At 39.9% G+C, this 72,089-nt stretch overlaps 1 protein-coding gene and 1 long non-coding RNA gene across 9 annotated transcripts; one reads left to right on the top strand and one right to left on the bottom strand.

Annotated features, from left to right (window-relative positions):
- The first annotated feature begins 17,709 nt into the window (after positions 1-17,709).
- LOC107814181 (transcriptional corepressor LEUNIG-like) lies at positions 17,710-28,744 on the top strand. Of its 8 annotated transcripts, none has more exons than XM_075244471.1 (18): positions 17,718-17,870; positions 18,511-18,608; positions 18,695-18,798; positions 18,974-19,180; positions 19,290-19,390; positions 19,472-19,556; positions 19,729-19,789; positions 20,589-20,638; positions 21,895-22,125; positions 22,229-22,387; positions 23,495-23,725; positions 24,439-24,547; positions 24,650-24,750; positions 24,984-25,133; positions 26,267-26,422; positions 26,560-26,679; positions 27,764-27,970; positions 28,308-28,744. In XM_075244471.1, the coding sequence occupies exons 1-18, from the start codon at positions 17,854-17,856 to the stop codon at positions 28,443-28,445; spliced, it is 2,325 nt and encodes a 774-aa protein (XP_075100572.1). In that variant the 5' UTR covers positions 17,718-17,853; the 3' UTR covers positions 28,446-28,744. The 8 variants fall into 8 exon arrangements, with proteins under 8 accessions (XP_075100576.1, XP_075100574.1, XP_075100572.1 ...); XM_075244470.1 differs by having other exon boundaries at positions 17,719-17,870; positions 18,689-18,798; XM_075244472.1 differs by having other exon boundaries at positions 17,719-17,870; positions 18,689-18,798; positions 21,895-22,080.
- A 4,878-nt stretch (positions 28,745-33,622) lies between these two features.
- Positions 33,623-35,130, bottom strand: LOC142176679 (uncharacterized). The gene is made up of 2 exons (XR_012705401.1): positions 34,889-35,130; positions 33,623-33,920 (listed from the first exon to the last, which is right to left on the bottom strand). It is a non-coding gene; the product is annotated as an uncharacterized LOC142176679 (long non-coding RNA).
- Between the last annotated feature and the right edge of the window lie 36,959 nt (positions 35,131-72,089).

Consider the following 72,089-nt stretch of genomic DNA (forward strand, 5'->3'; position numbering starts at 1 on the left):
GTACAGTATCGTCCCTAGGTGGATCAGGAAAATCACTCCAGTTGTTCCCCGATGAGATGTGAGACCTAGTGATAATGTATTACGTAAGAGATTTTAAGTTATCAGTAGTAGATTATAGATCAACGCTAAGGTGAATCAATAATGGATGGATAAATGTTATAAAGTATGATATGCGATTAGGCCATCATTCTTAAGATGACCAGTAATAAGGAAGCAATTAAAGGACATAGATTTATACATATAGGATAAGCAGCGAGAGAGTAAACTGGAGTTAGGTAGCAAACCTCGGTAATAATAAATTAAAGTAAGTCTTAATGGTATAGTATGACCTACCTAGATGCAGTAAAAACATAAGCATAGTTAACCGAGGCTATGAAACAAGATATAGCAATAGTCATAAGTTCGACAAGTACCGAGCGAAGAACTTTAGTACACCCATAGATGCCCAGAGGGACAACTTGTCAAAGTTCTATATATGTTCCCAAAGTGAGGCATAGAGATTGGCTAAACACTGGAGGAAAAAGGAGAGAAGAGTCGCATTGGTGTACATATAAGGACAAAGTTGTACATGTTGTATGATAGAAGGTATCAACAATTACTAGATTGAAATAATTACAACAACAAGTAGTGGTGTGAGAAAGAGGCCTAAAGGGGGAATGCCTTGGCCTTAGGATTTATTCATAGAACAGTTGCCTAGATGGCAAGGACAGTATTAAAATATTCACAACAACTATGGATTATGAGACTAATAAGCGCATCAGTCAGCATTCGAGGATGAAAATGTTTCAGGGGGAGTGATGTTACACACCACGTTTTCATACGTAAGAATATGTCGTAAGCCAATTGATGTAAGCTCATAAATGAAATCTTCTTTGAAAAGTTTATAAAGTAAGTTAATAATATTACCGTAAGGGTTACAAATATTTAAGATCATGAATACCAAGCACCAAGAGGGTTGGAAAGCTTAGAAGCTAAACCAATTGAAGAAAATAAGTTTCGTCAAAAGTCGACAAGTTTGGAATGTTATAAGATGTACTTTGGGTGAGACAAGTGTTCTTAACATGATAAGGTGGTTATGTTATGAGTTATTTTAGTCGTATGATAGTCATGTGCTACATTTTGAAGTCAAGCAAGTTGTGGAACAAAAGTTGGCAAAGGTCATCATAAGTTACATTCATAATATGCTGAAAACTAGGTCAAATGTAGCTGAGATCTTCTCCCAATATACTAGGAATTAATGGATGATATACCTACCAAATTGAAGTCCTATGAGTTTAGTTTTCAACTTATTAAACCATTCGTCGATATGACATTGGAGTGGAGAGATATTCGTATTTTTGCGAGACGGCGCAAGCAGCTCTCAATGGGACCCACTTAGGTGGTGGTCGACCTACTTCACTTTATAAACGACTTGGATGTCTATTTTCTGCTCATTTTCGAGTCAACTTCATCTTCAAACTTCTCCTCACCCTCCTAAACAGATACCATAAGATTTTGAAGTGGTTTCAAAGTGATTACACTATATTTTAACATCAAAAGTTAGTTTTAGTGAAGAATAACACCTCTTTGAGGTTGTGTTGCCATTAAGGATAGTTGTGGGCTGTGTTTAGCTGAAATTACAAGTAATTGCGACTGTCTAAGGTGGGTATAACAGCTTACTAATTGTGCTTAAGCTTTCTTGTATGTTGGTTAAGTTGTTACGATGATAAACTACAAGATAATATTTGGATTAACTTAAGTCACTTCTATGGTGTTGTATTGCCATTGAGGGCTGTTGTAAGTTAAATATAACTTGGATTTTGATTTTAAGCTACTGTAGGAGGTATGTATATTGTGTTCTTTCATGTGTTTAAGGTTATCTTGATGTTGATTAAGTTAAATGGATGGACTAGACATGAACTTGTGAATAAAGTTGCTAATTGAGGATAGTTAGAGTTGTAGATTGTTTCCTTTGTTATAAATATATGGTATAAGGATGGAATCATTGATGAATTATCTCATTATCATGTTAATGATAGCGTGAAGCTAACGTAAGAAGTCCATAAGGGGTGATATGGGCTATATGGATTCCAATCGGAGCTTGCCGCTCGTCGTGAAGTAGTTGTGACTTGTTGTTGTTATATGGTGTCTTATTATTGTTATTTATATGTTGATGGATTTCTTAAGTTGTTGTTTTTGGTATATGGAATTGGAGGAGGCTTTTGTTATAGGGGATATGCTGCCCAAATTTACATAAACGAGATACTAGTTTAAGTTGCAGACTTATCCTTTACTCAGCACTGATTTTGAATCTCCTTATGCTATGGTATATTGAGTTGAGTTGTTTGAAGAAATACTTGGAAGGTATTAAGGACTCAACGGAGTTAAGTTATGTTAGGGCACTTCCTTATTTCTTGGTATGATGTCCATAATGTTAATCGAAGGTGCAATGACCTTACGTTACTCCAAAAGGTTCAGAATGTGATTCCAATGAGTCCAGCATGCATTATATATATGTACCTATTTTACTCTACTGATCCACGCTATAGTCGGCCGGGTACGTCACCTATTGTGCAACCACTGATTTGTTGGGTTTTACATTTTTATCGAGTCATCTTCAAGGCCGGGTACGATATGATGATGATGATGATGCCCATAGAGGCGTATGTTTTTAAAAGTATATGTATATATTTATGTATCATGTATTTCAATGCAGACGCCTACAGAGGTACTCAGATGTTACAGGTTGTATATTTTTTACTTCTCTTTACATTAGTGTTCTTATTTATACTTTCCTACCTTACATACCCTGTACTTTATTCGTACTGACGTCCCTTTTTTTCCTGGGGATGCTGCAGTTCATGCCTGCAGGTCTCGATTGATAGGTTAACAGTCCTCATAGTAGGTTATCAACTCAGTGGAAGGTGTTGGTGCACTCCACTTGCTCCGAATTTGCCTATTTGGTCAGTATGCTTTGGACATGTATTGATTGGTATGGCGGGGCCCTGTCCCAACATTTATAACGTTTATTTACTCTTAGAGGCTTGTAGATAGATGTCATGTATATGGATACTTGTATGGCCTTGTGGGCCTATGTTTTAAGTGTCCAAATATCATGTCGGCCTTATAGGCCCGTATGTCACATGTATAAGTTTGTATATTATGTTGGGTCGTCATATATAGAGCATTCCCTTATGTTTTATTCTTGTTATCTCATGACGGCCTTTCTGGCTCATTTACCCCTAATAGTATGATAAGAAAGATATGTTACGTTGGTACTAAGCTAAGTATGGCACCAGGTGTATGTCGCGGCCCTTCGATTTGGGTCGTGACACCAAACCTCACTATTTTGCCTATTATGGTGAATTGTGGGTCGTCGAAGTTTGTATGCTTAAGGTTTGCATAAAACTCACGGACCCACTCCTTATTGGCCTTACACAGAGTAGGCATGAAATAAGACCAGCCGGTGGTCTGTAGATAGCCATAAAAATCTGGAAGTAGCTCGCCCTTTTCAAGTACCACCTTCTTTAAGAAGGTTGTCATAATATCGGCTATGACAATCAAGATACATGAATCGATTAGTGTCGAATTGTTCCTCCACAGCCTTGTCCTCAATATCATAGTTAAGCACCACACTTTCATTCATGTTCGGGTCTATTTTTGAATGTTAAAGTACCTAAAAAAATCAAAACCAAGTTAGTCGGGAATAATAATCATGTTAAGAAATTCAAATCAATGCAATTAGGCCAAAGAATCCAGCCAAACAAATCCCGCTTCTGCAGTGTTCAATAGGGGCTTCAAACAACCCAACAACTGTCAATTCTTTTCACTTTTAAACATAATTTTAGCACACAATTTATACTCAAGACTTCTAAATTAATGCACTAGATGATTATACGACTTGATTAAACATGATTTTAAGACACTTCACAACTAAAATTTTCTTGGACAGATTATCGAACATTTAACGAGCAAAGAGAAGTCATGCTTCTTTAAACAATCTAGGTACTCGAATTTCCCCAAATATTTTTTAGACAACAACAGCACACACGACAACACTAAACCAATTTCTTCACCCCTAATATTAACACTAATTAGAAGGAAATGGGGAATGAGAGGGTACGGCAATGGAAATTCAAAAATGAAGATAAATAAGAAGAAGAAGAAGAAGAAGAACGAGCAGTACTTTCCTTGTGTGAGAGATGAGAAGGAGTTTTGAGTTTGGGGGAAATTTTTTTACAGTCTCACCTGATGAAAGACACAGTTGGTCTTTAAATTTACCCGAGGGTCGTATCTGCGAGCTTTTAACCACTTTTGCGCTTACACTTGTGCGGTTAATGAACCGTTTTTGTTAAGTTTTTTGCAGCTACGGTGTTCTGGGCGCTTCTGCAAAGCCGCGTCTGTGCAAATTTTTTCGCAGGTGCGGTTGAACCAGAGTTCTGCTAGGCGGAACTGGGAAGCCACTATTTTGGTTTGTTCCAACACCTCAAACTTTTCAATTCAACTCCAAAAAATTTGAAACTTGGCATATTAGTCAAAATAATATACTAAACTATTCTAAGAAGGAAAATTTGAAAAATGACTAAAAATTTTGAAAATGATGGGTTGCCTCCCACCAAGCACCGCATTTAATGTCGTGGCATGACGTGAATCGGCTTGCCCACTTTTCTTTCCACTTTGGATGATACGAATTGGGAACTTAACTTGGAATCAAGTTTGTGACCACGAGCGGTGGTGGGTGGTAAATAGATGATCAAGCCAAACTTTAATTTCTTCATTTTGTATTTCTTGGCTTTCATATGAGGAATGTCATTTTTCCTTCTTGAATATGAAAATTACAAAATGTTTGGCTCTTGTTTTTCTTCTTTGCACTTCCATATTGATTCACACGGCTCAATTCCCATATCTCCATGCAATTCCAAAGTTAAAAAATGCTTGGAATGCGACCTCAAGCCTTCAAATTGCAGTTCTTCCCGGATTTTGACATTTTCTTTTTTTGCCCCGAACTAGAGTCATATTCAACCATCTTTTCAACTACACCGGTTTACTCTAATTTTGTTTTTCTTGGTATTACTAACAACCATGGAATCAGTTGGCGGATGTTCAATTCTTGATTCCTCAAAATAACGCTCACTTTCTTCCTCGAAGTCGGACTCTTCTTGACCTCTTTCCACACTCTCAAGTTGGTGGGCATAGCGAGCGTCAACCAATATTTTCGTTTAGTCTTCCAAAGTGTGGATATTCTCATCAGTTTAAGTCAAAACATGTTTCAATTCCTCGAGTGCCAAGTTGTGCTTTTCATTTTTAAGAATGGACTCCAACTGAGCATCATCCTCTCATTTTTTTGAACATTTGAAGTTATTCTTGGTTTTGATCAAGTGCCAAGGAAAAAATTTCGGCTTCAACCTCTAAGGGAGGTCATTGGCTATCATTCACTTCTGAGGCTTTTTGGACCTCTAAAGCTTCAAGTATTTCTCCCATTTGTGAGTTCAACCTTTCAAGCGCCAAATCATTTTGGAAACTATTTTTCAAAAGGTCCTCCAAGGCATTTTGCTCTTTGTTTTTGCCTTCAAGTAGGCATTCCACCATGAGCTTGAACTCTCCATTATCTCAAACAAAGGTAGAATCATCATAGCAAGGGTTTGGGAAAGGTAACAATAAATAAGTACAATTCTCCCAATGGCCATTTTGACCACCACACTTATCACATATACTCCACTCATGAGTTTGAGATTGTGCGCAAAATTCACTCCCAGGAGAATTTAAATTATTTTGCCATGAGTGTGGTCCTCCACAATAAGGAAAAAGGTCATTAAAGTATGAACTATCATCCGACCAATTTTCATTACATAATGCCATTTTTCAAAAACTAAGAAACAAGAAAAATAAACTAAGATAAGAAAAATAATTACCCAAATATTCACAAGTTTGGACCAAAGCACATACGCTTACTTTTCAAATGTGACGACCCAAAGAGTCATCACTTACTTTCAGTTGATTTCTATGTCTCCGAGGCCTTGAAAACTTCATTAGAATCACCTCGATTTTCGTGCGCAGTCCGGGCGCATAGCCGGAAAGCTCAAATATGAAACTCTATGAAAAATGCTAAGTTTTGATGTTAAAATGAATAAATTTGACTTCGGTCAACATTTTGGGTAAATAGACCCGGATCCATGATTCGATGATCCCGGAGGGTCCGTAGGAAAATATGGGACTTGGACGTATGCCCGAAATTGAATTCCGAGGTCCCAAGCTCGAGAAATGAATTTTTAAGCGAAATTGTTTTCAGAAATTGTTTAAGGAAATTTGAAATGAAAATTGATTGGAAGGTGATGGTATCGGGCCCGTATTTTGGTTCCAGCACTGGGTACAGGTCTTATATATGACTTGAGTCATTCCTGTGAAATTTGGTTAAAACCGGACGTCGTTTGACGCGATCTAGACCTTAATTGAGAAATTTGATGTTTAAAAGAGTTTTGAGAAATTTCATTGATCTTGAGGTTTAATTTGATGCTCGTGATGTTATTTTGGTAATTTGATTACATGAATATATCCGTAGGATGTTTTTGAGGTTGTGTGTATACTTGGGTTGGAGTTTCGAGGGCTCGGGTGAGTTTCAAGTAGGTTCCGGGATGCCTTAGGCTTAGAAAGTCAGATGTTGCAGGTCCAAGAAGTTGCAGGTCTCTGAACCCTTTAGTGCGGTCCGCGAAAAATCGTGTGCGACCACGGAGGGGCAAGCGCGGCCGCGTTCGCCTTTGTGCGGAGCGCGGTAGAAGCTGTGCGGCCGCAGTCGCCTTTGTGTGGAGCGCGGTGGAGACTGTGCGGCCGAAGTCGCCTTTGTGCGGTCCGCACAGGGTGCTGAACTGCAGGTCATCAGGGAGGCCTGTGCGGCCGTGGTCCATTTGATGAGGTCCGCACAGGGGGCTTGAGAGGGGTATAAATAAACGGGAATTTCAGTTATTTTTCACTTTTCAAAACCCCAAAAACATAAGAGGCGATTTTTCAAACAACCTTTTTTCTACAAAATGTTGGTAAGTGATTTCTAACTCATTTTCTTCACTCTTTAACATCTTTTAACATGATTTCAACTTCAAATCAAAGATTTTCATGAGGGAAATTGGGTGTTTTGGGTAGAACCTAGGTTTTTCTAAAATTGGGGATTTGGACCTCAATTTGAGGTCCGATTTCAAAACAAATTATATATTTGGATTCGTGGGGGAATGGGTAATCAGGTTTTGGTCTGAACCTCAAGTTTCGACCATGTGGGCCCGGGGGTGATTTTTGACTTTTGGGTAAAACTTTAGAAAACTCATTTTCATGCATTGGGGTTGATTCATTTAGCACTTATTGATGTAATTAAGTAACTTGTGACTAGATTCGAGCGGATTGGTGGTGGAATCGAGGGGTAAAGCTATAATTGAGACTTGAGTGGTGTTCAAGGCATCGAGGTAAGTGTTTGGTCTAACCCTAGCTTGAGGGATTAGGAGTTGAGTCATACTTGCTACTTGCTTCTTGTTGATTACGACGTATAGGTATAGTGACGAGTATCTATACGTTGGTGTCAAGCATAACTGTGGGTCTTAAATTGGAAGTTGTTGTGTTCTTGAATGACACTTTGTATGCTTTAATTAATGATCTTCTATGACTGAGCATTTCCATTAATTGAGCTGAGTACCAGCTAAGTGAGATTGGTTATAGCTGATTCTCCCTTGCTGGGATGACTATTTCGATATCGTTGTTCCCTTGCCGGGAAATTTTTATATTGTTTTTGTTCCCTTGCCGGGAAGTTATTATATCACTTATGTTCCCTTGCCGGGATTTCTTGTGATTGTGTGACGAACTGAAAAAGGGAGTGGGTGGTACGCCTACCACAAGATATTATGAAATAGGAGCGGGTGGTACTCCTACCACAAGATAATGAAATGGGAGCGGGTGGTACGCCTACCACAAGATAATGAAATGGGAGCGAGTGGTACGCCTACCACAAGATATTATGAAATGGGAGCGAGTGGTATGCCTACTACAAGATATTTTGAAATGGGAGCGGGTGGTACGCCTACCACAAGATATGATGAAATGGGAGCGGGTGGTACGCCTACCACAAGATATGAGAAATGGGATCGGGTTGCACGCCTGCAACAAGATGGAAACTGAAAGTGAAAGTTGTCTTTACTTCTTTTTATCTGTGTTAGAAGTTATATTGTTAGCTTCCTTGTTATTTCTTGTTATTTTGTTTTGTCAGCTACCCCCGAAGCATGTTTCCCCTTCCCCAGCTTTAATTGCTTATTACTTGTTACTTTCCACCATATGTTATATAACTACATAGGTTTATCTGGAGTCTGGTCCTAGCCTTGTCACTGCCTCGCCAGGGTTAGGTCAGACACTTACCAGCATATGGGGTCGGTTGTGCTGATACTACACTCTGTACTCTGTGCAGATACCGGAGCGGCACTTGATCAGCAGCAGTAGCTCGGGAGCGAGCCTTCAGTCCACTGAGACACCAAGGTAGCATTGCAGGCATCCGCAGGCCCGACGTCTCCTCTATATTATTATATATTCTGTTATCTCAAGTATTCGAGACAAACAGTATTATATTTCTTTCAAACGGTTGTATTTAGCACTCTTAGTAGTCCGTGGATGTTGTGACACCAGGTTCTGGGCAGAGGCATGTATTGACTTTCGAAACATTCTGGTTTTATATTTATTTATGACTTCCGCTTAATCTCATATTCCGCTGTTATTTAACTGTTTATTTCCTTGTTAATATAATTGGTAAGAAGTTTTAAAATAAAGGAGTTAGTGATTTCTAAGTTCATGGCTTGCCTAGCTTCTACGAGTAGGCGCCATCACGACTCCCGAGGGCGGGAAATCCAGGTCGTGACATCAAACAACCTAAATACGCCAAATTGTTCCCCGGCAATAGCGCCAATTTTGATGACGTCCAAATCCACTACTAAAAAATAAATGGATACGGTCACATATAATATAATATACGTAACTATGAGTCGGGGTCAAATCCCACAGAGAATAATATGTAGGCAATTAGGAGTGTAAGAGAATTATCATTTATTATGCTAAGCCAAACACTTAGAATAGTTTTGAGAAAACATTTATAACTCACTGTAAAATGTAAACTAACCTAGAAAGCAAGTAAAATGATTAATGGCTACAAACATGGATGCATGGGGAATTACACTCAAGTAACGATCCAAAGTATTTCACGATTTTACAAATATGAGCGAGTTTATGTTAATTAGCCTCGGGTAATAATTCTTTATTAGCTTCTTCCGAAGACTAACAAGGTTTCCTAATTGAATCATCTCTAAAATAATTAAGAGATTAAACACACATGATTATGGCTACAAGTAGTTCAATCCTATCCCTAGGTAGAATATATAAAGTGAGGGTTAACGCCTCAAAATCTTGTTAATTAATCTTTCCCAAAATTAATTCGAAATAAATGGGCGAGTCCTAGGGTTAGCTAATCCCTTTGAAAATATTAAGAACAAGAATAATTAAAGAAACAATAACTCACTTCAATATAAATAAAAATCGTTCAATACATACACACAACAAGATATTTAATCCATACTAAATATGAATATTCCCATAAACAAGATTGAAGTGTTGGAAAAATTATACTACACACTTAGATATATATTAGAAAGTAAGAAAATAAAAAAATGAACATAAATGGGTAAGAAATTCTCAACCAAAAACTTCAAATCTGCAAGACCCAAGTATGTGTGTGCAAGAACCCTAGATACAAAACTTGTGTTCTCTTCTCAAGATATGTCAAAAATATTCAAAGACTATTCAAAAATACTTTCCAATATGTTAGGTCATGTATTAAATGGTTTTGGGGTCAAAAAGGTGAATTCCAGAACTGCGCAATTTTTTCGCCCATTTGTTCTTCGTGTTCGCGAAGGTTTGTATTCTACATCTTTGCATTCGTGATCTCCCTTTCGCGTTCGCGAAAGTTAGTTTTCAGTGTCTTTGCTTTCGGGATCTTTCCTTCGCGTTCGCGAAGGGTAATTCATTAGGTATCTGCCCATTGTTCATTTTAGTTCCTTTTTGACTCGTTTTCACTTGGTTTCTTCACGATCACTTCTAAATCACATAAAACCTGTAAAATAGAAGTAAATGACATTAACCACATGATTTAATCAACCAAACAGAGAAAAAATCTAAGATTAAATATGAGATAAGTTGGTAAAATACCAACTTATCAATACCCTACATGTAGCATATGGGCTGGTCCATGAAGTAGGCCCCAAAATGCATCTTCCCACACCTAGGGCATGGGGGCCTTCGCTGCTGCTGGAATCTACCTCCAGGTTGACCCTGCTGGTGGGGTCCCATGTTGCCCTGATTGGGCCTGAAATGACTCTATTGTTGCTGACTGGGACCTGATGGTTGTGCACTCATCGAAGACTGAGTGAAGGACTGGGATGACCCTGATGACCCTCCCTTGAACACTGACCTATCACCACTACCACCGAAAGAACCACAAAAGTTGTCTGCGGATTGGGACTTATTGCTACCCTCTCACTCCATTCTATTTTTCAGTTTGCGGATCTCCATGGCTTGAGAAAATGCCACCATCTTCCCCTAGTTTATATCAGAATTCAAGGCAGTTGTAGCAGCATCATTAATAACCAAGGGGCTAAGGCCCTGCACAAACCGACACACTCTAGCCTCCATAATGGGCAACATGTGAATAACATACTTGGACAGGCGCACAAACTTCATATGGTACTCCCACACACTCATGCTACCTTGCTTTAGGCTCTCAAACTCAGCAGCAAGGGCCGCCTTAGTCTCGGCAAGCAAGAAATGATCAATGAAGGTGTTGTCAAACTCACCCACCTCGCCGGAGTGATCCCCTCCTCACGGGACTCCTCCCACATCTCAAACTAAGAATAGGCCACCTCTTTCAGGCGGTAGGAGGCCAATTCCACTCCCCCCATCTCTGTAGCACGCATAACTCAGAGAGTCTTGTGCATCTCATCAATAAACTTCTGGGAGTCCTCCTCGGGATCAGTACCTATGAACACTGGAGGATCCAACTGAAGAAACCTGTTCACCCTAGAACTAGCGGAATCCCCTTGCTGGATGGAAAAAGTAGGCGCAACATTCAATCTCCGGGACTATGAAGTCGTTATCTGAGCCAACATCTATATGGCTCCCCTAAGGTCCCCATCAGAAACATCGAAACCGGAAGCTGGGGTTGGAGGTGGAATAGTTGTGCCCTCAGTAGAAGTAGGGATCGGTATAGTCAGCGTAGGTGTAGTAGAAGCAAGCGGTGTAGTAACTGGCATAATATCCTCACTCCTCGGGTGCTCACCCGCATCACCAGGTATAGAATCAACCATCACTCCTAGGGTGGCATTGGCTCCTCAGCTAGTTCTTGCTTTCTTCCAGGAGCCATGTACTAAAAGATAAAGCAATGCATGAGTTAAAGAAAGGACAATCTTACAATAAGCTTTATCACACAATCTAGAACATCAAAGAAGGCTATTATTCCTAAATGCCCAAGTAGCCTTCTAATTACAAATATGGTCGATAACACACTGATAAGAAAGACTCTACTAGACACGGCTCTGAGACATCCTAGGAAACTTTAAAACCTTAGGCTCTGATACCAAGCTTGCCATGCCCCGACCATCGGTTGAGCATCGGTCATGCTTCCTGATGGTCGAGGCGTGATAATAAGGGTGTCATCTCACTGTTGATGATTGTGCAGTGCGATACGAGTGGCTATTGTATTATTGTCATGGCAGAGTGGTACGAGTGGTTATCAGAGTGATACGGGTGTCTATTAGAGTTATAAGGGTGGATATTGTGTAAATGTCTAGGTAGAGCAATAAGGGTGGCTATTATGCTATTATCAATATGGAGAGATAAGGGTGGAAAAGCCAGGGAAGATGTGTGATGGCCTGGGGGAATTATGTTGATGATATTTGTGTGATGGTGTAATTTTACTTGTGTATTCCATACACCTTACGTGACTTGTTGTGTTGCTTTAATGAGGTACTCGATATCTTTGATATTACTTGTTGAATTGGACTATGATAGTACACTCACACAAGCATATACCGTAACATGCCACTTATACCAGTTCAGGAGTATAAAACTTGACATTTATTGATCATGCCCATGTATTCTTATATTATCAGCTTCCATTGTGATAGTGAGCTTGTGACCATACCGGTCAAATTGTGACTATGAGCCTATGAACATACTAAGCAGTTTGTGATTGTGAGGCAGTGATCATGTTGGGCGGATTGAGATATTGGCATGTGAGTTATCCATGCAGTGGTGATTGAAAATGTGGGCACGAGGTGTCGTGAGCGTATGATCTATGATTGGGACTCGTGACTTGTGATTATGAGATGCGGCATCGCGAAGTAATTTCATTGTGAGACTTGTGTTAGAACGGCTTGATTAATTGGTTGTCATTTATTTTCTTTATTTGATTTCACTAGTACTTTAACGATGTTCTTACTACTTTACTGTTTATATCACATATTGATTCTTATTGCCATTTACTAATTCCTGCTTTTATTATTAGCTTTATACTTCTATACTGCACAAGTTATTTTGACTAGTAGGTGTCTTGACTTGTACCTCGTCACTACTCCACTGAGGTTAGTCTTGATACTTACTGGGTACCAACCATGGTGTACTCATAATACACTTCTGTACATTATTGGAAATATCAGACTCATGCAGAACTAGCTTATTGATCGAGAGGTATCAAGGTAGAGCTGTTTGGTCGCTGCAGTCCCTAAGAGTTCTTTCCTTTTTATTCCACTGTCATTTTGTTATCCGAACAATATTGTATTTCGATTTTTGAGATCTTTTTATGTATTCAGTTAGAGTTCGTGACTATGTATTACCTAGTCTTAGGAGGTTGTTGTGATTATTGTCATGTATGCTTGTTTCACCTTTATTTTATGTTTTATATTAAATAATATTTTAAAATATCATTGTTAAACTGGCTTAATTGTTGTAAGTAATCGGATTACCTAGTCTTAGAGACTAGGTTCCATCACGATGCCTAAGGCGGCATTTTGGGCTGTGACACAATGGCCTAACCACAGCTGGTATAAATGCAAAACTACCCATACTCTCTGCCTTTGTACTCAAGACGTCAGCTACCACACTCGCTTTCTCTGGATAATACAATATAGATATCATAGTCTTTTAACAACTCTAATCATCTCCGATACCTCAAATTCAAATCCTTCGCTTAAACAAATGTTGGAGACTTTGATGATTAGTGTAGACCTCAAATGATATGCCTTATAAGTAATGCCTCCAAATCTTGAGTGCGTGCATAATAGCTACCAACTCCAAATCATGAATAAGGTAATTCTTTTCATGGACCTTAAACTGTCGAGATACGTAGGCAATCACCTTACCATCATGCATCAAAACTATGCCAAGCCTAATGTACAAAGAGTCACAATACATAGTATAAGGCCCTGAACCTGTGGTCAAAACTAGCATTAGGTTTGTAGTCAAAGTAGCCTTGAGCTTCCGATAGCTCTCCTCACACTCATCAGACTATCTAAAAAGGAGCACCCTTCTGAGTCAACTTGGTCAATGAAGCTGCAATGGATGATAACCCCTCAACAAAGCGGTTATAGTAACCCCCAAACCCAAGAAACTTCGAACCTCTGCAGGTGAAGTAGGTCTAGGCTAATTCTGACTCTTGAATAGGACGTGGAAATGAGTCTAGATTTACCAGTCATCCCCAAGAAAGGTAGTTTCAAGTACCTCAGATCTATTATCCAAGATAGTGGAGAGATCCACGAGGATGCCACATATTAGATCAAAGCGGGGTAGATAAATGGAGGCTTATAAATGGAGGCTAGATTTCAGAGTTTTGTATGATAAGAAGGTGCTACCAAAACCTACAAGTAAGCTCTACAAAGTTATAGTTAGACCGACTATAATGAGTCGACTGGTCACTTTGAGCATTTGTATTCTGTTCAGTTGTTTGAAGTCTTGAATATCTCCGTATAATGTATTATGACTTGTGTGAATCGTCGGTTTTGGTTTTTAGGTGATTCAGAATTAGTTTGGAAAAATGAATTTCATGTTTGAAGCTTTAAGTTGGAAGAGTTGACCAAGTTTGATTTTTATGTTTTTGACCTCGGATTGGAGTTTTGATGGTTCCATCAGGTTCGGATAGTGATATTGGACTTAGGCGTATGCCCATATTTGCATTTGGATGTTTCGAGAAGGTTTCCGCACTATTTGGCGAAAGTTAGAAATTTGAAGGTTTGAAATGTTTATAAGTTTGACTGAGAGTTGACTTTGATGATATCGGGTTAGGATTGTGGTTTTGGGGATTGGAATAACTTTGTTATATCATTTGGGACTTGTGTGCAAACTTTGAGGTCATTCCGTGTTGATTTGATATGGTTCGACACGGGTTTTAGAAGTTGAAAGTTCAAAAGTTCATCAAGTTTTATTTGAGGTACGATTCATAGTTTCGATATTGTTATGTGTGATTTGAGGCCTTGAGTAGGTCCATGTTATGTTTTTGAACTTTTTGGCATGTATGGACGGGGTCTCAAGGAGCTCGGGTGAGTTTCTGACGGATTTTGGCTCATTTTGGCACTACTGTGTTCTGGTGTTTCAGTTCCTCGTCGCGATTGCAATTAGGAGACCGCGATTGCGTAATGTATTATGCGAGCTGGGTGATTTACTTCATCACATTCGCGACTTGGTGATCGCGTTCGTGTATGTTGGGAGGACTGGTCTTCTTCGCGTTTGCATTTGCTTCTACGCGTTCACGTAGTGTTTTGGCTAAGCTGGTTAGTCAATGGTTTCTTTTTTGCTTTCACAACGATGCTCTTGCTTTCGCATAGTTATCTCAGCTTTGTGTATCGCATTCTCTAGTCTTGTGCCACGAACGCGTAGAGTTAATTGTGGCAGCGTATATTTGTGGATCGCGGTCGCGTAGAGTACCATTGGTCGTGCATATAAGTACTCTATTCCGGACCTTTTATCATATTTTGAGTTGGAGAGCTCGGATTTGGGCGATTTTTGGAAAGGATTTTCACCACATGGATTGAGTAAAGGACTTTCTACTCGGATTTGATTATATTTTATGATTCTATCTTCGATTTTGGCATTTGGATTATGAATTTTAAAGGGAAATTTGGGGGGTTTTTTGCCTACACTTTCATAAAGTGAATTTTTGAGTTTTGAACGTTGATTTAGAGTCAGATTTGAGTGAAATTAGTAGGGTTGGGGTCGTAATTCAATGGGTTACTGGAATTTGTGAGTTTTATCGGGTTCCGAGGTGCGGGACCGAGGTTTGACTTTTTGGTTGACTTTGAGTATTTGATTAAAAATTTAACCTTCGTCGATTGGGTTTGTTTCATTGGGCATTTTTTGATATTTTTGAGTTATTTTTGGCTAGTTTCGAGTCATTCGGATGTCGATTTGTGCATGGTGGAGCTTATAGAGTATTGTTTGGCTTGCTTGAGGTAAGTATCTTATCTAAACTTAGTTGAGGTACTAGTTGCCTGAATTATTTATGATAGTTACGTGCTATATGTGTGCATTTGTGTGGGGTTTGAGCCCATGTGCTAGCACCAGAGTGTTTATCCACGCTCGAGGTAGTTTTTAGGCTATGATATGCCTAGAATTGATTGTTATGCTTTAAGCTATAATGTTTCTCGTATTTGTAACATTGTTGTGAACTATTTGAATCATGTTTGAGGTTACAAAGAAGCTAATTTCCTGAATAAACTTGAAAATTATTATTTTTGTGATGAAATTGTTGATTTGAGCTATGATAGCACGCTTTGCACATGCCTATAATTTAGCACGTCATTTATACCAGTCTAGGAGCATGAGATCTGTTATTCATTCATCACATACATGTATTCTTGTTTATTTTCTCATGTGTGATATGATTGGGCTAGATGTCTATGACCCCGTCATTATTACATTTCATCTTTACTTGCAATTTCCTTGACTGTTTACCCGCTTTACTTGCATATCTTTCTTATATGCTAGATTGTTGACTGAGAAGAATACTTTAAAATAATGAATTGTAAGCGTCAAGATGGTTTTACCTGAGATTTCCTGGTTTGATCATATATATGTTCTATACTTATTGAAATTATGAGTTGTATAGATGATACCAGGTATCATTTATAATTCTTGCTTTTTTTACTTCCCGAGGTTAGTTAAGATACTTATTGAGTACATGGAGTCAGTTATACTCATACTACACTTCTGCACCTTGCGTGCAGATTTTGGAGTTGATGTTGTTGTGTATGGCGGGAGCTAGCAATGAAGATATACCTGTATTCCAGTTATGGCTATCACTTGTCCTTGGTAGCTTTATATTTATATTCTGCTAATGTACATTCCAAACAGATGTTGTAATTATTTCATTTCCGTTTTGTAAATCTAAGTCTTAGTGGCTCATAACTTATACTACCAGTCCTTGGGTTATTTATAAAAATTCAATTATTTCATCATTTATTTCATGTTACTTTTATTTGGATTGTGTTTATGGATACTTGGCTTACCTAGCGGGTTGAGTTATGTACCATCACAACTAATTGGATTTTGGGTCGTAACACCGACTATATTGTATGGGACGGAGTATTGACCTGTCAAGAACATACATATCTAGAAGATGAAAGTAGCAGAAGTGAGGATGTTGAGATGGATGTGTGGCATATCAGGAGAGATAAGATTAGGAATGAAGCTATTCGAAACAAGGTGGGAGTGACCCCGTGGAAGACAAGATGTAAGAAGTTAGAATGAGATGGTACAAACATGTGAAGAGGAGGTGCATAGATGCTCGAATTAAGGGGTGTGATAGGTTGGTCATGGTGGGGCTAAGAGAGAGGTAGAGGTAGGCCTAAGAAGTATGAAGAAGAGGTGATTATGCATGACACAGTGCTGCTCCAGCTCACTTAGGACATGACCCTTGATACACGGGTGTGGAGGTTGAGAATTATGGTAGAAGGTTAGTAGATAGGCATGCATGTCTCCTTTGCATGTTGGTAGTGTTATTCTTGTGTCATATTTTAGTAGCTTCCTATCCGTGGATTTCTTTTGCTATATCTTGTTTCTTTCCATTTAATTATTCTATAACCTTATCATCTTATCGCCTTTTCTCTTTATCTTGCTGTAGTTACACTTGTTGTATCCGCCTCTTTTAATTTTCTTTGAGTTGGGGTCTACCAGAAAAGATACTCTCAATCTCCACAAAGGTCGGGATAAGGCCTGCCTACATTATACGCTCCTCAGATCCTACTTTGTGGGATAACAATGGTGTATGTTATTGTTGTTGTTTTTACTCTATATTAGTCAAAATTCCAATAAAATATGCTCCTTCTGTTTCAATTTAAATGATACATTTTGCTTATCGAGAGTCCAACTATATAAAGTTTGACCAACATTTTAAAATATATTTTGTTATCAAATTAACATGAGAAAAATTGTAATTTATAGCACTTTTCGTGTAGTTTTTGAATATTTTAATTTTAATTTTAAAATATTAAGTTGAACTAATTTAATTTAGCTTCAAAATTTAATCAAATTAACTTTGGATAAACAAAATGTGTGATTTAAATTTGAAACAAAGGAAATACTTAATAAATTTACTATCCTTTGACCATCAAATCGTAGTTCTTAGTTTAAAATGTTGAGCCCATGCTTTGCATGTTCTATTTAGGGACTGTGATTTTGCCCTTTTGTTTTGCCTATTTTTGTCGTGTAGTAGGCAGCATTCAAAGAAAGCTTAAAGTAAATCAGTAGGCAGACATTCTTCTTCTTCTTCTTCTTCACAGTCTTTGAGGTCCCTGGAGACTATCAAAATCAACCACCATGGAAGCTGATAAAATGTGAGAGACTTTCTAATAATATTATATTCCAGCTGCTTCTCTTACACTCTTCTTGCATTTTTGTGGGTGTACTTCATTTCCTTGTTAAATTTCTTTTGTTGTATGCATGTGATTTTGGGTTCTTCTGCTTTTACATCTATTGGAGATGGGGTTTCAGCCATCACTTTTTTATTCTGGTTCTTAGCCTCTTTCTTCATATAAAAGGTAATGGCCTCTCTTAGTGGCAAAGCCAGAAATTTTTACAAAGTTGTTCATACTTGAAAAGAAGTAGGGTGTTAAACATATATTATATACCTTTAAAATCCAATATTTTACCTATATATATAGTATAATTTTCCGACAAAGGGTGGTCAAATTGACCACCCTTACAAGGCTCTAGCTTCGCCCTGGGCTCTGTATGTGGATGTTTTTTTCTCTCTTGCTGAATGGGTATTGTAATGATTTCTTTGTGGGTTTACGTCTAATAATGTGGGTTTTAACCCCAATGGATGTTTTTAAAAGTGATATGTGCTTTTTGTAGATTATAGTGCTTTTTGTAGATGCTTGTGGTTTCCTGTTATTCTTGACGTCTTGTTTTACATAATATCATAATGTAGATTTTTCGCTTTAAGTTTTAATTTTGATGGACAACTCACAACAGGTTGGATATTTATATACATGATTATCTAGTGAAGAGAAAACTAGGTGCTTCCGCTAGGACATTTAAAGCTGAAGCACAAGTTGTCACCAACCGTACTGGTAAGTAATACAACCAGTTTAGTTCCTTCAGCTTTTCCAATTTTGATTTTGGCTTTCTTGAATAAACATTTGTTTTCCAGCTATAGATGCTCCGGCTGGTTTTCTTCTTGAATGGTGGTCAGTCTTTTGGGATGTTTTCATTGTTCGGTTTAAGAGCCCTGTTTCAAGCACTACTGGATCTTACAATGCGGTATGCTTGCAATGTGTTACACAGTTTTAACAACTAGTTTTGTCCTATTTATGTGTGTCCATATGTTTATAAAAATCACATTTTAATGTATTTTTCTAAAAAATTTATTTTCAGCTGGCCTGGCCGATTTATACAAAGTGTTAAAGTATCTATTTTCCTGATTTTGGGGTTGCAGGTTCAAATGATGAAAACATTGGAACAACAACAGCAACAGAAGGGTGTCCTACAAAAGCAACAGCAAGGTGACGATACTCAGCTTCTCAGGGGGACTACCAATGAGGTTATCACAAAACAAAGTCCAGGGACAACAAATGCTTTAACCAAAAGGGTTTACGAGAATTACCCTCCAGCTCAGAGGAATCCCCTATCTGAGGCTAATAAGGTGTGCGAAACTTAAAGTTATAACAATTGCTCTACTAGTTCTCTCATTCCTGTCCTCCTTTTTGAGCCATCATATCTGAATCATTCTTTCTTCATTTTTATTTTTATAGACACCCGCAAACACAAGGAGTAGTGGAAGTTTTGGTCAGCATTTAGATGCAAATCACAGCGTCATATCAAATCTGGATACCTATGGGGACCAGCACTCGGGGTACTCTGTTTGAACCAAGTCTGCTGGTGCTCTCATGGCAGGACGTCTGTTTACCTTAGTGTCATTGTTGTTTTATTTCAGGCAAATACAACACAGTGTTCCTGGTGGTAATTTAAGTTTTTTTCCTCCACTAATTGATCAAGATCAGCAACTCCGTGTCCCTCAAGTAACTATCTTCCTCCTGCCAAAAAGCAAGTATAAAAATGGAATGATAAATAGAAATATATAAAATACTAAGAAACCTGAGAAAAATAAACATTTCTCATAAAAAAAAGAAGTGGAAAGGCAATTGATAGCAACATTTTGCTCTAACTGCTTAGTTTTTCTGTTGTCTGAAGCTGGACCAGAGCTTAACAAATATGATGAATCCATCTTTGAATTTCAAAGCTGCCGAGTCAGGTAAAGCACTCACTGAAGTTTCTGGTATTAACAATTAGCAATTAAATCCTTTATTGAAGTAATGAGCTTTGAACATATGGTTTTCCTGTTTGAGGTTTTAGATGCGGCATGTTTCTAATTATAGCAAAGGAACCCTAATTCTAGAGAGAAGAAAAAATAGAGAGCAAGTTTAGGAAGGGAAAAGGAACCCTAACTTTAACTATCATTAACCTACTAACAACCTATAACAGACTCTAACTAATCTCTAACAGCCTGTCACTTGGATAAGTGCCACATCAGCTACAGGTCAAGTCACACCCTTCTCAACAAGATGAAAGCAAATTCACTTTAAACAATAATCAAAATTGTCAATATTGTGTCAGGTTAAACTAGATAGAATCATTTTGAATGATGACTGCCCGTGATGCAGTAAAAGTCTCTTCTTTGTGATTTGAAGTTAAAGTAGGAGCTTCTGCTTGTTTATGAGTGCTCTAAACATGATGAAGACCAGTGTACTGCTGTAGCATGAATTTGTGAAGATTAATTTTAGCATGAAAAAAATGAAGATCTGTTCTATTTCTTCCAGAAAAGTTAATTTCACTTTTCTCTTGAAATTTAAGTCTTGATAACATGCATAAACTTGAATGATTATTGGTCAAGAATTAATAAATAATGGTGTTCGACCTTTGAGTTTGTTTTCTACCAATGTTTTTTTCAGTTGTATGTTTATCAGTCTAGCTTCGATATACCCCTCCTCCATCCCATTTAAATGAGAAAAAGGGAGAATGGTGTAGCTAATTCACCTTCTTATTTGATTCAGGAGCAGATCATGGAGTAAACAGTTTGCTTTTGAAAGGATGGCCCTTTATGGTAAGGTTATTATCTGTGCTTTTTCCAATATCCACCAAAATGTAATGTTGAAGAAAGTCCAATAATCAGGCTGTAAAATAGTTTTCAAGGTGCTGAAGCACTCAACTCTGTGGTATATGAAAGTCACAATGACATGATTGAATATATCACTTAAGAGTGAAACAATGCTTATCCATGTCCTTTTAATTATAAAATGATAGTAACTGTACATGTTCTTTTGGAAATTTTCTCCTTCATTGGGTACTTAACATTAGAGAAGCTTTTCGCTAGTTGTGAAATCTGCAATTTTGTTCACAGATGTTCGAAGCCTATGGCATATATCTGGTCAATATACGCTGGATGTTGGACATGAGTGTATCTTAGGTGTTTACAGAGAAATAAAGTGTTATCACTTGATCCCAGAAATATTTTTGGAAGAATGTGGAAGTATTTCCTTTTATTATGCAATTGCGTATATTTTCATCTATAGTCGTAGACAAAATTTGCATCTGAGGACTCTAACGAGTGTAATTTGTTCAGTTCCCTAAAACGTTTCTTGAACCACGAGAAGACCAGAAGCATTCAGATCGAAATTAAAGCACTTTTGTCCAGCTTCACTTGGCTTTTATTTGTAATTGAACGTAGTGAGTATAATTAGTTGAGTACCCTAAAATATAATTTGAACCTAAGTTGCTCGGACTCCTCACTTTTCATGTTGCATCCGTGTCGGCACAACGTGGTGTGGGTGTGGAATCCGTACCGGATCTGGTCAACTCATTTTGGGTAATTTGACCAAAATAGATGGAGAAATTCGTGACAGATATAATGATTTTTTAAATCAAAACAGAAGCTAGGGTGAAATTGAAGAAAATGGAATACCTCGTATATAGAAATTTCTACGTCAATCCTTTTCCTATTATCTGCTTCTTGGATTCTCCTCTTGATCACTATTTTCTGCTTCTCGGAATATCTTGTAAGTTTTCCGTATAGCTGAATCCCCACATCCGTATTAGTATCTGGATCCGTACCCCCGAATCTTCATTAAGGATCCGACCTCTAGATCCGCACCCATACCGGACACTCTCACCCAAGTTCGAGCAACCTAGATTTGAACCACGAGAAGATCAGAAACAGTCAAACAGAGAAAGAAAACATTTTTTTGAGTCTTTAATGTCGCTATAATTGGACTGAATTTGTGCAGTTCCAACATGCAACCTGTTTACAATTGACACTGGCATGGATGCTTTCTATGTACTGACTAATATCCCCGTATATAGGGACTAGAACAGCTTCAGTCTGGACTTATTCAGCAACAAAGCTCTACTACTCACCTGTCTCATCCCTCCCAACAGCTTCAGCAACAAGTTCATATGCTGCTTAGTGACCAGTATATGGATATGAATCAAGGTGACCTTTCAAACTTCGGCGGGAACATAGTATTGGACAGAGATTTGCCAGTTCAAGTGGGTCTTCCCCTTTTCTCTCTCACAGATTCAGCTATGCTGAAGGTTCCTGTTTTATTTGATATACTTAGTATTTGATGTCTTTAGAAAGATATCTATTCTTGTAAAAAAGTGCTAGGGAAATGATGAGCTTATGCTGCAATTGCAGAACACTAATCAAAGTCAGGAACAAGGTCAACGGTCTGCACTTCTTGGCAAGCATCCAGAAAATCCTAGTTCCAGCATCCAACAACAAGATAAGAGCGTTGCTAGTGGCAGCACCACCATGGAGGTTAGCTTGTTAAACACCTCTGGAGGTGATGATCAGGTTAGCTTTTACCTCAGACCCATTAAATATCCTATCCATTAGAGTTATTAATTGTTCATATGAAGTTGGAGGAGTAATAGGTGCGATTGTTTCGTGTAATGTGTACAAATTTCAAATATTCCTACAAACCCTGCATCCCTCTCCCCATATAATTTCCAACAAGCACTTTTTGAATGAGTTTCTGTCATATATTTTCTTTCAGTTTAGCACATACTATTAAATTTCTATAAATGTCTTTGTTTTTTCATTATTATTATTATTGATGGATTATTTGTACAACGATGAAGTAATGAGTGCCATGATGTATTCCAGATGTTCCTACTTTACCCAGCAGTAAGCTTTAAAGGATGAAAAGGAACTGGTTCAATGCGTGGTGTCTGCTTCCTGCCCCTCATTACTTTCGGGGGGGGGGGGGGGGACTTCAAATAGATTATTATCCTAACCCCGCTGGAAGCCAAGTTTTTGCTCCTATTTTTAGATATTTTAGCCTAACTCAATCCCAAAAGCTAGCTAATAAGGTAAGGATTGACCAAGACCATATGCAGAGACAACATCCCATTCTCTCAACCAATGTGGGACACTTTACACCGACATCTGGAGCGTGACAACATAATATGGGCCCAACTTGGGTTAACCAAGAATAGAGATGGGTTTGACTCTGATAACATGATACGAAAATAGATCTTCTCCTAACTCAAACTCAAAAGCTAGCTTATGAGGTGATGATTGCCCCAGAATATATAAATAGACAACATCTCGTTCTCTTAACCAATGTGTGACACTTTACAAATTCTAATGATGGCTCTATGAGATTTACTGTTAAGACTTACAGATTAACTTCATCGTCAGATTTCATTGAGTTTCATATCATTAGGTATATTTGTTCAGTATCTTTGTTCTTTTTTCTTAGTTCCCTACTTTGATGATTCTTAGCGAAATTTTGGTGTCACTGATTCAAGTGAAGTTGTGTCTGATTTATATTTGTGGCTATTAGCTGACATTGCTATCCATCATATTCTTACATATGTGAAAGTTTAGTGAAGGATATACTTTTGTCCTTGTACTATGGCGTCCTCGTGTGATTTCATTATCATGTTTACTTCAAAGAACCATGCTACGAAAAAGAGAAAGCAGTTCATGTCGTCAGGTCAGACTAACAGCTTAGGGACTGCAAACAACACCAGTCTGTTACCAAGTTCGGCGCCCACTACACTGCCAGTACCCAGTGCAGAAGATGTGATATCGATGCCTGCATTGCGTCATGATGATAATTCTTATAAAGCTTGTGTTTATGTCAGTGATGCTGTTTTCTCACCTACATTGGTATCAACTGAAATTGTACGGATTATTTCCCCTATTACTTACAATTTGTTGAGGACTCTGTGCAGCCAGGATTCAATTAAAAAGTTTCCCCTTTTTTTCCAATTAATTAACTAATCTCATAGTATTAATCAGCTAGTCAAATAAGGATAATGTGCTGGGGAACAAGTTTAGTCTGATTTTCTTTGATTGACGCCATAAAAGTAGTATTGCATCGGGAAATGCCTGGCTGTCACTCTTCTAATATTCTTGTAATGAGATAATAGAAACAGTAAACAGATAGCCCTGAGTGAATTTGGTACAAAGGAAATGCTAATCCAACCATGGATTATATCAATATATGATGTTCAATTTTCATGCGAAGTCTTTACTTGATATCTTAACTCCACTGGTTTCACACACCAGGAGAAAACTAAGTCAAACTTCCAAAACAGGCCAAGACTTCAAACTGGCTTTAATACTATATTAACATAATATCAATCCATGGCTTCTCAGTGTTGTCCGTACTTGTTTTCTTTTCATTAATGTGGTGCTTATGCTTTCCTGAGCGAAGGATCTATTGGAACCAGTTTCTCTATTTCCACAAGATAGGGGTAAGGTCTGAGTACACACTGCCCTCCCCAGACCCCGCTTGTGGGATTATATCCATTGTCCTCATTCTTTCTCCAAATTAAGAGATGGTGGTTCTATTGATGCACAATCAAACTAACCAAATATGTCTGCGAATGCAGGCTGATGTTGTTCCTCTCATAAACCATGGATCTGTGGATAGCTCTGTAGAGTTCTTCCTTTCTGACAATGCAGATACTGAAAGCACAATCTCGCGTTGCTTAGGCACCAGTAAATGTTTCAACTGATGCTGACTTCAATATATTGGCTTTTTCTGGATGTGCTGTTTGCTACTCTTGCTATTTACTTTTCGTTCTTTTTTCTGCAATATAGATATTGCACTCTTGGAAATTGGGACTTTCCGTTCCGGTACAGTTAATTGCTGCGATCTTTCATCAGATGGAAAGCTGATAGCAAATGGTGAGGATAAAAAGGTAGTGATATTGAATCTTGAGGTGATAAATTATCTTGTATTCAAGAAACAGTCTTACAAACCAGTGAAATTGGTGGGGATAAAGAGGTAGTGATATTGAATCTTGAGATGGTAAATTATCATGTATTCAAGAAACAGTCTTACAAACCAGTGAAATAAGGAGTTCATATCTGAATTGTGGTTAGCTGTTGGGGTCCTTTTGGGTGTTATAGTTTCTACTCTGCAATGGTGTAGGTTGTATTATGGTGCACAGATTCACAAGAGCAAAAGTACATACTTGAGGAACACTCTGATGCAATTACAGATGTTCGGTTTGGTCCAAGATTGCCACGGCTTGCTTCTTCTTCCCTTGATAAGACTATCAAAATTTGGGATGTTCACAATGTAAGTCATTCTATGTCTTCATTACTCGGATGATAGGACTATTACTCTTCAATCGTGATAGAACATTCTCTCAGATGAATCTCTGCGTATTGGTTGGAAATTTTCTGCTCAAATTTAGCGTACAAAATATATATTATTTTCTAGTTTGCTGAAACTATATATATATATATATATATTTTTTTTTTTTTTAGATGGTAACAATTTTTATATTCAGAAGCACAAAGGCTGTGCTGGCCATAATTACAGAGGAATGGACCAAACTATATAACTAAAATTCCTATCTTCTTACAGAGTCCCTAAAACATCTATTAAAGCGTCTGTGTCCACTGTGTATTCTTGTTTACACCAAAAATGAATAATAGTAGGCAATTCATTTTTATCTTCTGAGTTGAGCTGGCATTGTCTTCAAAACATATTGAATTTCTCTCTTTCCAGATAGTCCACCATATGCAGGCAGGAATCAGATCCCAACTATTCTTCTCACTTGCACTTCTTCTCACCTTATTCCAGCATCACAGCATGTCCTTGGTGCTATTTGACATGACCCAGTGTATCCCTGTTAGAGCTAGGAATATGTTCCAAATTTGAGCAGTCACTGTGCAGTGTAAGAACAGGTGACTATTAGTTTCTGCTTTTCTTCCACATAGATGACATCTTGAGCACAATTGCACACCCCGTTTCTTCAAATTGTCCTGTGTTAAACATGCCTGTTTAACTACCAACCAAACAAAACATGCCACTTTGTAAGGGATCTTGACTTTCCATATGTGTTTCCATGGCCAAAGATCAGTCATTATGTTTGTTTGATTAAGTACTTGATAAGAAGATTTAACAGAGAACCTTCCTGAACTGTGCCCCAGCCACCATGCCTTATCAACATTCAAATTCACCCCCGTAAACTGATTGAGTGTGTTGTAGAAGTCTGTGATTCTGGTGATCTCCCAATCATTTAAAAATCTTCTATAAGTGAGATTCCATCCTTGAGCTGACCAAACATCGTAGATAGTGGCCTTTTGTTCTTTGACGGAACACTGTCAATCCATTTGTACATGCACTTAACTTAATTTGTTTTGATGAATTTTGATAAGTATAGTTCAAGCCCGTAAAAATTAGAGTTTGTCGTATCCTTGCAGCCAGGCCACTCAATACGATGTTTTACTGGCCATTCTGCCTCTGTTATGTCACTTGACTTTCATCCAACCAAGGAGGACCTCATCTGTTCTTGTGACAATGTTAGTACAATTCGATACTGGAACATTAAGAATGGTGGTTGTGCAGGAGTGTCAAAGGTATTGATAGACCTTTATTTGATACCTCAATCTAGTAGGTTCAGCTGCGAAATGATGATATTCTGGTCCCTATTTCTGTATTTCAGTAACAGAATCTTTTATGTACATCACTACTTATCAGCTCCCACAAATTTCAGGTTGGTGCAACTGTAGTTAGATTTCAGCCTAATCGTGGGAAGTACCTTGCAGCTGCTGTTGCGAATGGCGTATCGTTAATAGATGTGGAGACAACTCAAACCTGTAGATATCCTTTGAAGGTTGGGCCATTTTCGCACCACTTTCGTTTCCCTAAGTTTTTAAAATTGTTTTGTATTTTAAGTTTTTAATATGATATCTCGGAATATATTTTCAAGTTTTGGCAATCATTATTTTATCCTGATGCTTTTTGATCTTTTTCCTTAAACCGTCATTATATTGGCTTGGTCAACCTCTTCTCAGTCGTTCTATTTGCCCCACAAAGTCTTATGTATTCTAATTGAACCAAAACTTCTACATTGCATCCCGTGGCAGGCAAGGTAGAAAGCCGAGTGGAGGGTTTCTTTTTTAGCTTTTCCCTAAATAGCTCAGGTTATAACCGACTGGAGACTGAAACCTGTGAATGGGTCATTTTGGACACTTGAATATCTGACCATTTTCATGGGCTTATAAAAGTAGAGTTTCCTTAGGATATTGGCTTCTGTGTTGCAATGTAGTGATCTACAGAATGACATTAGATTTAATGATGAGCACAACTTGAGTTCTTTTCCTCCTTTTGCATTATGTTGTTGCTTCTTGTATCCTATAAGTGACTTGCACCTTCTTATTCTTAACTAAAGCTTGCTACATGATCTTATGATGATCAAAGCATTTCAGGCCTTTCTAGACTTAATTATACTGCAATGTGTTAGTGATCCATGCTCTTATAGTTTTTTCTGTACCTTTATGTGGTTTTGGCTTAAGCATTGTTGGTCTTTCTCTTAGCTTGCAATTTCCATCCGAACAATAAAGCTTCTACCTACACATTAATTTTATTGGAAATTCTTCCAGTTAATATCTGTTATTTTGAGGACTATATGATTTTTCCATATAGCTATATGTTTCAACATCTCCTATGAGACGCTAAATGATGCTCATTAGTTAACCATAGGCTCTCACTTTCTTAGCGGCAGTGCCAGATTTTGTCTAATTACTTATAGATTCTCTATTATCGTCATATTTATACGAGTTTTTATTAGGAAATGGGGGTAAGGTTTGCGTACACATTACCCTCTCCAGACCCACTGACCCACTGATGGCTGGGTTTTGTGTTGTTGTTGTTCAAGTTGTGACGACTTTTCTTTTTCTTTGGGGGCCTCTATGCAGGGTCACATTTCCAAAATCCAAGCTATATGCTGGAGCAGTTCCGGTGAGTATCTAGCATCACTCAGTGAGGATATGGTACAAGTTTGGAAGATTGGCTCTAGTGGAGAGCAACAGTGCATGCATGAGCGAAGCGTAAAAGGCAAAAAATTTCGTTGCTGCACTTTTCATCCTTGTTACCCTTCTGTATTGGTCCTTGGTTCATATCAGGTAGGTAGTTCTTTCTTTTTGTGTCATCAATTCTGTGAGTTGCATCCATTGGCTAATTATCACATGAACTCGTGGAGGTTCACAATTTATATGCAAAGTTGGTTGTTTCAATAACATCCTGACTGCATGTTCATTACATGCTGCAAGATAAAGAGAACATGCAACATTACTGTAAATTAAAGGAAAAAGAACAAAGAAAGAAAGAAAGAAAGAAAATTAAAGGTTGGGGGGTTTGGGGGGGGGGGGGTTACATGGGCTGTCGTTAGGAGATTATTGATATGCGTGTTTGATTGCTGTGACCAGTGTCCCTTTTAGTAAACATACAAATCCTGTCTAGTGCCTGGAGCTTTGGCATATGGCTGACAACAAGATGATGATTCTGCTTGAAGAACCTGTGAATAGTTTAGCAGCATCACGGTCCACTGGTCTAGTAGCTTCTGCCGGTGTCAACAATTTAATCAGATTGTGGAAGTGATATTTCCATCAAGTTCCAACATTATGTTGAAGTAAAGTTCAAGTACTGTTTATTATCAAAGGACTTGACCTGACAACTACTGATATATACCTTCAGATTAGATACTGTCCATAGTAGACTAACAAAGTCTCTTATTAGCAAGTGAAGATATGTTTTATCATGTTTTGCATTTACACCATCTGCTGTATACATGCAAACAAAAAAGTAATAGGGTTTTTTTGCTATGCGTTGGACGTTATGTCAGATGATACCTTATTAAAGAAAGGGAAAAGGGTCAGATTTACCTCTACTTACAAAAATAGTCTACCTTTAACATCCGTTATGCCGTGGGGACAAAAATACCCATGCCGTTAGCAAAGTTGTTAAGAATACCCATTGGTCCGTTAACCCCGTCAACGACAGCCAACATCTCATGTGGCATACATTTGTTTTTTGGGTAACTATCATTTGTATTAATCACCAAGCTATCTAATGAGAAAAATTATGTGGCATAGTTTTGATAGTTGTCCAAGATGAAAATTTTGTAACTATCTTCTCAATCTGGGGTTGTCATTGAATTATAGACAATTTCTATGTAGATAATGGGATATCAAGATACTTAAAAGGCAATTCACCACTCGAGAAACCAAAATGCTGAAGAATTCTTTCCTTTTTAGCTTGTGAAACTCCTCCAAAGTACATAACCCCTTCACCTATGCTAGCCTCTTAAACATCTGCTCAGGTATTCCATTTCAACATCAAACGGAAAAGAATACATATGATCCCCTTGCCTAAGCTCTTTAACAACATCGAAAGGTTGTGATGGTTCACCATTAATTAGGATGATATAATTAACACATTCAAGGACCCATGTTGTAAACTAGCTAGGAAAACCTAATTCTATCATTACTAGCTCTAAATAAACCCATTCCGCAGAATTATAAGCCTTTTGTGGGTCAATTTTAATTTATGACTTAACTAATTTATGAGCTAGAGTAGTGTTATCCCTATTTTTCTCCGAGGTATAAAACCAGCATGTGTATCACATATAACATCTAATATAACCTTTTTGATCCTTGATGTCAGCACCTTGGAGATCAACTTGTATAAGACAATACAACAGACAATTGATCTGTATCTTTGACAGTGTTTGAATTTTTATTTTTTGGTATTAGATTTATAACTGTACAATTAATATCCTTGTACATCTTTCAATCGTGAAAAACTCCTTTACAACCCTTATCGCTTCTTCCTTGATAATGTGCCATGACTTCTTAAAGAAAGTAGCATTGCGACCCTCTATTACTTCCGCGCACAGACTCAAGCTTCTACTGGTGAAACATGACATTACCATTCTTCATTGTCAGTCTGCTCATAGCTGGTGGTATTTGGGCTGCTGATCCCATCAAAGTTTTGTAAACTTGTACAATTTCATCTTTGATGTCTCCTAGTGTAGTTAGTTTGGATCCATCTAAAGCAGTAAGCTCCTTGATTTTGATTTGTTCCTCTGGCTCCTCTTTGAGCAAAGCAGTAAAGTACTTGGTATTTGAGTCACCAAGTTGTATTTATTTAGCTCTATGGGTGTGTTTGGTATACCGCAAAATGTTTTCCAAGAAAATATTTTATTGGAAAATAAGTAGTAATCTTATTCATTTTCCGGTGTAGGTACGCAAATTAAGGAAAATGACTTCTCAAGAGTATTAATAAATAATTTGGATATAATAAACATGAAGCCATAAACTTTCAAACCAACAACCTTCCGAACGCATAAATTTCATAAATTTTCGAACCGTTAAACTTTCAAAACCGCGGAATTTCGAACCCGTAAACTTTATAATTTCGAACCCGTAAACTTCCAAACACATAATCCTCCGAACTCATAACTTTGGAACTTGTAAAATTTTAAACCTTTAAACCGATAAATAAAAAAATTAAAATTGAAAAATATATTTAAAAAATATTTTTTCTGGGGGGAGGGGGGAGGGTGGGAGAGGGGTGCGAAAAATTGAAAAAAACAGAAATTTAAAATTACAAAAAGAAAAAGTTAAAAAAAAAATAATTGTGCAGGGTGGGAGGCAATGGGGTGGGTGGTGGAATGGGTGGTGCAGAAAAATAAAAAAATAGAAATTTAAAATTACAAAAAAAAAAAAAGTAAAAAAAGAAAAAACTTTTGTGGGGTGGAGGAGTAGTAGAGTGGGTGGTAACGGAAAAACTGAAATTTAAAAAAAAAAAAACTTTTTTTGGAGAAAAGGGGTGGGGTGGGTTGGTGAGGGTGGGGAAGGTTGAGAAGGAGTTTTGGAAAATGTTTTTCCTTCTCTGTTCATCAGGAAAATATTTTCCAAAACATTTAAGCCAACCAAACATGGAAAAATTGAAAAACATTTTCAGGAAAATATTTTCCTTCGTATCAAACACACCCTATATTTCTGCTGCATAATATTTTCCTCCACCATGGATTATTTTTCTAACTTCACTAAAGTAGCTTTTTTCTATTCTATTAGTTCATCATCCCGCTGGTAATTCATCTACTCTTGAATTACTATCAAATTAGACCCGACTTTAATAATCTTTGTGAGACAAATTTGAACTCTTCCATATTCAATTGCGTAAGCTCTGGCCTGATGGCCTTTTTTATATTCACACATTCCTCATTTTCCTATTAGCTAATTTTTTTGCCAGATATTTTTCACATAAAAGCCTGCTATGGTCAGCCCAACCATTGAAGAATCTAAAAGGAACTTTAACATTCATATAAGCTAAATCTAGAGTAAGTAGCATAGCTGAGTGATCAGAGATATTGGGCACATCATACTCCAGCACTACTTGACCCCATTGCATCATCCGTTCATAGTTACCAAAAGCTCTGTCCAATCTATTGCAGATTCTATTTGGGCCTTGCTATTTATTTGACCATGTATTGTGCTGCCCTTTACATGCTAGTTCATTCAACAATAAGTCATGTATGCAATATGAAAAATCTTTCACTTCAGAAAAGTGAACATGATTTCCAAAGATCCTATCATATGGATATAAAGGCATATTAAAGTTCCCACAAATGAGCCAAGATATAGTTACTCCTTGTGCTGCATCTTTCAAAGCAACCCAGAGGTTTTCATTTGTACAAAAGCATTGAAAGTTTGGAACCATAGATGACAAACAATAAACATTCAAATCTATCATTTCTACCTTTAACTTGAGAACATATCATTTGAGAGCATTTCCTAATCTTGTTCACTGTGTATGTGTTTGAATCTCAACTAAGCCAAATCTTGCCATTACTAGCAGTTTGCTAGTTATTTTGTAGGCCCTATATCCAAGTGTGATATACTTACAATTTCTATCCGCTTTATGCAGTTTAACTCTTGTTTCAATAAGTCAATTAATGCCATTATTTTTATGTCTCAGCTTCCACTGCTTATTCTCTTATTTGCTCCCGTCACATTCCAAAATACCCAAGTCATTAGAAAATATTTGTACCACCTCATCCGGTAGGAGGTTTGAGAAACTCTAGCACAACTTTGTAATACTTCAAAAGTATTCTTAGTTTTCACTGAGCTTAACACCGGAAAATTACTATCATTCAACTTAGGACTTGTATGTATGTAACGACTCAGCCGGTCGTTTTGTGTATTTATGTCATGTTTTCCTATTTGATATTTTCAGTATTCTTGATTGTTATTTTATAACTTGCGGGGGTGGTTGATTTGGTTTCGAGAAGATTTTGGAGTAAATTGGAATACATAGTTCTATTGTTGGAAGCTTAAGTTGTAAGAGTTGAACAAGATTTGACTTTCAAGTAAATGTCCTCGGACTTATGATTTGATGGTTCCAATAGATTCGTATGGTGATTTTGAACTTAGGTGTATGTTCGGATTTGGGGAGGTTTCTAGGGTGTTTTGAATCTAAGTGTAGAAAAGTAAATTTTTTAAAGTTTGGTAGGTTCATATGTTTGACCGGTAGTTGACTTTGATAATATCAAGTTCATATTTTTGTTTCAGAACGTGAAATAGGTACATTAATTCATTTGGGACTAGTATGCAAAGTTTGGATGTAATCCAGATTGGTTAGGCGTGAATCAAACCTTTGGTTTGAAGTTTAGAAGCTTATGAACTTAAAAGAAGTTTAACTTGAGGGTTGATCGTTGATTCATTAATGTGATGTTATCATATGTGTTTGGAAGCTTTGGATAGGTCCTTTAATTATTTATGAACTTGTTGGTATGATTGGACGAGGTCCCGAGTGGCTTAGGTGAATTTTAGACCACATGGAGCTTGTTGGAGATTGCAAATTTTTCGCTGGTGTTTGGAGTGCTTCGCGATAGCAGAGCAGGGCTCGCGATCGCGGAGGCTTATTTGGAGGCAAAATATTTTTGTTCTTCGCGTGTGTGGAAAGGAATTCACGCTCGCAATGATATGTGGCAGTTGCATAGAAGCAAAGCTTGCTGGGAGTTGGCTGGAGGTTAGCCTTTGCGTTCGCGGGAATGGTCTCGCGTTCATGTAAGCTTGGGGAACAAGTGCATCACGTTTGCAAAGGGTCAACCGCATTCGTGTAGGGCCTGTTAAGGTAGTAGATGTATTGTGCTTCGTGAACGCGAGTCTAGGGCAGCATTCCCGAAGGGTAGTGCTGGATAAACAATATTAAGTTTTTATTTTGGGATTTTAGCCCATTCTATCATATTTTGAATCCTTGACTTGGAGAAGGGCAATTTTTGAAGAAGGCTTTCATACAAGAGTTTGGGTAAGAGATTTCTACTCTATTTTGATATTATTTTAAGCATCTACATAGATTATTAACACATAAAATATGGAATTTTAAGGAAAATTTGAGGGTTTTTCTTACAACTTAAGAGAGTGAAAATTAGGGATTTGAGAGTCGTTTTGGACTCAATTTTTGAATCTGATCACATATTTGGGCTGGTGAAGTTATGGGTAGTCAATATCTACCCCTTGAATCGGGTTGTGATCATGTGATCTCGGGTTTACTTTTGTTGACTTTTTAAGAATTGAATAAAGATAGAAGCTTTAATGTTTGGAATTGATTCTTTGTCACGCCCCGAACTTGGGGGAGTGAGACCGGCACCCAGTGCCTTACCTATCCTTGCGTACCAACTTGCAACTAAGGGACTCTGAACATATGATGTCATACTTTTGGCCATGGGCCACATTGCAAGATGACATCGAATGCTGACTAAATATCAATATAAAACTTGGCCGACAAGGCCGTCATATTTATTACAGCCGACAAACCAACCAAATATACACACAAGGCCTGAAAGCCCAACATACTGTACTAACTGACAAAATATGTCCACAAGCCTCTACTAATGGATATACTGTGATCGGAACGGCTCTCCGACCTACTCATGACATATATACATATATATACAAGATATACATAAGGCTCTCGACCCGGAAACTCCGAAAGGCATGGAGCTTACCGATCAAGCTGAACTCGGGCAACACTTATTGAAGAGGCCTACTCGTCTGTCTGTCTGACCTGCACGCATGAAATGCAGCATCCCCAGAAAGGGGACGTCAGTACGAAATAATGTATTGAGTATGTAAGGAAATATACTGAAAGCTGAAACTAAACTGATAATATAATAAATGCAAGTAGCTGGAAGTCAAAGATAATCTGAAGATATGCTTACCTGCTGATACTGACTCAATTCTCTCAATATAGTAAGTAAAATAGTTGTTCGGCCCTATAAGGCTCGGTATATATATATAACTGCTCTTCCATAGTAGGCTCGTTCATAAGCGCTCTACTATAGTAGGCTCGCTCATAAGTGCTCGGCCATACTAGGCTTTGTATATCGACCAACTGGGCTCGCTCATAAGCGCTCGGCCACAGTAGGCTCGGTATATATATAACTGCTCTGCCATAGTAGGCTCGCTCATAAGTGCTCGGCCATACTAGGCTCTGTATCTCGACCAACTGGGCTCGCTCATACGTGCTCGACCATAGTAGGCTCGGTATATAACTTCCCATCTGATCAGAGGTTGCCTAATAGGGGCCTGCCCATCGGTTATAGCTCGATGGTAATAAAAATATTGTAATACTCTATATATATAAACTCTATGCTCTCTTGACTGGAAAAAGGAAATATTCAACTAAATATGAATTTCCCATAAGGAGAATATGGTAATTTACAAAACTAGAAAAATATACGTAACTTGCGAGACTAGCAAAATATACGCAAATTCTAGGATATGAATTTTTTGTTATGCCTCTTTATCAAACTTGTATAATGACGAGATCATGCCAAAATGAAGGAAGGGCTTAGCCTTACATACTTGGACCATTGGACAATATCGAGCAGGCCAGTCAGCTTATAACGCTGCATCTTGTCAGCAATGACCGAAGTGACTAGTAACTACAATAACCTCAACTTATTTTTATACTAAAAAAATAAATAAAATATAACTCCTACCAATATCATATCAAAATCCCTACATTCAGACCTTTTCTTGGCTGCCATTATCGGTCTGCGAGACCTCCTCTTCGTGGAGGGAAAAGAATCATCATTGGAATAGGTAAAGTAGCAGGTCATGTTCATAAGAGAGAAAACATAGCACAAGAGATGCTCCTTAAATTTAATAGGCTAACTGAAGTGGTCTCCGTGAGGGATGAGAAACTCTTTAATGACCAAAGCTTATGTTTTGGCTCTATTAAAAGGGTGGCTTCTGTTCATTTCAAAGTACAAAGCTTTTCTTTCTTCAAAGTGAATGTATGACTCACGCTACTAAATCTTTGCCAAACTCCCATCTAATATTGACACCTATGTAATACTTGTAAGATTCACTTATTTTATGTTATGGGGTTGCCACGTTACTTTGGGAAAATTTTATTAATTTTATCCACTTATTAGTTAATTGGGTAATGTCCTGTTATTCGGTAATTAATCAATTACTCACTTAATTTAAAAATTGTCTCAAATTACTTAAAATTCTATTTATTTTTAATATATTTTATACATCGTACTACTGTGGTCATATGGTACCTTGCATGGTACTAGTCCATAATTATCGGGTATTATCGCTCGACACGTATTTTAACCCAAATTGGCCACTTTCAACGAAACTGTTTTCTTTATTTCGTGTACCCTTTATCCTTCATGACACTTATTTATCGCTTGTGGAATAGCATAATCCTTATAATCTCCAAATAATCTTTTACTTGGACTGATGTCAATTACCTTACGACAAATCCAACGTACAATACTACAGGGTGCAACATCGTTGTAATGTAATACTGCAAGGCGTAACATCATCGTAATATATATTACTGCAGAGCATAACATCGACGAAATATTGCGGGGCGTAACATTATTCCCCCCTTTGGAACATTCGTCCTCGAATGTTGACTGATGCTCTTATCATTTTCATAACTTATATCTTTTGAATAATTTAGAACTTCTCTTTCCATCTAGGTGACTGTCTTGTGAATGAGTCCAAATCTAGGGCATTCCCCCCTTTGGCCTCCTTCTCACACCACAACTTGTAGTCGGAATCCTTCCAATCTCGTAACTGTTACTACCCTTTATCATGCAGCCTGTACAATTTTGACTTTGTAAGTGTGCCTAATCTCTAGGATTCATATATGGAGCTTGATAAGATGTCCCTTTGGGCGTATATGAGTATACTGAAGTTCTTCACTCGGTACTTGGTTGAATTCACGAATATTGATCTACAATATACCATTGATAACTTGAAACTTCTTACATAATACTTTGCCCCTAGGGCTTACGTTACCTCAAGAAATATTTGAATTAATTCCCATAATCGTATTTCATAGTGTCTCAATGTGATTCACCTTGTGGGGGTATTCTAATTTCGTGCCGCCAGCGAAATCTTTTCTCCTTCCTTTTCAAATAATTATTTAAATGAAGGCCCAAACGTCATCCTGTACCTGTCATAATTATACCCTCATTTTATTACCAGGTTAACATTTCATTCTTTCTAAATGTTGTTAATCTTAGACTCCTTTGAGTCCATTAAAGCTATAGTGAGCTTTTTATAACTTAGAGGAACCATCAGCTCTTTTGTTTTCACGGGCTTAATCTTGAGGACTTATCCATTTTTGTCACCCTCTCCCTTACCTTCTTCTTATTCTTACTCTTGTCTTTCTAAAACCTTATCGTTCTATCATACTTTAGCTTGTGATCGATTCCCTTAGGATTTTTTGGAACATCAAGAGAGACATCGCATCGTCTCTAACTCTTCTTTTACTTTCTAATTAGACCTTTCGGTACTTAGAAACCATAGGCTAGAAGATATGCTACTGATGATGCTGCTATCATTCCCGGATACTAAATCCCAGTGCTTCTAGTCTTTTACCTGAAGTATGGACCACTCTCATCCTTCTATACTTGAGTATTTCATATGTTGTGCACATTTACCTTACTTTCCTTAAAGCCTCACATCACATCTTCTATCTCTTTCGTACCTCTGATTTTTAAGGGAGATCCTGCAATGTTCTCGATCACGATGTTTCTATTTTTCTGGGTCCAATAAACAAACTCCTGATTTACTTGGGTGATGTAACTCTTTAGTTTCCTCCTTCTTTTGATCGACCTTTACGTCAGCTTAAGCTATCTTCTGATCTGGGGTTCATGGTATTAGTTATTTTGTTTAGCCTTTCATGGGCGCTGAGGAATATGTATGATACAATCATTTAACAATTTAATCTCTCGTTCATGACCTGGGTTCAATTCTTTCTTTTAACATATACCAGAATCTTCTACGGCTGTATATGCTGCATGCATAAATCTTCGAACCCTTGACTCTCATAAAGCTGTGAGCTTATTACGGACCATTTTGTATGTCTTTACTTGCCTATAATCATCCGTAGTTGCTTACTTCCATGCCCTTGTGCTTGTATGGTTGCTTTTGAACCGATATTTTGACTGCCTTCCTAGTGGCACATTTGTTTATCCCCGAAACACTCATACGGTACCTTTAACTACCCTTACTTTTGTTTGAATATATCTCAAGTATTATAATGATATTCTTCGAGGCTGAATTCCCCATGTTGGGTTCTACTATGTTTATCTTACATGATCCGATGACTTGTCTGTAACCTCCTATTTAGCCATAATTGGGATCTCTCTAACTAATTACTAATTACTCGTTGGCCCATTCTCATATCAGTATTCCTCGTAATTTTTCTTGGGTTATTTCCTTTATCTTAACTTACGTCTCGCACTGGCTCCTTATCTATTAATAGCAGCTCAGGCAGGAACCTTTACTTCCTCTCCTTGACGTCGTGCTTGCACAATATTCTTGAATTGTAGCGTATCTGTAAGATTTGGATAAGTGCCATCTCATTCCTCTTTCATTTTTTTTTGCATTCTTCCTTTATTATTCAATATTCCCCCCTTTAGGGGAGTATTACGACTTGGAGCTATGACGACCTACCTATCGATGATTTTCCTCTTCATCTTTGGTGTCCTCTCACATTATCAGTGACCCTTACTCGCCTTGCGGTAATCCTTTTGTACCAAGGATAACAAAATCCTTCGCTTGCGATAGTGACACTTAGTGTAACTGGCACATACAGTCTCTTAAGCTTAACTTTGCTCACATTGCTTGCTTTAGGGAAGCATCTCCCTGAATGACCATTCTCTGAATTCATCATGGATCTTCGTCTGTTGTCCATTCTATCATTGCCGGCACGAAATCTGAAATTCTCATGATGTCGACCATTATCAAGTCACATAATCCCTAATTCATGTTTACTTTGTCTTATTCACCAACCCATACTGATCTCTATTATTTTGGGGTCTAGCTTTTCCTATTGGTAATCACATTAGAGTCATGGACTTATTCCTTAAAATGAGGATATGACTTCATGGCGTATACTCCTTTGTTGTCCTTAGACATGTCACCTCTCGTCTCTTCATTCACTTGACTAGACTGTGTAATACTGTCATTTCTTCTTCTTCTTTTTTTCCTACCGTCTTTATCCAAGTATTATACCTTATTCATAATGCTTCCTTATTTCTCTTCTCACTACTCTGCTAATATTTCTGCATATCCCTTTTCTTGTGAAAACTTCAACACGATATTCTTTCACCTTTAGCTTCCCTTTGCTCTATCCAATGGCTCTTCAAGTTGCTTAACGTTCTCCCTTTACTAGGGACGCGAGCCATACTAAGGTAATATTTATCCCATTTAGGCTTTCAGTGCCTATCTTCTGAATGCTAGTATTCACATCTAATCGTAATATTCTAGAGTGCACCATCTAGGTGTCTCACAAGAAGATCTATTGGCACATTTGTAATACCCTTCGGAAATGTCAATTGTCACAAACAATTCATCCATCATATCTTCTTATACTACTTCTATTAACCCTCATATGGCATATCTGGAATGGGTACGAACAATTGTATATACCTCTGTTACTATTGAATATAACTCAAAAAGCTTATGTGCCTCTGCCTGAATTATAAACACTGTTAACCTTTGTTAACTGGACGCCTCCTACCATTCTTTATCTTGCTTCTTTAGCTTGTTGAGACTTGTATTTATCTTCTTAATATCTCATTGTCCTTCACCATAAAGATGGATAGGCATTCTTGCCTTAAGGCTTCTTATCAGGAAGCTTACCCATTTCAGTACACCCATGATCTGCTAAAGACCTCATATTTACTTATCGTAGGCATCATACAAAATTCAATTCCTCTAACTCAGTTCTTCCACAACTATCTCTCTTTCTAACCTTCTTTCGGGAAGTAGGCATCGTCTTATTATGAATAAAATTGACTTTCAGAACTTGGATCCTTATAAGTGAGCTCTACCACATGATCTAGAGTAAGAAGAAAGAGTGACAATCCTAAATGCCCTATAGCCTCCTGCTTATAAGTGTGGTTCACGACACACCCATTAATAAGACTCTACTAGACACGGCTTGTAGACTCCCTAGGACAGAACTACTCTGATATAACTTTTGTCATACCCCGAACTTGGGGGAGCGAGACCGGCACTCAGTGCCTTACCTATCCTTGCGTACCAACTTGCAACTAAGGGACTCTGAAACATATGATGTCATACTTTTGGCCATGGGCCACATTGCAAGATGACAGCTAATGCTGACTAAATATCAATATAAAACTTGGCCGACAAGGCCGTCATTTTTATTACAGCCGACAAACCAACCAAATATACATACAAGGCCTGAAAGCCCAACATACTATACTAATTGACAAAATATGTCTACAAGCCTCTACTAATGGATATACTGTGATCGGAATGGCTCTCCAACCTACTCATGACATATATACGTATATATACAAGATATACATAAGGCTCTAGACCTGGAAACTCCGAAAGGCATGGAGCTTACCGATCAAGCTGAACTCGGGCAACACTTATTGAAGAGGCCTACTCGTCTGTCTATCTGACCTGCACGCATGAAATGCAGCGCCCCCAGAAAAGGGACGTCAGTACGAAATAATGTACTGAGTATGTAATGCAATATACTGAAAGTTGAAACTGAACTGATAATATAATAACTGCAAGTAGCTGGAAGTCAAAGATAATCTGAAGATATGCTTACCTGCTGATACTGACTCAATTCTCTCAATATAGTAAGTAAAATAGTTGTCCATCCCTATAAGGCTCGATATACATATATATCTGCTCTACCGTAGTAGGCTCGCTCATAAGCGCTCGGCCACAGTAGGCTCGGTATATATATAACTGCTCTGCCGCAACAGGCTCTCTCATAAGCGCTCGACCATACTAGGCTCTATATCTTGACCAACTGGACTCGTTCATATGCGCTCAGCCATAATAGGCTCAGTATATAACTTACCATCTGATCATAGGTTGCCCAATAGGTGTCTGCCCTTCGATTATAGCTCGATGGTAATAAAAATATTGTAATACTGTATATATGTAAACTCTCTTCTTTCTTGAATGGAAAAAGGAAATATTCAACTAAATATGAGTTCCCCATAAGGAGAATATGGTAATTTACAAAACTAGAAAAATATACGTAACTTGCGAGACTAGCAAAATATACGCAAATTCTGGGATATGAATTTTTCGTTATGCCTCGTTATCAAACTTGTATAATGACGAGATCATGCCAAAATGAAGGAAGGGCTTAGCCTTAATATACTCGGGCAATTGGACAATATCGAGCATGCCAGTTAACTTATAACGCTGCATCTTGTCAGCAATGACCGAAGTGAAAAGTAACTACAATAACCTCAACTTATTTTTATACTAAAAAAATAAATAAAATATAACTCCTACCAATATCATATCAAAATCCCTACCTTCAGACCTTTTCTTGACTGCCATTATCGGTCCGCGAGACCTCCTCTTCATAGAGGGAAAAGAATCATCATTGGCATAGGTAAAGTACCGGGTCATGTTCATAAGAGAGAAAACTCTAGCACAAGAGCTGCTCCTTAAGTTTAATAGGCTAACTGAAGTAGTCTCCATGAGGGATGAGAAACTCTTTAATGACCAAAGCTTATGTTTTGGCTCTATTAAAAGGGTGGCTTCCGTTCATTTCAAAGTACAAAGCTTTTCTTTCTTCAAAGTGAATGTATGACTCACGCTACTAAATCTTTGCCAAACTCCCATCTAATATTGCCACCTATGTAATACTTGTAAGATTCACTTATTTTATGTTATGGGGTTGCCACATTACTTTGGGGAAATTTTATTAATTTTATCCACTTATTAGTTAATTGGGTAATGCCATGTTATCCGGTAATTAAATAATTACCCGCATAATTTAAAAATTATCTCAAATTACTTAAAATTCTATTTATTTTTAATATATTTTATACATCGTACTACTGTGGTCATATGGTACCTTGCATGGTACAAGTACATAATTATCAGGTATTATCGCTCAACCCGTATTTTATCCCAAATGCCAAACTTGGACGAAAATTCATTTTCTTTGACTTGCTTCCCCTTTCACCTTTACGAATTTATTCATCACTCGTGGAATAGCATAATCCTTATAATCTCCAAATAATCTTTTATTTGGACTGATGTCAATTACCTTACGACAAATCTAACGTACAATACTACAGGGTGCAACATCGTCGTAGTATTGTACGTTGGATGAAATACTGCGGGGCGTAACATTCTTATGGCATATATATTGTATCTTATGCCATTTATATTACTGCAGAGCATAACATCGATGAAATACTGCGGGGCATAACATTCTTATGGCATTGTTTGATGTTATTGAGTTATTTTTTGCTAGACTTGGCCCGTTTGGAGACCAATCGAGAGGCAAGAGATTTTTGGAGTATTGATTCTCGCGCTTTGAGGTAAGTATCTTACCTAAATTTGATTTTAGGGTAATATTTCCGTTGGCTATGGCATTTATTATGTGTTGGGGGTGACGCATGTGCAAGGTGACGAGCATATATGCGTGCACCATGGTTATTCATGATTTGGGTAGACTTAGGCTATTATGTGTCTTGTTTTGCTATCATGCCTCTTTAATGTCATATTTTCTCCACATGTATGACTATGTGAGCTATTATTCATTCTAGAAATTATGTATAGGTTGTGTTTATCTGTGTGAGACATGATATAACTAATTTTGCTATGTTAAGCTGCTATCTTAACAATAGCCATATTTTCCTTCATGATATCATATCCGCGTACAATATCTCTGTCTTTGTGCAATTCTTATATAATATCTCACATGTAGTTAGTGTCATTATTTGTGTGATACGGGTTTGAGCTAAGTGTTGGCACTTGGTATATTTCGTGAGATATTCTTGTTTATAGTACCGTGAGATTAGAGCATACTGGGACTTGAGTAAATTGCTGACTGATCTTGGGCCGTTGAGCTATGTTTATACTGGTTGTGACTTGTTGTTTGCATCCATGCACAATATTAGGCTGAGTAATATTGATTATTGAGTGTTTATGTTGATTATGACGGACGCTGTGTCAGGCCCCATGTTGGGCTGAGTGATATTGATTGTTGACTTTTGATCCGATCAAAACATGTGCTAGGATCCGCCCCTTCGAAGTCAAGTATAATCATGTGAGTCCAGACACTTGATATGTGCTTAGTAAGGGCACCCCTACAATGCTGAGTGTGAGTATGTGTGATTATTCAGGGGCTCGACCCAGACACTGTGAGTGTACTGAGAGTATGAATGAGGGGTGTTTGTTCCAAGTACTATGTATGTGCTGAGATTGTTCTACTTGATGATTAAACTGTTACGTTGTTGATTTTGGCATGAATATTTGTCATACAGGCATAGAGTTGTATTTTTCTCAAGCTATTTGATATTTGATGTCTTTAAAGTTGGTGCCTTGACTGATATATTTGGAAAGCATGCTTATATTTCTCTTAATATGATAGAGTTGAACCTAATATTATTGAGCTGCTTTTCTTTTTGCTGTTATGATACTGCTATTATTGTTGTTGGCTATTAAAAATGAGTATTGGACATTACCAAGCTCGTCAGTACTTTTATCCCGAGGTTAGGCTTGCTACTTATTAAGCATATAGGATCGGTTGTACTCATACTATACTTTGCACGTCATGTGCAAATATAGGTGTTCCTGATCATGGTAGTTGCCCGTGAGCCGGATACAGACTAGTTAGAGATTTCGAGGTAGCACTGTTGTTCCGTACGCATGCCTTGAAGTCTTTTTATTTATTTCAAGTTATTAATGTTTAGTCTTTCAGATGGTATTGTATTTGACTCAGACCTTGTATTTACTTATTCTATAGAGCTCATGTATTTGGTGACACCAAATTTTGGGGTGATTTTTAGTTAAATTATTGTTTTGTCATGACCCAAACCGATGGGCCGCAACGGGCACCCGGTACCTTACTTAACTGAGTACCTACATAACGTATCTTTCGTATTATACTATCATAGGTAAATGAGCCAAAGAGGCTATTGTGAGATAAGTAGAATAAAGCATGGGAAAAATACTTGACATTAGATGACCCAACATGTAATCCAAACTTATACATATGGCGTACGGGACTATAAGTCCGGTATGATCCTTTATATACTCAAAACATAGGTCGACAAGGCCATAAAAAAATATGTATACATGACATCTGTCTACAAGCCTCTAAGAATATATAATATCATAAAGGTCGGGACAGGGCCCCGCCATACCAATCAATGCATGTGATAATCATACTGACCAAATAAGCAACTCCGGAGCAAATGGAGCTCACCAACATCTTCCGCTGAGCTGATAGCCTACTTGAGGATTCTCGACCTGTCTATCAGGACCTGTGGGCATGTAATGCAGTGTCTCCAAGCAAAAGGGATGTAAGTTTAAATAATGTACCAAGTATGTAAGGAATGAAAATTAGTAATAAATAGACATGAGAGAAACATGGAGTAAAAACTCGACATGTAAGTCTGAACAACTAGATGAATCGTTAAATACTTAAAACGTCATGCATATGCGTATAGAAGTCATACCATGCATGGGTATATGCGTTCATAACATCATCAAGCTTCTGAGGGCATCCCATCATATCATCTCGGCTACTGTGGGCAAATCATCAACGTATACCAGCTGATCAGGTAGTGGTGCGTATATAACACCGTAACCTTTTTTTATCCCATATACATATACTATACATATATACGCGTATATAACGTCATCTGGTCATGGGTCAATGTACATGAATGCAATGCATGAGAAGTACATTAATAAAATCCTTCGGAGTGTCATAAGACCATTTTGCCTTTGATTAATATCATGAAGTAAACTTTTTCAACTTACGGATTTTTCTGTGACCCATGAACAGATGATAAATTAATTGGACACATGGAAATTCAAGAACATAGGCACCTCTAAAATTTTTATGAATAGAGTCGTTTATGAAAGTTGTGCATTTTCTCGTTTCGTTTATATCGTATGGATCAAGCCAAAAAGAAAGAAGGGATAGCCTTAACATACCTGAATCGATTCTCTTGACAATACCTCTAACACACATCAATTGTGACAACACGTAACGACAAGATTTGAGTAGAGAAGAATCCGTATTATATTCTTGAAAAAGTTGCACCACTCCGTTATAATTGCAAAATCTCACTTTGATTTGACTTGTTGAAGCCTTGCGTTTCTTATGTGACTTAAGCTTGTAACACTCAAACATTTTTACGTTTGAGTTCCTAGAATTCTTATCAAATTCAGATATGTAACTTACATGGATAAGATTCTTGCACTTCCAAGACTTAGTGGCTTTCCTTTATTAAATAATACCTTATATTTAGCCAAGACTTTCCAAGACTTTCCTTTATTGAATTTCTTTTACATGGCTTTCCAAGACTTAGTTTGTGACTTAGTGCCAAGTCTCATGTCTTTAATTTATCCAGATATTATAGTGCCTTAAAGAGTCACCATGTGATTTTGAGGGGTGCTGCCACGTTACTACACATACTTATCCACCAAATTTGTTAATCCCCACTAATCCAATAATTAACAAATTATCAACACAATTAAGAATTATTTCAAATTACTTAAAATACTACTCACTTCCAATACACTTTATACACCTCACTATCATAGCCATATAGTACCTTATATAGTACTAGTCCATAAGTACCAGTATTATAGCTCGAACCGTATTTTATCCCAAATTGACAAGCTTCGATGAAACTCATTTTCTTCGATTTGCTTGCCCTCTCACCTTCACGAATTTACTTATCTCTTGTTTGAAATAGCATAATACTTATAGCCCCAAAATAAATCTCATTCCCGAACTTACGTCAATTAACTTACGATGAAACCTTAACGTACAAAAATGCAGAATATTATATCTCATTTCGAGCTTATATCAATTTACTTATGGCGTACTTCGACGTACGAAAATATGGGGTGTAACATCATTCCCCCCTTTGGAGCATTCGTCCTCGAATGTTGACTGATGCTCTTATTATTCTGATAACCCATAGGTCTTGCGAATACTTTAGTACTCGTCTTGCCATCTAGGCGATTGTTCTGTGAATGAATCCCAAAGGCCAGGGTATTCCCCCCTTTAAGCCTCTTTCTCACACCACGACTTCTAGTTGGAATCCTTCTAATCTCGTAACTGTTGCTACCTTCTATCATGCAGCCTTTACAACTCTAACTTTGTATATGTGCCTGACTCTTCTCTTCTCTTCCAGCTTTTAGCCAATCTCTAGGCTTCACTTTGTGAACATGTACAAAATTATGTCAAACTGTCCCTCTGGCATCATTAGCATTACCAAATCTAAGTAGGCCATACTATACCAAAATTCTTACTTCAATTTATCATTACTGAGGTCTTCTACCGAACTCCAGGTTACTCTCGTTGCTTATCCTATATGCATAAAGCTAAATCCTTTTACGTATCTTCACTACTATTCATCTTAAGACTGATGGTCCATTCTCATCTCGTACTTTGTAACTTTTATCCATCCATTGTTGATTCACCTCAATGTTGATCTACAATCATCCCTTGATAACTTGAAATTTCTTGCATAATATATTGCCACTAGGGCTTACGTTGCATCATGGAATATTTAAAGTGATTTTTCTGATTCACCTGGATGATACGATATTATACTTCCACAAGCGTATTCCATAGCATCCTAATGTGACTCGCCTTATGTGGCTATTTTAATCTTGTCCAATTCATGAAATCCCTTTCATTTTTATCTTCATCAGACCATTACTCAATCGAAGACCCAAACGTCGTCCTTTATCTATCATAATCACACCCCCATTCTACAACATTCCATATCTTCTAAATATTATTAGTCTTAGACTCCTTTGAGTTCATTCAGGCTATATTGAGCTTTCTATAACTTAGAGGAACCATCAGCTCCTTTGTTTTCACAGGCTAATCCCAAGGACTTATCTATTTTCATCACCTTCGCACTTGCCTATCCTTACTATTGTCTTTCTAAGACCTTGTCGTTCTATCATTTTAGCTTGAGATCAATCCCCATGCATTTTCTGGAACATCAAGTGAGACATCGCATCGTCTCTAACTCTTCTTTTACTTTCTAATTAGACCTTTCGGTACTTAGAAACCATAGGTTGGGAAGTATTCCACTGACGATGCTGCTATCATTCCTGGATATTGAATCGCCACGTTTCTAGCCTTTTATCTGCAGTATGGACTATTCATGACCTTCTGCATTTGAGTATCTTGTATGTTGTTCCTCTTTACCTTTCTTACCTTAAAATCTTGCATCGTATCTTCTATATCTTTCATGACCTCCCTTCTACATAGGTATAATTCACGTTCACAACTTGAAGCTCTATTATAATACTTGTAGCTCTAAGCATACATAATTCGGTGGGAGCTTCATACTGACTTCTTATAAGGCTAGTACTTCTTCTAACTGGCTTTATCATAGAGCCGTTATAGAATATGGTTGTTGTAATATCTCTCTTGTACCTTTGATATTAAGAGTAATTGTATAATATTCTCAATCACGATTTCTATAATTTCTGGGTCCAATAACCGAATTCCTGATTTACTTCATTGATGTAACTCTTTAGTTTCCTCCTTCTTCTGACCGGCCTTTATGTCAGCTTAAATTATCTCCCACTCTGTGGCTCATTGTATTAGTTATTCTGTTTAGCTGTTTATGGGTGCTGAGGATTATCCATGATACAATTCCTTAATAATTCAATCCTTCGTCTATGACATGGGCTTAATTCTTTCTTTTAACATATACCTGAATCTTCTATAGCTAAATATGCTACATGTATAAAACTCCAAACCCTTAAGTGCGTTCATAATGTAAACTCTGGATCATTGATCGAATAATTTCTTTCGTTCATCTTAGCTTTCTTTTAAGGTAAGCTATTACTTTTCCTGGTCTTTCTGCCCCTATGTTGCGTCCATACTTAGCTCATCTTAGTGCCCACACATGCCAGAGTTTTGGTGCAACTCATATGATCTCGAATATTACTTTTAATTTTACTTCCCGTTCATTAGCCATGGTAGGTGCCACTTTCCTTTGGAGTGCTTTCAATGTTGTTGTGAGACTGTTGTTACACGACCATTTCCTCTTTAGGTCGTTGTGCTTTGGTTGAAGCCTTCTTCCTTATTTCCTTAACTAGTCTTTCACTGTGGTACTTAGGGGGGGGTGATCCTCTGACTCTTGTAAGGCTGCAAGCTTATCACATCATATGCCTGCCGGAATTTTTGATGTTCTTCCTCACCTATAATTACCCGTAGTTACTTATCTCCACGCCCTTGTGCTTGTAGGGTTACTCCTGAACTAATCTTTTGACTGTCTTCACGGTGGCACTTTCTTTTATTTTCGTAACACTCATATGGTACCTTTTTATCTTCCCCAACTCCTATATGGATATTTTTCAAGGATCACGATGTCATATCTGCAAGACTCAACTCCTCATGTAGGGGTTCACTATGTTTATTTTGTATGATCTGTTAATTTATCTGTAACCTCTTGTCTAGCCATAACTAGACTCTTCCAAAAACAACCACTAACTGTTCGTTGGTCCATTCTCATATCAATACTCCACATAATCTTTCTTGGGTTATTTCCTTTGTCGTAACTTACATTTTGCGTTGCTCTTTATTTATCAATAACATTCCAGGCAGGAACCCTTACTTCCTCTCCTTGGCGTCGTGCTTATATAATGCACTGGTATCGTAGGATATTTGTAGGCTTTGAATAAGTCAATCTCATCCCTTTTTTCATTTTGTCGCATTCTTCCTCTACCATTCCATAATCACTAGAATCACCTAATTCTGACCTAATGCCGCGTCACTCCATATTCCCCTCTTTAGGGAAGTACTAATATTTAGCGCTATGACAATCTACCTATAGATGTTTTACCTCTTCATCAGTGGCATCTTCTCACATTATCGATGACCCTTACTTGCCTTACGGTAATCCTTCTATACCCAGGATAATGAAATTCCTTACTCACAAGGGTGACACTTAGTGTAACTAGCATAAATAGTCCCTTAAGCTTAACTTGGTTCACTTTGCTTGCTGTAGGGAAGCGTCTTCATGAATGACCATTCTCTGAATTTCTCATGAATCTTCTCCTATCGTCCATTCTATTATTGCTGAAACAAAAAATTTGAAGCCCACCTCATTCATCTTTACTTGGTCCTCCTCGGTCACCAGACACCACAGTTAGCAAGCTATGCCCACCGGAGCAAATAGAGCCCGAGCATCCTTGGGGACCATAAGAATGACAGTTCTTTTGCGGCCGGGGCCCACACTCAGTGCGGGGAGCTGCTTCATTAGTTTTGGGCTTGAACTTGACCCGCTAGCCTCCAAGGACACATCCTTCTCCGGGATCTCCATGTCACCTAACCCGAAAAAATCTTCCAAAGTGGACAAGTCCACGCCATCGAAGAAGGAGTGGAGAGGATCATCCACACCATGAACCCCTTTGCTTGACTTTTCCTTGCCCTCTTGAGCCTCTTCGAGCATGGAATAAGTATAAGAGGGCATCTCAACAATGTCTATCACACCCGTCGCCTCCTTCGGAATAGGAATGACTTCTCAAGAGGTCGCGACCCCTGTCTCTATCTCGGCCTCTCAAGTCGGAAGGGGATCGGCCTCGTGGCGCCATCCCTCGGTCGTAGCCTGTTCCTCAGTAGGGGTCGATCCATGAGCGATATAAATGTCATCTTCTTCAGGCTTATCCCTGAGCCGGTAAAGCAAGTCAGAGTCCGGTACCCCGGGACTCAATGTTCTTCTTGGGCTTACGAGCCCGGGTGGCCAACCTCTTTTTTATCTTCACTTCGGGCCCCTCTGAGCTTGAGGATTTCCTTTTTCTCTTCTCGTCCTCTGCAACAACCTGGGTCTGCCTCATAACGGAGGTTTCAATATCCTCGTCCCTTTCTAGTAGCCTAAGCTTGGTGGTCTTAGGCAAACCTGCAAAGGAAAGAGGAAAGGTCAACATTATGTGAATTTGGGGCGTAGTGATAACTATTCTGTGGAAAACCTTACCACGAGAACATGCATCCCATCTACCTTTTGAAAGTTTGCATGATGTGCATTCGAAGTATGACATCTTCTTGGTGAAGCCCTCGATCCACTCCTTGAATCGGGGGATCGTATTGGGAACCCGGGCAACAACTACACGCCCAAAAATAATAATGATGAGAAAGAAAATAAAGGAAAATTGACACTTATGGAAAGGCTATACTTACGAGATACATTCCACTTCACGGGGAATGGCAGGAACTCAAGAGGGACCAGGTCTTCAGTTATTACCCGAACAAAACGCCCCTGCCAACCTCAGTCCCAATCTTCATTAATGCTCGAAAAGGAGCCTTGCTGGCTCGAGGAGCAGCTTGATTAATCCCTCTAGGAAAATTCGAGACTGTATAGATAGAGCAGATGGTCGAGCTGAACTGAGGAGGCTCGGTGTAGTTGATGAAATGTCGTAGGAGGATCACGATCCTCGAAAAGGACGGGTGGATTTGGCCGAGACACACTTCGTACCTCTTACAAAAGGCCAAATCACCAGGTCTACCGGACCCATTGTGAAGGGGTAAATATATACACTTGAATACCCCTCCACATGGGTAGTAATATCATCCTTGGTCCCAGGGACTACCACGTCCTTACCTTCCCATTTACAGTCCTCTCGAACTTTGAGAAGGACATCTTCAGTAATGGAGCATATGTATCTCCATGCTCCTTCACCCTAGTCTTGTTTGGAGGAGGCCTTCTTAACTTTAAAGTCGTATGTTATTGAACAACCCCCGGGAATAAAGCTTCTCTTGGGGGGCTCTGGGGCCGCTTCGGTAGCGGCCAAGTCGGGAGAAACCACCTCAGTAATGGCCTCCTTAGTACCCGTGGATGGGTGGGAAGATAAAGAGGCAGCCTATTGAGAAACTAATTTAGAAGTCTTAGCAATCCTAAATTTGGGAAATGTATGAAGATTTAGAGAAGGTTTATGAAGATTTGAAGTTTAGAAGTAAAGATATGAAGTTCTGGGCTAAAAATCCAAGAAAATGTATGGAGGTTTGGAGGTTGAAGATGAAGATATGAAGGTTCAAGAAATGAGGTATGAAGATTTGAGAAAGTCAAAAACCTTTGTAGAGTTCGAAGGTAAAAGCTAGGATCAGAAAGTGAAGGAAGTAGGGGGGTGGGCGGCGAAACTATTATAAGGGGAAATTCGCGATGTTTCGCATTCGAAGGCAATTAGCAGTTGAACGACATGTGCTCAAAGTCAGAATGACGTGATTGATAGGACGTTTCGTCTTATCCGCCCTCTCGGTTGTAACGTGTGAAGGAAGGAACTAAGGTTCATCTATCATCTCCATCATTTTGGCAAACCTACTCACTAGGAAACGAGGGAACTATCTATATATGGGTGAAACCGGGGGTAATATATACCTTGATTTCCCGGTGGGTTAAACGAAGCGAAGACATGACTGCATGGGATCGGAATCGAAGTCGGGGACTTCTCATACTATGGCCCGAACAGAGTGTTTGCCACCGGGCCTAATAAGACAACACTCTCCGAACCCAGAATGAGCTCCAAAACCTTGGAAAGCACTACAAATGGTTGCACACTACTAACAAAAGGCCGTGATATCCGCATCCAATCGAATATCACGAAGCAAATCTTGCATGACGTTAGTAGTATATCAGTAATTGACAATAAATGAGGATTTTGTTTTACTTTTTTTAGAGTTGTACTATGGATGAAATTCTCCTGCTATATAAAGGGGAAGCTTTTTATTTCAATGTATATTGTAACACACATACCAAGGCAATATAAAATCATTTCTCTGCTTTCTAGCTATTGAAAAGTCTTTACTTTATTTTTATTCTATGTTCTCGATAGGCCTCGAACCTAAGACTTAACCAAGAGAAGAATCTATCACCCAACCTAGGTTAAAGCTAGGCCATAACGTCACGACTGTTGATTATTCATAGTATTTGTAACTCATTTATTTAACGTTCTTGATTATTTGTGTTGAACTAATCCACATATCTTTAAATCCGCATATAAATTCAATTGTTATCCATTTTAAGGCTAAACAAATGCTTTCTTAATCTCTTGTTCACCTAGTTTCTTTGATTTACTCCTTTGTTCAATTGATAAATCTGCATTTAGTTGAATTTTCTTTGCAGCTCCAGATGTAGTTAAAGTAGATCCCAATTCTTTATGGTTCCTCTGCTCACTTGATTGTATTGGTGTAACTTTCTCCCATTCTGAGTTAGATTGTTCTGATTTTGCATGCATGGGAGCTCCTGCTGAGCTTCTAAAGGTGACAATTGGTAGTTTCTTCGTCTTTTCGCGACCTCTCCCTCCTGTCATGGCTGACCATGCTTGTCATCTTAACTAACTTGTACAAAGAGAATGAGAAGAGAGAGAATTTACACTACACTACAACTATTTAATCTAAATTTCGAGTAATAATTAAACTTATATTGTGGTTTTAAGAATATGTGATTCAATCCAATGCCAATTGTTAAACAAGGAATTAAATAGATAAATTAGAGAATAAATTAAATCAAACCAATATGCTAGCCGAATTCTGACCTCGACTTATTGTAGTCTCGAGGTGTATCAATAAGAATAGCAAATGCTAAAGACACTCTGATGAACAGTAAAGCGAAATAGCAAGAAATCAATGAGTGTATATATTCTTCTCAATGAACAATGATGATTAAAAATGAATGGGATCCCTCTTTATATAATAGGGAAGTCCTAAATTATAGTATGAAATCATATTTGAAACCTAATTAACCGCCGAAGATCAATTCATTCCGAGATTCACACCACGATTCTCGATCAACTACGGATATTTTGCCTTTTCCGTTATTAAGCTACGTCGATATCACTAGAAGTCTTTCTCTCTTCGGTCTGCAATCGAGGTCGACCTCGTCATCGTAGCTCTTTGACGTGACCTTCCTATCTTGACCAAAGGATGAAATCGGGTAGCCCGATTTCCACCGTATACAGATAGTCCCCTCGTTTCTTAGAGTAAAACGATAAGAAGCGACTTGAGCTTCAATTTCACGGAGACCCTAATAATGATGTCATCACCGTGACGTAAACGATCGAAGTGATTGAAATGTCCCATCGGTACAGTTCCCCAAACCATTAATGCTTGGCAGTGACGGTCGACCACTAGCACCACCGAATCGTCACCGTGAGCCTATAAATTCAGGCTCTTTGGTTGAAATCAAATTTTACTTTCACCTCCACCAAATTTTCTAAGTTCCTCACTCTCTCCGTCTTTTCTCTTTCACCACCCATTGAATCAACTTAGTTAGCACTAAAAATACCAATCTTCATCTATTTCCGCTCCCTTTTACCTGAAACAATGGCAAAATATTCCAAGATTATCCCGTAAAAGGAGAAAGCTTCTTCCTTTTCATCCTGGCCGGCCGGTGACAAAACGCTGGTGGAACCGCTCCCTCATGATTATGTTCTCGGCCCTTGTGTCTTAAAAATTGACTTCAAAGTCAAAAATCATCCATCGATCCCTGACCGATGTGAACATGTGTCGAGATACATTTGCTTGATAACAACGAAATATCTCAAGGTTGTGAAGAGAGATTGCAAATAGGGGTCCGAGTTCGTGGTACAGATCCCCACTCCCGAAGAAAGTATTACCACTCACGTGGAGAGGTTCCTAAGTGTCTACACTTACCTAGGACCCAGTCATTATTGATTTTGGCAAGACATATCAGGTCACCCTCGGCCAGGTTCACCCCTAATTCTGGCGCATAGTGATCATGCTCTGCTTCTTTTCCAGCAAGACCAAGGGGCTGGAGTTCTCCCTCAACCACCTCATACGGTTATATCAACCTAGGCTTTTTTGAGGCTTGATCAAGCTTTAACGCCAAGTGACGAAGGCCTTTTTGTGAGCAACGATGAGGACAAGGATCGAGGTTGGATGAGTCGGTTCGTGCAGGTAAGGACCTGCGACCTCATCCCAGAGGAGAAGCTGCCATTCCCAGAGAAGTGGAATCCCGAATATAAGTGACGAATTTACCCATTAATCTTTTTACTTCGTTCTTTGCTTTATGTTATGCCTTTATCTATTTTGAAGTAGTTGATTGGATGCCTCACGTGGTTCTCGACCTCGAAAACTAGGTTTAGAAGTTGGCCTCGGCTTTCTCCTATGCCGAGTACTACTGGTGTGACTTGGCAAGGGGCAGATGGGAAGCTAAAAATCATGGTAAGTTAATCCTGTATGCTTTCAATGTCTTTTTTGAAATGTTTCCTTGCTCATTCACTTGATTTCTTTTTATACAGGCCTCAGAGAAATTGATGTCGTGAGGCCCCCATTTGGGGAAGAGGTTGCTCCCAAATCAACCAAGGACAAGAAAAATAGAAGGGCCTCACCTTCTAATACCCCGAAGCTTAAGAAGAGTAAGGCTCGTAAGCTGAAGGACGACTCCGCTGCTCTATCTGCTGGCATATCCCAAAAGCTACGAGATGAAGAAGAGGATGAGGAAGATGCTGGTTGTGAATTGGTGCCTCAAAAGAGAGGGAGCGTCGAAGCTCCAAAAGTAGCTAGGCCTGCGATGGTCGAGGAGACCCACCCTCGGCCTGAAGAGATCTCAGAAGGGGCTCCGAGCAAAGTCCTCGAGTTATTGGGGGCTGAAGATATTTCCTGTCGTGATGAACAATCGGCGAGTGTGCCCGAATGATCTAGTTCTAGGGCTCATCATAAGGGAGAGAGTACCCCAAGTGACTTGCTTGGGGCAATCAATATTGATGATTCGCTGCCCGGCCCTGAATTTTTTGAAGGCTAGTTTCGAGAGGCTCGATCAGTGGAAACCCCCGATATGGGGATGACCCACAATGGGGAAGACATATTCCGTGGCTGCCTTGCGGGGATCGATGATGTTTCTGACCTAGATGCGTCAATCATTTTTGATGAGGCCCATCGTCTCATAAACCAGGTAAACTTTATCCCCCGTTATTATGTTTACTTTTATTTCCTTCTGTCTGATTTCTTTCCTTTCTCCATAGGCTGTGACGCTTCATCGGGAAGCTATCACCAAATCCTAAGTCGAGCTGAACCGGTGTGAGGTCGATCTCAAAAGGCTTACTGAGGAGAGAGATGCCCTCAAATGCCTCTATGTGCAGAAAGAAGAGGAGCTTAGGGTCCTCTAAGATGAATTGGCCCATGCTCATAACGAAGAGGCCGAGCTACACATGCAGGTAACTATCCTTTTAAAAGATTACAGTCTTGATCCAACTGTGGAGACTAATACTTCAATATCTCAGCTGCAGCAAAAGATGGAAAGGATTGAGCTGCTTCGAGGGGAAGTCGACCAAGTCAAAGCCGACTGTGATTGGTGGATGGAGAACATGGACCACCTTGCTGCGGAAAAAGAGGCTACCTTGGACAAACTGCCATCGACCGAGGTCCAACTTCGGTGCATTAAAGAGAAAAGCTCAACCTAGGCTAAAAGGATCGAGGAGCTTGAAGCCGAGCTTGCTGAGGCCAAGGCAGAGATCGAGAAGACGAAGATCGCGGCTGACAAGTCCATAGCCGTGTAACTTTTTTAACCATTAGCCCTTTTTATTATTTGCTGGGTAGCTTTTTTAACCATTTTTTCAAAGAATTCGAAGGCCTATTGTGATTGCGGGATTCGGATGTCTTCGAGCTGCATTAATTTGGCTGTAGCCTTTGGGTATGCCTCTTGAACTTATTACCCAATAACACTTCGAACTTGTTCGAAGTGTTAGTCCCCGAGAATGATGACCTTGGCCTATAGATCAAGGGGTTCCTCTTTGAGGTCTTATAAATTTTAGTTTAGATAACTCGAATATGTCGATCGCTGATGACAGTCCCCGAGTGTTCAAGGTATATTTGCGCTTGGACCTTGAGCCATTTCTCACAAAATCATAAGTGTGGAGGTCGTATAGTAGAAATTTTTCTTTGAGACACAAGATGTTTGATATAGAAATAATGCTTCTTGAAATAATTTATACATGCGTACATGTTTTGCCATCGGGGCTCGACTAATCTATATGAACACGGTTCATTCAACCGTTTGGCCTATTAAAAAGTTTCCCTATCGAGACCCTTTGATATAAAGTACTTTCCTCAATAATATAACATCCGAGGGTGATGCCCTCTAGTATTCGAGGTTGATTGCAACGAAGCCTTGGATACTGTTGAATTTTCCTCAGGTAGCACATAATTGTTGCCTCGTTAAAAACCTCACCAGAAAAACCCATTTGGGATAAAAACCGAGATTAAGGGAAAAAGAGTGCAACGCGTGCTTTAAAACCTAAGGTCCTCGTGTTGAAGGGTTTCTCGACGTCTTTGATCAAACACCTGCAATAAGTTAGTATCAAATACAAATGGAAAAGGAGAAAGTCATACCTTAGTAATAATACCGTTTGAGGAGTGATATATTCCAATTTTTTGGCAATTGTTCGCCCTCCATTGTGCCAAGTTTGTAAGATCCCTTTCCGATGACACCGAGGACCCGATATGGCCCTTCCCAATTTGGGCCTAGTTTCCCCTCGTTTGGGTCTCAAGTATTGGGGGTGACTTTCTTCATAACTAAGTCCCCGATTCTGAAGTTGCGAAGGTTGGTTCTCCTATTATAGTATCTCTCGATTCTTTGCTTTTGCGCAGCCATCCAAACGAGTGCATCTTCTCGTTTTTCATCAAATAGTTTGAGGCTAGTATTCATAGCCTCGTGATTTGACTCTTTCGTTGCATGTCAGAATCTAGCGCTAGTTTCACCGACTTTGACTGGAATCAAGGATTCAGAGCCATATACTAAGGAGATCGGGGTTGCCGTTGTACTGGACTTCGATGTTGTTCGATACGCCCAAAGGACCTCGGGTAGAATTTCTATCCATTTTCCCTTGGCATCGTTCAAACTCTTCTTTAGATTCTGAATGATAGTTTTGTTTGTTGACTCGGCCTATCCGTTTCTACTTGGATGGTATGGTGTCGATAAGATCCTCTTTATTTTATGTTCTTCGAGAAACCTCGTTACCTTGCCGCTGATGAATTGCTTTCCGTTGTCGCATACGATTTCGATAGGTATCCTGAATTGGCATACGATATGATCCCAGATGGCAGAGGTCCGATGATATCCATCCCCTATTTCATGAATGGCCACGATGATAGGACCGAATGAAGTTGTTCTCCGAGCTGATGGATCATCGGTGCAAACCTTTGACATTTATCACATTTTCGAACAAACTCCTTAGTGTCTTTTTCCATGCTATCCCAGTAGTATCCTGCTCTAACAATTTTGTGAATCAATGATTCGGCGCCGGAATGGTTCCCACAAGTGCCTTCATGGACCTCTCGTAAAACATGATCGGTGTCTCCTAGTCCGAAACATACTGCCAATGGTCCATCGAATGCCCTTCGGTATAATGTTCCATCTTCATCTAATGTGAATTGAGCAACTTTGTTTCGTAGGGCCCTCGACTCTTTAAGGTCCAATGGGAGCTTTCCGTTATTCAAGTATTCAATATATTTATTCCTCCAATCCCAAGTTAAGCTTGTAGAGTTTATCTCGGCATGACCTTCCTCGATCACAAATCTCGAGAGTTGAACAACAGTCCCCGAGCTGATCTTATCTTCCTCGATCGATGAACCCAGATTTGCAAGTGCATCAGCCTCATTATTTTGTTCTCGAGGTACATGCTGTGAAGTCCATTCCTTGAAATGGTGCAAAGTTACCTGCAGCTTGTCCAAATACCATTGCATTCTATCCACTCGAACTTCGAAGGTTTTGTTTACTTGGTTCACCACCAGTAATGAGTCACACATGGCTTCAATGACTTATGCTCCCAAGCTTTAAGATAGCTCGAGACCTGCAATCATGGTCTCATACTCGGCCTCATTGTTAGTAAACCTAGAAGTTTTTATACACTGCCTAATAGTGCTACCCATGGGCGGCTTCAAAATGATTCCTAGCTAGGACCCCTTCACATTCGAAGCACCGTCTGTGAAAAGGGTCCATACCCCCGATCATGTGCCGGATTTTATCAAGAGTTCCTTTTCAACTTCGGGTACGAGGGTTGGCATGAAATCAGCCACGAAGTCCGCTAGAATTTGAGACTTGATGGTTCTTTCGGGGTTGATACTCGATATCGTACCCACTGAGATCAACGACCCATTTGGCCAATCGGCCCGATTTGGGCTTGTGAAAAATATTACGAAGTGGGTAAGTGGTTAACACGCATACAGGGTGACATTGAAAGTATGGTTTTAACTTTCTAGAAGTTCTTATCAGTGCAAGTGCTAATTTCTCTAAATGTGGATATCGAGTCTCTGCACCTCTTAAAGTTCAACTTACATAATAAACGGGAAAGTGCGCACCTTGCTTTTCTTGAACTAGGACACCGCTTACTGCGATTTTTGATACTTCCAAGTACAAGTAAAGTTTCTTATCTACTTTTGAAGTGTAAAGCAGTGGCGGGCTCGACAAGGTATCGCTTTAATTCTTCTAATGCCTATTGGCATTTCGAGGTCTAGGAAAAATTGTTCTTCTTTTTGAGTAAAGAGAAAAATCTATGGCTTCGATCCGAAGACCTCGAGATGAATCCACCTAATGTAGCTATCCATCTAGTTAGCCTCTGCACGGATTTTACACTGTCCACGACGGTGATATCTTCGATGGCCTTGAATTAATTGGGGTTTATCTCAATTCCCCGATTCGACACCATGAAGCCCAGGAATTTGCCCAAACCAACCTTGAAAGCACATTTCTCGGGGTTGAGCCTCATGTTATATTTACTAGGCGTTGTTAACTAGCATGTCATCGATATAAACTTCTATTGACTTATCTATTTGCTCTTCGAACATTTTATTTACTAGGCGTTGTTAAGTAGCTCCTGCAACTTTTAGCCCGAAGGGCATTACATTATAACAATATGTTCCATACTTGGTGATAAATGAAGTCTTTTCCTGGTCTTCCGAGTTTATTTGAATTTGATTGTACCCGGATAGGCGTCGAGAAAGGTAAGGATCTCATGGCCAACCGTGGCGTCAATCATGCGATCGATGTTAGGCAGAGGAAAAGAATATTTGGGTCATGCCTTGTTTAAATCTTTATAATCTACACACATTCTAAGTTTGTTCCCTTTTTTAGGGACCACGACTACATTAGCTAACCACTCTGGATATTTCACCTCCCGAATGGACCCTATTTTGAGAAGTTTAGTTACCGCGTCCTTTATAAATGCGTGTTTTACGTCAGACTGGGGTCTTCTCTTTTGCTTTACCAATTTGAACCTAGGGTCCAGGCTTAGCTGATGCATCATTATCTCTAGTGGGATCTATGTCATGTCTAAATAGGACCAAGCAAAACAATCTATGTTATCAATAAGAAATTAAATAAGTTTTTTCCTGAGTTCGGGAGTTAATCCCGTTCCAAGGTATATTCTCTCAGGCAAGTACTCGATCAATATAACTTGTTCCAACTCTTTGACCATTGATTTGGTGGCGTTGAAATCTTTGGGAACATTAAAGGTTCGAGGGGTTAGAAAATCCTCATCATCTTCTTCTATCTCCTGCTTTCCTGATTCGGTCAAGGCTGGTGGCTGTGATTGCTATTTGGCTTCCTATTTACCTTTGATGCTTGACTTTTCTGAGATTGATAACATCGATATCAGTGTTACCTCATCAACTGCAAATATTTCTTTTGCAACATGCTGCTCCCCGTATACTATTTTTACACCGTCCAACGTCGAGAATTTCATCATTTGGTGGAGAGTCGAAGGGACTGCCCTCATATTGTGGATCCAATACCTTCCTAGTAGGGTATTGTACCTCATGTCGCCCTCGATCATGTGGAACTTGGTATCTTGAATGGTTCCAGTCACGTTCACCAGTAGAGTAATCTCCCCTTAGTTGTTTCACTAGCCATATTGAAGCCGTTTAAGACCCGAGTTGCGGACACGATTTGATCTTGTCGGCCGAGCTGCTCCACGACCCTCAATCGAATGATATTTGCCAAGCTACCGGGATCTACTAAAGCACGATTAACTGGAACTTTATTTAATAAGATAGAAATTACTAGAGCGTCGTTGTGGGGCTGAGAAATGCCTTTTACTTCTTCGTCGTTGAACGATAAAGAGCCTTCAGGCATATAATCTCGGGTACATTTTTCCCTAGTGATTGATACCTTGGTGCGTTTGTATATGGTTCGCTGTGGAATGTCGACCCTACCGACGATCATATGAATGACATGTTGGGGTTCCTCTTGTTCATTTTTTCTGTTGGCGTACCTTTCTCTGAAATAATTCTTGGCTCGATTGCTGAGGAACTCTCGAAAGTGGCCTTCATTGAATAGACGGGCCACCTCCTCTTTTAATTGCCTGCAGTGCGCCGTCCTGTGACCATGCGTGCCATGATACTTGCACATCAAATTTGGGTTTCTTTGGGAAGGATCGGTCTGTATGGGTCTGGGCCACCTAGTATCTTTGATCTTTCCTATTGCCGATACAATGCCCGATGCATCGACACTGAAGTTATACTTCGACATCCGAGGTGACTCTGTGGGATTGGCATACTTATCAAAACCACTTTTGCTCAAAAGTCCCCGAGAATTCTGTCATCGATCATTCTGGGCAGAATTGCATCCCAAACCATTATTCCTTCAATCTGTGGCATATGGTTGATACCGTTCTATGTTCGATCTCGACTCACTATTGATGTCCCTTTGGGCTTTAACTGCCAACCTTTTTGGATATACTGAACCGGAAGGGACTTCTAATTGGTCGTCCTCGACCCTGTTTTTCAATTGATATCGATTGTGCACATCTGCCCAAGTTACAGCCGGATACTCAATCAAATTTTGTTTCAACTAACATGATGCTATCGAACTCCGTTCGTTCAACCCTTGGGTGAAAGCTTGAAGGCCCCAATCACCTGTGACCGATGGCAACTCCATGCGTTCTATTTGAAATCGCAACACAAACTCCCTCAGCATTTCATTATCCCTTTGTCTTACCTTGAAAAGGTCCGATTTTCTTGTTGCGACCTTTATGGCCGCGGGGTGTTCCTTTACAAAAGAATCTGCTAACATGGCAAATGAGTCGATGGAATTTGGTGGCAGGTTGTAATCCCAAATCATTCCTCCCTTTGAAAGTGTCTTTTGAACTTTTTCAACAACACAGATTCGATCTTATCATCTTCTAAATTGTTACCCTTGATGGTGCATGTATATGAAGTAACGTGCTCGTTGGGATAGGTGGTCTCATTATATTTGGGTATGTCTAGCATACGAAAATTCTTTGGGATAGGCTTCGAGGCCGCACTTTGAGGAAACGACTTTTGTACAAACTTCTTCGAATCCATCCCCTTCAAGATTGGCGGTACCCTCGGTATATGATCAACTCGAGAGTTGTATGTCTCCACCTTTTTAACATTAGCTTCGATTTTCTTCTCTCCTGACTCAATTCTCTTGATGAGCTCTTCGAGCATTTTCATTACTGCAGGATCGGTCCCCAATCCGTTGCCATTCGACCTCTCTGGCACTGGCTCGGTACGACGAGTGATTTCTGGCTCAACCCCACTCAGAGTTCTATGTTGATTTTGAAGCTGAGCAATAGCGGCCTGCTGAGCCTGTAGCATCTCGAATATAACCTAGAGACTAACTCCTCCATCTCCTCTGCCCTGTGTACCTTGGCCACCAGATCGGCCTTCCATGGGTATGCTCCTTTCGGGATCCGCGCCTAGGTCCACATTTAAAGCAACGTGCGAATTGACATCGACCGGCTCGGCAACTGGTGCTTTTTTCGAGATTAACCAGTGGCACCTCGGCTCCTGGAACAACTATATTGCCATTCTCCCCGTAAAATCCAGGGCCACTATCACTGTGTGCGGGTACGTTTTGTGAGTTTGACATGTTTTGACCTGAAAGCAAAAATACTTGATAAGAACAAGCGTGAAATAATGTGTGTTATGAGAATTAGCACTGAACAATCACTGTTATCTTTAGCCCCACGGTGAGCGCCAAACTGTTTACTCTAAAATTCGAGTAATAATTAAACTTATATTGTGGTTTTAAGGATATGTGATTCAATCCAATGTCAATTGATAAACAACGAATTAAGTAGATAAATTAGAGAATAAATTAAATCAAATCAGTATGCTAGTCGAATTCCGACCTCGACTTATGGTAGTCTCGAGGTGTAACAATAAGAATAGCAAATGTTAAAGCAACTCTGATGAACAGTAAAGCGAAATAGCAAGAAAGCAATTAGTGTATATATTCTTCTTAGTGAACTATGATGATTAAAAATGAATGGGATCCCTCTTTATATAATAGGGGAGTCTTAAATAAGGTACACTTCTAATTATAGTATGAAATCATATTTGACAACTGATTAACCGCTGAAGATCAATTCGTTCCGAGATTCACGCCACGATTCTCGATCAACTGTGGATATTTCGCCTTTTCCGTTATCAAGCTACACCGATATCACTCGAAATCTGCCTCTCTCCGATCTGCAATCGAGGTCGACCTCGGCATCATAGCTCTTCGACGTGACCTTCCTATCTTGACCAAAGGATGAAATCGGGGCTACCGATTTCCACCGTATACAACAACCACGCTCTCTTTGCCTCATCTATAACTGTATTCTGAATTTACGAATTTAACCTTGAACTTTTAGATAGCGGCTGAATTAAAAAAACCCCACTTAAGATAATTGAAAATACAATCTTTGTAAGTTGTTAAATAAAGAAACGATTAGGAGTACGATTAGTTATAGGTTGAACCTCAGATACCTTAATTTCTTGCGAAAAAGCTTTTAATAGTATAAGAATTTCCATGAGCAAGCTTCTATAAAAGATTTCTGGTTAAGATATATGTAAATATTTCAAGACTAAAGGTAAAATTTTGAATATGAAAGCTAAGACCACAACCTGTTTTTATACTTATTTTAGTAGTATTACAGTTGAAAATATGAAATATGTTAACGAGAGAAGCGAGGATGGTCATTTCCAGATAATTAATATAGAGGGAAATTTGTTATAAATATGGTCAAACTCTCATTCTAAGAACCTGTGACTTATTTCATTTCATGACTTCGAGTAGGTTAGTTATTGATTTTCATAAGAGAAGGAAGATTTTTGCCACAAAAGAAGATTTGAAAAGCAGTTGATTTTTTTGGGTATACTTATTTTTTTCAGGTATGGGTTGCAATGTGATTGGGCATGATTTGGAGTGGCATTTTCAAGTTCGAACTGCTGATTATTAGAACTTGGGTAAGTATTTTTTAAAACTTCACTGTTGGGGTGCTAGTGAAAGACAAAATGAAAGGGAAGAGTGTATTGAGGGAAGGTGGTGAGATGTCATGTCATGTCATGTAACATTCATCTCATCCAAATGTTATGCCACGTGGGATGTTGTTGGCCATGAGGAAATGGTCAACTGCCAGGGATATCTTTAACAACTTTGTTGAAGGCAAGGATATTTTAAAAGTGGAGGGTAAATCTAGCCCTTTTCCCTTTAAGAAATGGCAAGTATAGTAGATCACAGGTAGATCGGAAAAATGCATGATGTCATGCTAAAATATTGTTATTTTGGATTAGGGGTGTCAAATGGACGGGTTAGATCGATTTTGGGCGAGTTAAATTGGATTGAATCAATAATTGGACAAGTCATTAGAAAAATGCTTGATGTCATGCTAAAATATTGTTAGCTTGGATTAGGGGTATCAAATGGGCGGGTTGGATCGATTTTGGGCGGGATAAATTGGGTTGAATCAATAGTTGGACGGGTCAATTACTTGGGCTAAGATCGGTTAAAATTCGGGTCATAGCTCAACCCGCCTAATTCTTTTCAAGCTTCACTTAATAAATGTTGTCTTATGAATTGTATAATTGGTAAATAAGACTTTTTTTTTCTTTTGTTATAGTCATATATAACATATAAAAAAAATTATTTCTAAGATATTTTGACAAAGTTACTCCTGGATTAATTTGGGATAAAAATTAGCCCAACTTTAAATAGGTTGAGATGGATTGGGTCAAGATAAACTAAGTTTAATAAATTAGCGGGTCAATAACCAGCCCAACCTTGAACGGATTGGACGGATCATTTGGGCTTGGGCGAAATTTGACAGCCGTAGCTTGGATATAAGCATATACCTCTAGTGGGGTTAGGTACCTTTTGTACGACGAGATTCTATCTCTCGAGAAAATGTAGTTAAGATTTCCTTTTATCCTTCGGAATCGTGTTGAGCGAAAAGAATGTAAATCTGTCCTCACGTTGGTCCATATTCTAGAAACAAAGGTATCCATTTAATCGTGATGTATCATGTAAATCTGTCCTCTCGTTCTCACTGGCCCGAAGCCACTTTAATATTTATTGCTTTCTTACTTGTTCTTCATTCTATAACTTGGTATTGGCCATAAAGAGCCTTGTTTAATCATATCTTAACTGTTATCCCATTCCTGACTGCCCTCGATAGCTCGAGCTCGACCCAGACGTCGACCCCGAGATCCCCCATCGACCAGTCCTACGCCCGGGCAGCAAGCCTCTCAGTTTGATTACTGCCTCGTTTTAGCTTGCATTTCATCATTGAACCTCATCTTCCTAGCATCATATGCTCTAACAACTAGAAAAAAAGTAGATCACGTATTTTTAGAATCCCATTTTCAAATTTAATTGTTGTTACCATTTTCACGGTAAACAGTTTGGCGCCCACCGTGGGGCTAAAAATAATAGTCATTATTTTCTTGTTGTTTTCATTGCTCAAACGTAAGTTATCTTTCACACTGTTTCTTGTCCAAGATCTCTTGATTTCAGGTCAAAATGTCTGGCTCGGCAAATAGGGTTGAGAACAACTACCTCGAAAATCACGGCGAAAATGGTGTGGCTGCTCTAGTCGTTGGCACGACGCCGCGGAACCCCGATAGCGCATCTGGGCCGATCCCAGCGGATACGGGCTCACAAGACGCGCAGCAGGTTGGCGAAACCTCGCACACCGACGGGAGTATACAGCATATCGAACGACAGGAAGCCCAAAAAACCCCGGCTCGAGAAGCACAGGAAGTGAGTCTTCACGATATTTTTGAAATGTTGCAGGCACAATAGTTGGCTATTGCTCAGTTGCAAAGTCACCCGGAGACGCCCAGCACAGTAGCGCCGGAAACAGCTCCCCCCGCCAAACAAATATCCGAGAGATCAAGCGACGACAAATTGGTAACCAACCCTGCCACAACAAAGATGCTCAAGGATCTCTCCCAAATGATCGAGTCAGGTTCATGGAAGTCCATGCAACGACCGTCCCCCGAGGAAGCGGTCCCGAAACCCATTTCAAAGAAGTCCGGAACGCCATAACTCCCTAAGTACAACGGGACCTTAGATCCCAACGATCACATCACTGCTTGTACGTGCGCAGGAAGAGGCAATGACCCACGAGATGATGAGTCCGAGCTCGTCTTGTCGAAGAGGTTCGGGGAAACACTCTCAAAGGGAGCCATGATGTGGCGTCATGACTTAGAACCCGACCTCGCAAACTCGCTTAACACGCCGGCAGATTCCTCCATAGAAACACGCGCCGATGCCATCGAAGTAGCGATGAGAGAGCCCAACACATCCAGGGCCGAACAAAGGGAGAGTGAAACGCCACGGGAATTCACACCTCATTCCCTGATAGAACGAACGAGATTGCCCCCGGTCTCGGATGACTGGGCAGCACAGGCCTTCACCCAAAGCCTAAACAAACCAAGCCCAACGGTTTCAGAGCAGTTCAAATAAGACTTGGTTGAGTACCCAGCCAATATATGGCTAGATGCCCGAATCAGAGCCATGGATGACCATCTGGGAGCCTCCTCGGGCTTAGTATACCCAAGCAGCTTCCCGACAAAGAAACTAATGCCAAATAGATGGAGGTACCACCCGTATGCCGCGGATAGGGGCAACGCCCCGAGACGTAATCTACCTCACAATGATCGGGAAATGGCCCGAGGGCAATATCCTCGAGGAATCTCCAACAAAGCCAAATTCGACGAGGCATGGCCGGCAGGGGCACCTTGCCCCATCAGAGTACGATTTCAGCATCACTATACCAAATATCGTGCTCACCATAAGCAAAACCAGGGACGCCAAATGGCTCAGATCTATTTGACCGAGTCCCCCTCAAAGTAACCACAACCTGGCGCGGGAACCGCAGGGCGCGCATGACCACGGGGTCAAAGATGGCCACCAGATCAGGAGGAAAACAGTCGTGCTACTCAATAAAAATCGCCGCCGAGTACTGTCGAGCAATCAGGCTCGAATTCAGCCTCGAGGAAGGAAGGTAAGTAGGAAGAACGAAGCAAACTAGCCGCGACGTATTACCACGATGGTGGTGGAACGGCGACACCCTCCAAGGACTCATAAAATGGAGAGTAAAAATGTTCGTCTCCAGGGAAAAACGGGTCCAGGGATATATTCCAGAGGACATCCTTACATCTAGCAAAAAAGGCACCGAGACCTCGCCTCGGCCTCACACTGACACACTAGTAACCTTCTCCCTTACAAATAAAACATATGCTCATGAATTCAGGTGGTTCTATCAACATACCAACGATGCCGGACCAAGGTCAATAGGGAAGCTCGTACTGACAAACCAAATTGCGCTCGCATCTCGAATCTTTGACGGATTCCAAACGGCGATCACTATAACAAGCAGGAAAGCCATTCTCTCGATACACCCGTCTAAGCTCGTACTGGAACACCGAGTTCTATACTGTCAAAGAAGGCGCAAGGAACGAATGTCTTATTCAGATTGCCACCGGTGCACCGCCCAGAGATAGCTTCGATCCCACTTCGCCAAAAGAATGAAATCCCACGCAAGGGGCGGAATTAGAACCATCGACATGGAGCAATACGCGATAAGGGGAAATTCCTCACCATTTGACGCGTCACCGGCATCAATACCTCCACCCTCGAAAGGATCAAAGGGTAAGCAAACCACATCTTTGGCCAAAGATTTATTAAACACGACGGAGGGCTTTACTAGGGCCCACACCCCGAGATGACCGGAACATGCCAAATCTCGAAACGTGGCCTACACACCCCGTAGTAAGGAAGAACTGCTTTGCTCCTTTGTTATTTTTTCACTAACCTACATGCAGACAATCGGTCGGGACATTCGGAAGTTCTAACTCCACCCAGAGATCCTAATGCCTTAACAGAACATGCCGCGCTCTTTCCCCTCGGTCGGACTTCCGCCCCAAAGAGGGTCTCACCAGCAAGGTTATTAGCGGAGCAACATACCCCCAGAGGAGGATCTGACAAGATCACAGGCCTTCTTCTAAAGTCAAACGACGAGCGATGATCTTCTTTTAAGGGCGCCATCCCCTCGGAAGGACCGGGGAACGGCAAACTGAGTTTCAATATGAAATGATGCACCGGGCCGAACGGTCCAAGGAGCCGCGCCTGCGCAAGCCGAGCTCGCAACAACAAAATACCATGAATTTACGCCAAGTAATAAAGAATATATTTCGGCATCTCGTGTTCCAGAAAAGGGGATTTCAACATGCTCACGGCAAGGGCCTCTCCACCAAATGCGTCCCGAAATACTCGGAGATTTGGCATCAACAATTCGGCACCCGCACGACCCTAGGGTCGGAACTTCGGGCTCATACGACCCCCAACGAGGCAACTCCGAGCTCATGAATAGTGTCCATCGATCCTAAGCAAACTCGATGACTCGGAGACTGTCATTAATCGCCATACACTGGAAAAACTGAAACTGTAAGACCTCGAGCGGGCATACTCGGTATAACCAGATCTATTATACATAGCAACACAAACTCTAAGACCTCAACAGTCATGACAAACTGTAAGACCTCAACAAGCATAAAACTCAAAATTTCAAAATTTAGGCTATACGTCGCATTTGTAAGAATCCCGAAAGGGCATACCCTCGGTGTAGACGCCTAAACTATCGCTCGGGATCAAAAATGGCTCTGGCCAAACACATATGACTACGGTCAAAACAGCTGATACAGCCAAATTAATGCCACTCGGGGATGCCCGACCGTCGCTAAACAAAATCGTAGGCCATTACTCCGAATATACTTCAGAAAGAACCGGTTAAAACCGTCTTCCCTCAACAGGAAAACGAGCTTCGACCATGTCAGCTCCAAATTACAAGGCTTCGACCTACTCAACCTACGAGCTAAGAGCCTTCCAAGGTGCTCAAACATCGCCGATAACGACTTGAAATCGAGGTTCTTCCGGAACCGACGACGGGTCAGACAAAATCATTTCAAAAACACCTTAACGAGAGGAATACAAAGCCTACAAAATGATTACGGGAAAAAGCACAAGAGCCATTGTCGCCAGCCAAACAAGCCTCTGGGCCACACACTAAAAGGTCTCAACGACCAAACAACGTAAGAGCCATTGTCGCCAGCTTGAAAATTGACAACTTGAGGATTAAAATAAGCTCGAGTCGTAACCCAATTCGGAAACCGGATCCAAAATAGTTAACTACAATATGCCTAAGGGCACGACATAAATACCATTATCGTCAGCCAAATGAGCCTTCGGGCCATGCACCTGTAATGTCACTTCGACCCGAAGCACAAAAAACCATCATCATCCACCCATGCAGGCAGGAAAGAACTTAAGGGTCAATTAAAGCTCGAATCGCAATGCAACTCGGAGACTGGACCCAAAATAGTTGAAACAACAAACGACCAAGGGCAAAGAGATAAAAACCATCGCCATCCGCCCATGCAAGCACGAAAAAACTTGAGGGTCAATTAAAGATCGAGTCGCATCGAGACTCGGAGACTGAACCCAAAATAGTGGAAATAACAAATGCCTGAGGGTGAGAAATAAAAACGATTATCATCCGCCCACATGGGCACAGAAGATTGAAGGTCAGGCAAGCTCGAGTCAAGGCCTAACTCAGAGAATAAGCCTAAACAACTCGGCAAAGCGCGGAGGCCCCAATCCCTGCTCGCGTCAAAAATCACACCTAAAAGCCTTCGGGCCTACCTAATTAGCTCCGGACCCACGAGGTTCCCGCTAAACACCGAAACCAGCCCACCTGGTCCAAAGCAATACGGAAAGAGATATAAAGGAGGTAAAGCTTCAAGTTTTCTCTCATTTTATATATGCGCGAAAGGCGCGCTCTCCGTCTACAAACATGCTCTGCAAACAGCAAATACAAGATGGCAAAATCTACACTCCACTCCAGAAGGCTACGGCCAGCCGGCCGCAGATTCGCTCTCCATGACATCAGCAAGAAGTTGCCGAGCATCACGCTCATCCGCCCTTGCTTGAGCCAATTCCTCTGAGAGAACGAAACCCCTTGTGCCGATCTCCTCAAGCACCTCTCTTCGGGATCTGCAACGAACATATTCCTTGATCCTCTTCTCCCGGTCGAGGGCCCGCTTAAACTTGGCTTGCGCATCAGCAGCGTCCTTCATACGAATCGCCATCTTCTGATCAGCCTTGGTTCGGCTTAATGCCGCTTCAGCTCGGGCACCAATAATCTCAGCCCTGATCTTCGAGAGATCAGATTCGAGTTTCCCAATCATATCTGCTTGAACTATATCGTTGTTACGAGCCGAGCAAAGTTGGGCCTCGAAGGCAGGAACCTTGGCCAAAGCACCACTCTCCTTTAAAGCTTGAGCTTGCACCTAAGCCCTTAGCTCACCACAAGCATTCCTGACGCGGTCGGTGTCGCCCTTGAGGTACTCCAAGGCCTCCGTCTTTTTTTGCAGCTAACATAGGAAAAAAGGGTTAACCTTAAGGGCCAAGAAGAGCGAAGCACATGCTACGAAAGGTTACCTGCTCCATCAAATAGCTCTCATAATTCGAGCTCTAGTACACCTCATATCGCTAATACAACAACTCAACCTCCTTCTCGCTAGGGAGCCTAAGGGACACACCCTCATCTAGAACTTTCCGAATCCTGGCTCCTTGATGGAGCAGCTCAGACCTGAGCCTGTCACAAGCCAGCAAAAGGAAAACTCGATGAAGAAAGGAGGACGTGAAATATAGAAGAACTACACCTAAACTCAGTATGAAGTGAAGCCGGCGGATATCCTCGAAGTCAGAGCACACTCATGTTGATCCTGGCCCTTAGGCCCTAGAAGAACCAACCTCGGGCAAAGCATATTCGCTCGGAGGAACCGCCGTCTAGGAATCAAACACTCTGGGAACGGTAGGCTCGAACGATGCATTCTCCTCAAAGATACGAGCTCGTTCAGCTCCACTAAAAGCTCTATCACACTGCAGGTACGGATCCCATTTGTCGCCATCGTCCCTCAGCTTGGAGGTCGATGATTCTTTCCCCCCCTCTGGAAGAGCACATCTTCCCCCCAAGGAGTCACTCGATACCTGCAACGACAACACCAGTGCTAAAGAAAAAGGAAAGTGTCATCTCAAATATACGAAGGCCAAGGTAAAGACATCGTATGCACACAACTTGGAATTTCTCTTCCCAACTGTTATAGGACAAAGCTCGCCACCTACGCTCATCGCAGGTCGAATGGGTCACCAACCTCCGAACCCAACCGGGCAGATCGAGAACTTCGTCCGGCGTCCATGAAGTTGCTGCAAAAGGGGAGAAAAATAGTTACTCAACAGACTTTCGCTATAAGCAAAACCTGAGAAAGCGTCAGACATTCCACTCACGAGCATGATTCCAACCCTCAGGAAACGACATAAGCTCCACAGGGACAATGTCAGCCGTCCGGACCCAGATGAATCGACTAATCCACTCTCGGTCATCACCTTCTTCATCATCAACAACAAAAGGCGTGGACGAACGACACCTCAAGGTTAACAGGCCTCGGTGATGAAAGGGCCGATACTGATAAGGTGGCTGAGCGAGAATTCAAGACCGGCATTCTCCGCAAAAAACCTCATCATCAACACCACTTGCCAGAACAATGGATGTATCTGCGCCAGGGTAACCCGATACTTTATGCAGAAATCATGCACGACCCTGTCAAGGGGGCCAAATGCGAAGGGATATAAGTACACGCTTAATAATTCGTCAACAAAGTCCGTAATGCTCTCACCCGGGGAAATCGCCTGCAGCGTTATCTCCTCGCTCGATCCTCAATATCTCCTCACCATCTCCAGACGTTCATCTCTTATCAAAGACACAATTTTCGGAGGGAACTCCTGCGGATCCAGAATGCTGAGCATGGAACTCTCCCCTCCTTGTCGGGCTGACCCCGAAGTAGTTTCCATGACTATGGTAGAATTGACAGACTAAAGCAGGAATTTGTGCCAATGCTTTTTGCACCCGAAGAAATGAAGAACCCTAAGCTAAGGTGGAAGGGTAGCTATCTAAAATAGTGAGGCCTTTTGAAGAAGCCGAAGCCGCCCCACATGTATGCGAAAAATAGCAACGATTCACCTATTCGGAGTGAGCCCCAGGAGACCAACAGTCCCGACATAGATCCTGAAGCAGTACCCGACCGTAGAGGCATCCATCGACAAGAAGTTAGGCCTTAAAGAGCCAAATGTATTGTCTCCAGTCTCGAGGTAGTGCCCGACCTTGAGGATCTCCGCCAAAAAAGAGAAGTCAGGCTTCGAGAAGCCTTAAACGCCATCATTTAACTCGAGGCATTAACCGATCTCATGGTTCCCCTTTTTCGAAAAAAATAAGCACGCGAAGCTCCGGTTATGAAGGTTCCATGAAGGCTCGAGGCAGCGCCTGAGCACAGGCAGCCCCTCAATAGAAGTCCATCCCCTACACTTTAGGAAGCTATCGACATCAATTTCAAAAGAGACCCCCAAGTACCCAAAGCTGACCTTCACTCAGGTCACCATTCTCGAAAGCTCCAAAACTTAGCATACTGTCTCCATGCAACTCGGAGGGCTTGACAGCCCAAACCTATTGGACCAGTCCGGGCCTGGTCCGAGGTATGATGATGGGTTTGGAAAAGAGCCATGCCAATCAACAGAGGATCGGAAAGAACGCTTGCATTTGTGTAAGATATCAGCGGTCGACAATAAAGGAAAACATTCAAAGACCTCAAAGGGCATGTGAGCATGCAGTTATAAGGCAAGAATCGAAAGCAGAAGTCAATGAAGTATATTCATATTCATAAAAATCCATCTACAACAGCCCTCGAGGGGCACTTACATACAATTACAAAAGCCTACAGAGGTTCTCTACACCAAAAATGGAGGAACAGAAGGATGTAGATGTGATGAAACCTGAGAGCCCAGTCCATCCATGAAAATCCATCTCCGGTATCAGCATTCTCGAGCACCGCCCCCTCGAGCATGCGTCCTCGAGGGCAATTCCTTCGACTATCGCCTCCTCTAGGTTCCCAGCTCAATCCCCTGGGGGATTCTTGCTGGAGAAGATGAAGAAGAAGAAAATGAGGGGATGCAGAGGAGACAGAGAAAAGAGATACGGCCCGCCAAAGCCAAAGGTTGAAGATTCAGCGTGCCCCAACCTCAATGGCCGGTAGTGCCATTTTATCCCTTGGGAAAGAAAAAACCCAAGGGATGAAGTGCCACACCAGGCCTAGGTAGGAGAGTAAGAAGCAGTGCATAGTCCGAATGACTGTCTACATAAGGGGAAAACTGACTCCCTATCTGTCATCATCTCGGTCCAACAAAAACAATAACGACAAACATATCAACGACCATCGTAGCGATCGGACAGCATGATCATGCTCGACAAAGGGAAGCCCCAGCAAGAGTCCACAACACAATCTACGAGAGCTCCATCAAACGGCCTTGAGGCAACGAGTCCCAAGCAT

The sequence above is a fragment of the Nicotiana tabacum genome, chromosome 22, assembly GCF_000715075.1.
Source record: "Nicotiana tabacum cultivar K326 chromosome 22, ASM71507v2, whole genome shotgun sequence".
Taxonomy (NCBI): Eukaryota; Viridiplantae; Streptophyta; class Magnoliopsida; order Solanales; family Solanaceae; genus Nicotiana; species Nicotiana tabacum.

Excerpts from the sequence above, each read along its gene's own strand:
- LOC107814181 (XM_075244470.1), top strand. Across the intron at positions 23,726-24,438 it reads CATTGGTATCAACTGAAATT|GCTGATGTTGTTCCTCTCAT; the intron begins GTACGGATTATT and ends CTGCGAATGCAG. Across the intron at positions 26,680-27,763 it reads CCTGTAGATATCCTTTGAAG|GGTCACATTTCCAAAATCCA; the intron begins GTTGGGCCATTT and ends GCCTCTATGCAG.